This window comes from Heterodontus francisci, chromosome 32 (assembly GCF_036365525.1).
Source record: "Heterodontus francisci isolate sHetFra1 chromosome 32, sHetFra1.hap1, whole genome shotgun sequence".
NCBI lineage: Eukaryota > Metazoa > Chordata > Chondrichthyes > Heterodontiformes > Heterodontidae > Heterodontus > Heterodontus francisci.
Window position 1 is genome coordinate 34,408,412 of NC_090402.1, and position 60,948 is coordinate 34,469,359.

At 42.3% G+C, this 60,948-nt stretch overlaps 1 protein-coding gene across 2 annotated transcripts; it reads left to right on the forward strand.

Moving 5' to 3' along the window:
• The first annotated feature begins 4,897 nt into the window (after nucleotides 1-4,897).
• Nucleotides 4,898-56,880, forward strand: zgc:162952 (PKc_LIMK_like_unk domain-containing protein). 2 transcript variants are annotated; one of them, XM_068012680.1, is made up of 9 exons: nucleotides 4,898-5,186; nucleotides 12,648-12,844; nucleotides 26,580-26,701; nucleotides 37,786-37,834; nucleotides 37,948-38,097; nucleotides 40,850-41,023; nucleotides 47,963-48,046; nucleotides 50,694-50,780; nucleotides 51,868-56,880. In XM_068012680.1, the coding sequence occupies exons 2-9, from the start codon at nucleotides 12,659-12,661 to the stop codon at nucleotides 51,967-51,969; spliced, it is 954 nt and encodes a 317-aa protein (XP_067868781.1). In that variant the 5' UTR covers nucleotides 4,898-5,186; nucleotides 12,648-12,658; the 3' UTR covers nucleotides 51,970-56,880. The 2 variants fall into 2 exon arrangements, with proteins under 2 accessions (XP_067868781.1, XP_067868780.1); XM_068012679.1 differs by having other exon boundaries at nucleotides 4,899-5,154.
• Nucleotides 56,881-60,948: the final 4,068 nt, after the last annotated feature.

The window sequence follows — 60,948 nt, forward strand, 5'->3', positions numbered from 1 at the left end:
ACATCCTACATCTAATCTTGAAATTAGATCTTGCCCACATCTTCCGGACAATAGGCAATGACATTTCAGAAATGTTAAATGGTAAAGCCTGCTCAGACTTAGCTGCTAACTGCTGTAGTTTCTCAATGTGATTGTCAATATTATAGAAAATTTGTGGATTTTAACTAATGATATTGGTGGAATAATTTGCTGTTTTGACTGAAGATAAGGAGGATTAAATACATGATAGAAATCAGATTGCTAAAGCTGGAAACAATCACAATTGTCCATAGCCATTGAGAAAGTACACAATGCAGCAAAATGTGGGCACCTCACCATACCTCCTCTTACCTAGGAATAAGGATGAATTTTAATACCTGGATAGTAAAATTTTTATCCTTGTATTCAAATCTCTCCACATCCTCGCCTCTCCCTATGTCCATAACCTCCACCAGCCCTGCATCCCTCCAAAAGCTGTGCGTTGCTCTTACTCTGGCCTCTTGTGCAAACCCCACTCCCTTCAATCCACCATTGGTGGCTGTCTCTTCAGCTGTCTAGATCCTAAATTCTGCAATTTCCTACCCGAACCGCTTCATCTCGCTTCCTCTCTCTCCTCCTTTAGGATGCTGCTTAAAACTGACCTCTTTGACCAAGTGTCTGACCACCTGCCTTCATGTCTCCTTCCTTGGCTTCGTGTCAAGTTCCTGTGAAGCACATTGGAAGGTTTACTAAGTTAAAGGCACAATATAAATGGAAGTTGTTGCGGGTGTAGTTGATTTCATTTTGGCTCAGGCCAGCTTTAGTTCATTGCAATCCAATAGCTTCTATTACAAGAAAACAAAATTGGTTTACAATGCTACCAGCAATCTGGTCCAATTGTACGAGCTGCATTTGAACTGAGAGGTGCAAGATTTCCTGTTTAAAGAAGGCGATACAGTATATCTAAATTATTAGAAGGAATACTAGAAGCCAGTTCACAGCGCTCCCACCCACACACACATACAAAGGATACTTTATTCCTCCATATTACAATATTTGAATATATTTGCATTATCTGCTTTGACTTGGTTTGATGCTATTTGTTTTTTTTTAAATTGGTTTCTGAGGTTCCAACACACCTTGAATTTCTAGCATTGTCCCTAATGTTCTCTTATTGTTTCCTAACTTGTCCAGATATAGGACAAAAAACACTGGGAATAAAAACTCAGATTGATCTGAAAAAGAACGGGCGTTAACATTTTGGGTGCAACCCTTTGTCACAATATCCAAAATACTGAAATATCTTTTCGTTTAGATGCTGATTAACTTCCTGTGCATCTCTGGCATTTCTTATTTTTATTTCAAATTTCCAGCATTTGTGGCTTTTCTATTTACTGATTAAAATTCATTGGTAATGTGTATCAGTCTGTTCAAAGGTACACAGTAGAGCATCATAACCTGTCTTTTCTCTCTACGAATGCTGTCTGATATGCCTAGTTACTCCAAGAAGGTGGTAATGGGGCTGCTTTTTTGAGATGCAATTGCTTTTTTTTTGTAAACACGTTCATATGTCACCTCTGAATGTATTAGAAGTCAATCACTGTGTGGGACAAGAGTTGTGAGTCGGCCAGCCCAGATAGGAGTAGCAATCTTCCTTTTATGAAGGGCATTAATAAATCCTTAGAGCTTTTATGACAATTCCAGAATTTTCATGGCCATTTTGTTTGCTTGGGCCAAGCCATAAATGATCAGATTTATTAAATTCAGCTTCCCAACCCGCCACAGTGGAATTTTGAACTAATGACCTCTGATTGCTAGTTCTGTACCATAAGCACTACAATGCTGTAGGTGTACATTAAAAAAAAGGTGTAATCATACCTTTTAACTGACTGGAACTTGCAATCTTTGTCTTCTTGGGCATGAACTTTAAGCATGGGATATGTTTAAAAATAATCAGACAGAATGCTATAACTCTATTACAATATACTGTAAAATCCAACTTGTAAATCATTTGCCTATTTTATAGTTTTATTTTGGTTAAAACCTTGTAAGTTATGCCTTGTTACATTTAAAGGATGTTACAAATGCATATTAAAATACATGCTGAATTTAACAAACCTTAAATATACGCATTAGGTGCAGCTAATACTTTGGATTTCACATGAAGTTGGCATTATTTGAGTGAATATCTAGGCATCTGCTTGGACCCAATTAAGCAAGCAGAATAAAAATTCAATTAGACAATAGGAATTGTTTTGAACATAAGAGGGAAGACTTACACTACCGGAGAACAACAACAATTTGCATTTATATAGTGTCTTTAACGCAATATATCCCAAGGTACTCCACAGGAGTGTAATCGGGCAAAAATTTGACACCAAGCCAAAGAAGGAGGCATCAGGATAAGTGACCAAAGCCTTGTTCAAACAGGTAGGTTTTAAGCAGAGTCTTAAAGGAAGAAAGGCAGAGAGGTTTGGAGAGGAAATTCCAGAACTTCGGGCCACATGGCTTAAGACGTGGTACCAATGAGGCTAATAGCATAGATAGATGTAAAAGGAAGCCAGATAAGTACATGAGGTATAAAGGAATAGGGCAGGAAGTAGTAATGCTGGAGGAAACTTCTGTGGAGCATAAACGCCAGCATAGACCAGTTGGGCCGAATGGCCCATTTCTGTGCTGTTATTTCTATGAAATGCTATGTAAAAAGAATGTGATGAAAGTGAGAAGAATTGGGAAGGATTATGAAAGAGAGAGAAAAAGAGGGGTAGAGAGTGAGGGTGAAATGAGGCAAAGAGTGGGGGAGAATGGCAGAAAGATCCAGAGGAAGAGACTAAGAAAATTCAATTAAGTAGTATGCAGTTGGAAGAAAAATCAAATCACATTCATTTATTGCCTTTAACGTTAAAAATGTTAAAGATGCTTCACAGAACTGCCATAATGAAAACGAATGCCAAGCCAGGAAGGAAGTCAGGAATAGTGACTCAAGGTTAGGTCAAAGAAACGTTTTTTGAGGAATTTTTTAAAGTGAAGAGAGAGATGCAGAGGGGAAGAAATTTAGGGAGGGAATAAGACTGAGGCGGCTCAAGATGCTGTCACCAATGGTGGAATGAAAGTGTGTATAGGGGGTTGAGTAGGTCTGAATCTGAGTATTTGGGAGGGGAAGAAAACCTGGAGGAGATGGAGTGAAGTAAGGTCATGAATGGATTTATAGATGAGGACAAAGATTTCGCGTTGAGGACGGGGAGCTAATGTAACTCAGTGAGGGGGATGTTTGAGAACGATAGGTGAGTGGGATTTAGCATGGGACAGCACATGTGTGGCAGAACATATCAAATGTTACACTGTTGGCCTAGGTTTCAAAACTTCTTGCATGGTGCACTTGGAATCAGTGAATTTATCTAGAATACAATATATACAATGGGCTGGCTTTTTAGGCCGTGCCAGGGCTGGGATCGGAGGTGGGTGGACACTGCTGGCTTGTGTGCCAGTTCCTGGGCTAGTTTCACAGAGGTGGGATAGTGTTACAGCAAGGTATAGGTAGTTAAGGGTCCCTTAAGGCCAGTTAAAGGAGGCTGAGGGGCCAGCGCTCCACGCAGGCCTAGCGGCCCTCCCTACCTCGCTGTGTGTTGCAGCAGCTGCTAGTCATCCTGTAAAAGGGTTTCCCCCACTCCTCACACAGTGATGGCCTGGCTGCAAAACCGATATTTTAAATTTAAACTTCAAAAAAGTTGGAGAGAGCTAGGTTCCATTTTGAAGCACCCTCTCCCTTACTTACCTGACAGCACAGCCTGCTGCTGTTTTCAAGCTGGAAGACCTCTGATTGGCCCTCCCAGCTTCACGAGCCAGCATAGTGAATCTGCCCACTGGCCATTAAATGGCCACCCTGGGGAAAATCGCATTGAGTGACTGCTTCCCACATAGTGGGCTAAATTTTACAGGCCCCCAAGATGGGTTCGGATGTGGGGGGGGGGGGCAGCCTATAGAATTGCGACAGGAGGCAGGCGGGAGGTGGGGGCAGCGTGGAAGGCCCGTCATCACTTGTTCGCAACGCTATTTTGTTTGGGGCAGGATAGGCTGAGAAAGGCACAAATTGAGGCCCTTGTGGCCTATTATCGACCACTTAAGGGCCTCTTCCTACCGCTGCTGGGATTTAACCAAAGGCGGGGGTTGGGGTGGCCTCCATTATACTGGGTCACCCAGTAAAACAAGATGACCTCCCTATAGGCAATCTGTGGTCCACCGAAGGATCCCAGTGGGAAAATCTGCACCTCCCTGAACACTGCACTTAACGCCCACCCTCATCGAGGCCTTCCAGATTGGCCCCAGTGACCCCACCGCACTTACCTTGGGTCTGGGCTCCAGCACTGGGCCGAGGTCCAAGACCTCTTGCAGCACCGGCAGTGGTCACTGTTGCCTGTGGCACTGCCAATACTGCTGAGCTGCCAGTCCTGTGATTGTCCTGCAGCTCTTGGAGGCGGGATTCCTGTCTTTAAAGGGACGGGGATTCCGGCGCCGGACTGTTAATTGGCCCAGTGCTGTAGAATTGCACTTGGGGGGGTTCCAACTGGCTGAGGCAGGATTCTGCCCACCTTTTCGGCCCCGGCGCCAGGAGGCCTACCATGTACACAAAATCCACCCCAGTGCGGGCTTCTGACCCACATTTCAGTCTGACAGTGGGGTTCAAAAGCCTGCAAGGAAAACCCTGCCCAATGTTTAAACCTGTGGCTCTTTGCCAGCTGCATCTTCTCTGGCCACTCCTGTTGCAGAGTACAAAACAATAGCATTCTAATCTGCTTCATTTGCTGAGCATATATACTCAACCAATTAAGTTTGACGTTGTGGGCATCAGCTGCCTAGATTACAGCTCCAATCATTTAGTTTTTAAAGAATTCACAATCTATTATGCAAAGAACAAGAGCTAGCTAGTTGCAGAATTGTATCACCGTAACTTGCCTGCAACTATCACTGTGGTGTGATAGTTGTTTGCGTCGCAAAGGTCAGCAGCAGAGTGAAAATAGTGCTTTTGCTTTCTGGTGGTTCTCGCTTAGGTGCATGTTGTGGCTTGACGGAGTTCTTCCTTTCAGAAGCAGACTGTCGCTCCAATTGTTTGCAAGCCTCTGCTTGAAACTGCAGCAACGGCAAACTTAACGGATTTAGACGTGCACGGCGGAGGTCCTCTTTGGCAGTCTCTTGAAGGTGATGCCTGGCTGTTATATTCTTACTTCAGTGTGAGTTCATTCAACATCTGCTGAGGGCTTTTGTTTGGCTTGATCATCATCTGCGGCACATCTGTATAGCTACGATAGAGCAGGGAAACTTTTCAGTTTAGGAATTGGCATGCAGTTTGGAATGAACTTCTACCTGCCAACGATTAAGTCGGAGAATTATTTTGGCTAACAGTAGTGTGCACTCTGGAAAAATCTTGTGGAAAGTTCTCTTTCTTGGTTAGCGTTAATCGATCCCGTTTTCACTATTTTAAATTTCTAATTTGTTTCCCGTTTTCAAGCAGCTTGGAATGAGGCAAGCTGCTCACTTTTCACTTCCAGTTTTTATAGCAAAGTTAATATTTACATTCATTCTGATGTAGCTTTGATTTGCACAGATAATCCGTTTTACAAGGTGACGCAGTTTGCCTTTGTTGGAGATGTAATGTTCCTGCGGTTGGTGGGGGGTGAAATTCCTTCCATTTGTGAATTTAGGAAAGAAAAACTAGGCATGGATACAGAATGGCTTTTCCTGACTTTTTTTTTGAAAAACTCAAATTGCTAAAATTATGGACAGGAAAAATTTTATTAATAAAGTTGGGAGAATCCCCATAGGAATTACAAGGACATTGCCATCCTGATAAATTGACTTGTGTGGCATTTTAAGCAAGTGTGTGAAATGTGCATTGATGTAATTGCGATACCGAATAGGCCTTCTGCTGCTCAGACTTTTGAAGTTAAGCGCTTGAGAGCTGCATTACAATAGTTTGTGTGAAATTATATTGTTGCTGCACCGTACCTTCTAGTTTGATACTGCTATCTGATTTTGAGCAATGTAAGCTGCAAGCACTTAGCTATGCTGCCAGCTTCTCGCTTCCCTCAAATGGGGGAAAAAGCTGAACACTGCACAATGTGTGACTGCCAGAATGGGTTCAGCTGACCATTGTTCAAATAATGGTGACATGTTTAAAGTTAATGAAAAGCTTATGGTTCTTTTGACTCTTTACTAATATTAGAAATGCAAAAGGAAGTCTGTTGCAATTCTGAACTGTATCGAGATGGCCTCATGCTGCAGGTGAACTCAGAATTCAGGTCACTTTTTCTTCAGTTATGCTGTTCATTTGATATCAATGCAAAGCTAAAACTGCTTCACAGTGCTGAAGCTGCACTGGAGGACTGCACTCTTGGGCTGGAATTTTCACAGCAGGGCCAGGAACCTGACGTCCAGAACATATCCGAGTCCTGACGCAACGCAATTTTCATATGGAATAATTGGACCGGGGCAAGTCCTGCACCCAATTAGAGGTGCCAGATGTCTCCTGGAGGTGGGACCAGGTTATAGAAGGCTATTTTAAAAGGCAAGTGACAGCCATAACTGGGCTTGCCGTTGCTTTCAGGGATGGAGCAGCAGGGAGATCAGAGGGCCTGTATTGGCATTGGCATGTGTCGCCGGGCGGCATTCCACTTTTCTGATGCCTCCCTGGAGGTGCTGACTGGTGCAGTCTCATAAAGGAGAGGTGTTTTTCCTGGCTTCAGGAAAGAGAAATCCGCCAGTGAGACCAAGAGGGCTTGAATGGAGGTGGCCACGGAGGTCAGCAGCTGCCGAAACACAAGGACATGATTCCAGTGTAGGAAAGGTTTCAGTGGCCAGTTGTGGTCTGGTAAAGTGAGTGGCAAGCGGCATCCGGGTGATTGGGCACCAACTCTCTAAGCAGCAGAATGCTAGTGAGCTGACCTCACAGAATGTCCGCAGTTCTCCCTCACATTGTCAGAGTAAGTGAACGGTCATCACACTGAGATGTTGCCACCCTCACATATGGGGCAACATTCAGATGGGGACATCACTGAGAAGATCAGATCATGTATGTCAGATTGGAAGAGATGAGTGAGCGCAGTGTACTGATGAATCATTCTCCTCTCATCCTGCAGGAGAAGAGAGCCCATAAAGCTTGTGAGATGGCCAGAATGGGTGGTGGAGTGGCACTCCTGGACCCCTATGGAGAAGTCGGTGCTGGAGATCACCAGGACGCCCTCTAGGCATTCGGTGGGGAATGGCGAGATGGGAGGCTGTGAGCAATAGGGTCATTGGATAGCTCTTTCTTGAGGTGAAGGGCATGGAGCATACTCCTGCCGAATGTGATCTATGGATCTTGGATCGCTGTCATCTGAGGGACGCTTCTGCAGAGGCACGTGTTGAGTAGGACGAGCCCTCATTTCCATTTTTTTGGGTTTCTCACAGGGCCAGTTGCAGAGGGGGATCTAAGTGGACTTGCCCAAGTGGCGTCACCGTCCTTGGCGGAGGTGGGTGGACTCCACAGAACCTGCACCCACATCATACCTCGGCACCTTCCACCAGCGCAGACACATTCACCTCGGTTGAGCCCCAGATTAGTATAGAAAGGGGAGCACAGGATGAGCCTCACATCATGCGTGAGCAGGAGGATGAGGCAGAGTCAGCTGTGGTCAGTCCCCCTTGGAGGACAGAGGACTGACACAGTGATGGTTTGCTGGGTGAAGATGCTGTGCCTCAGGTGTCACAAACAAGAAGGGTCTTCCTCAAGAACAAGAGGCAGATAAGTTCCTGTTCGTTGGAGTTCCCTGAGGCATTGACGAGCCATGGGCAGGCAGTGGAGGAGTCTATGCAGCGCATGTACTCTGTCATGACTCAGGGATTTGATTGAATGAGCACCTCGATTAAGATAAAAGCAAAATACTGCGGATGCTGGAAATCTGAAACAAAAACAAGAAATGCTGGATTCACTCAGCAGGTCTGGCAGCATCTGTGGAAAGAGAAGCAGAGTTAACGTTTCGGGTCAGTGACCCTTCGTCGGAACTGACAAATATTAGAAAAGTCACAGATTATAAACAAGTGAGGTGGGGGTTGGGCAAGAGATAACAAAGGAGAAGGTGCAGATTGGACCAGGCCACATAGCTGACCAAAAGGTCACGGAGCAAAGGCAAACAATATGTTAATGGTGTGTTGAAAGACAAAGCATTAGTACAGATTAGGTGTGAATATACTGAATATTGAACAGCAGCAAGTGCAAACCTGAAGAAAAACAACCTGAAAAAAACAGTGGGTAAGCAAACTGAACAAACTAAGATGAAATGAAATAAATGCAAAAAAAGATTGTAAAAAATGTAAAAAAGAATGTAAAAAAAAAGGAAGAAAAAATAACTAAAAATGACTAAAAATGAAAGTAAAGTGGGGGGCTGTCATGCTCTGAAATTATTGAACTCAATGTTCAGTCCGGCAGGCTGTAGTGTGCCTAATCGGTAGATGAGATGCTGTTCCTCGAGCTTGCGTTGATGTTCACTGGAACACTGCAGCAATCCCAGGACAGAGATGTGAGCATGAGAGCAGGAGGGAGTGTTGAAATGGCAAGCAACCGGAAGCTCAGGGTCCTGCTTGCGGACTGAGCGGAGATGTTCCGCAAAGCGGTCACCCAGTCTGCGCTTGGTCTCCCCAGTGTAGAGGAGACCACACTGTGAGCAGCGAATACAGTATACTACATTGAAAGAAGTACAAGTAAATCGCTGCTTCACCTGAAAGGAGTGTTTGGGGCCTGGGATAGTGAGGAGAGAGGAGGTAAATGGGCAGGTATTACACCTCCTGCGATTGCAAGGGAAGGTGCCCTGGGACGGGGACGAGGTGGTGGGGGTAATGGAGGAGTGGACCAGGGTGTCGCGGAGGGAACGATCCCTTCGGAATGCTGACAGGGGAAGGGAGGGGAAGATGCGACTGGTAGTGGCATCACGCTGGAGGTGGCGAAAATGGCGGAGGATGATCCTTTGGATATGGAGGCTGGTGGGATGAAAAGTGAGGACAAGGGGAACCCTGTCACGGTTCTGGGAGGGAGGGGAAGGGGTGAGGGTAGAGGTACGGGGAATGGGTCGGACACGGTTGAGGGCCCTGTCAACCACAGTGGGGGGAAATCCTCGGTTGAGGAAAAAGGAGGTCATATCAGAAGCACCGTCATGGAAGGTAGCATCATCAGAGCAGATGCGTCGGAGACGGAGAAACTGGGAGAATGGAATGGAGTCCTTACAGGAGGTAGGGTGTGAAGAAGTGTAGTCGAGGTAGCTGTGGGAGTCAGTGAGCTTATAATGGATATTGGTAGACAACCTATCCCCAGAGATGGAGACAGAGAAGTCGAGGAAGGGAAGGGAAGTGTCAGAGATGGACCATGTAAAGGTGAGAGAAGGGTGGAAATTGGAAGCAAAGTTGATAAAATTTTCTAGTTCGGGGCGGGAGCAGGAAACGGCACCGATACAGTCATCAATGTACCGGAAAAAGAGTTGGGGGAGGGGGCCTGAGTAGGACTGGAACAAAGAATGCTCGACATATCCCACAAAAAGACAGGCATAACTAGGACCCATGCGGGTACCCATAGCGACACCTTTTACTTGAAGGAAATGCATGGAGTTGAAGGAGAAGTTGTTCAATGTGAGAACAAGTTCAGCCAGGCGGAGGAGGGTGTTGGTGGATGGGGACTGGTTGGGCCTCTGTTCCAGGAAGAAGCGGAGAGCCCTCAAACCATCCTGGTGGGGGATGGAGGTGTAGAGCGATTGGACGTCTATAGTGAAGAGGAGGCGGTTGGGACCAGGAAACTGGAAATTGTCAAAATGACGTAGGGCGTCAGAAGAGTCACGGATGTAGGTGGGAAGAGACTGGACCAGTGGAGAAAAGATAGAGTCTAGATAGGAAGAAATAAGTTCAGTTGGGCAGGAGCAGGCTGACACAATGGGTCTGCCGGGACAGTCCCGTTTGTGGATTTTGGGAAGGAGGTAGAAGCGGGCTGTCCTGGGTTGCGGGACTATGAGGTTGGAAGCTGTAGAGGGAAGATCTCCAGAGGAGATGAGGTCAGTGACAGTCCTTTGGACGGTGTCTTGATGTTCGGTGGTGGGGTCATGGTCCAGAGGGAGGGAGGGAGAGGTGTCTGTGAGTTGGCGTTGAGCTTCTGCAAGGTAGAGGTCGGTACGCCATACAACAACAGCACCACCCTTGTCTGCAGGTTTGATGACCATGTCGGGGTTAGACCTGAGAGAACGGAGTGCCTCAAGTTCAGAGGGGGGACAGGTTAGAGTGAGTGAGGGGGGGCAGAGAAATTGAGACGACCAATGTCTCGCCGACAGTTTTCAATGAAGAGATCGAGAGCGGGTAAGAGGCCAGGGTGAGGGGTCCAGGTAGAGGGAGAATGCTGGAGGCGGGTGAATGGGTCTGCTGGTCGGGGGGAGGACTCCTGGTCGAAGAAGTGAGCCCGGAGGCGGAGGCGACGGAAGAAGAGCTCAACGTAATGCCGAGCGCGAAATTCATTGAGGTGGGGGCGTAAGGGGATAAAACTGAGACCTTTGCTGAGTACAGAACGCTCAGCATCAGAGAGGGGGAGGTCAGAGGGTATAGTGAATACATGGGAAGGGGTCAGATCAGAAGGGGTGGGGTCAGAGGGAAGTGAAGCGGAAGGAGGATCTGGAGGGGCATTAGTCCCCATCAGCTGCTGGAGCTTGCGTTCCTTAACACCTGAAAGGAAGAAAAAAAGTTTTTTGTTAATGCGTCGGATGAGACGTAAGATGAGATGAAAGTGCGGAGTAGAACAGATTTGAGATAAGGTGAGACGGTGCTGCTGGAGAGAGAGGTCCAGTGTGTGCATATGGCGGTGCATAGCACTGAGTGTGGATCTCAGGATGCGGCGAGAGTAGCAGTCCGAGGAACGTTGTATTTCTCGGAGATACCTGTGATCCTGGGTGGTTTCAAAGCACGATGGGTGAAACTGCAGTTGAAATCCACGTGGAATCAGTCGGAGCCGGAGACAGTCACTGAGGAACGAGATGTGGCTGTGAAAACGAGTTTTGGTAGATACCTTATCAAACACCAGGAGGGACATAGAAAGCAATGAAGGTGAACAAGGTAAAAGAGACAAACGAAAATCCCGTCGGAGAGAAGAGCAGAACTTCTTCAAGGTAGGCATTCCTCGATTAAGAGATTGGGTAACCTCTTGGAGGGCCGAATGCAGTGTGTCACACACACACAAAGTGCGATGATATAACAATCATGAACAAAATCTGAAGAGTTATAAAAACTGACTTTGACTTTTAAAAAGTGAACAATATTCCAAAATGGTCCCTAAAGAAAAAAGATTGCTCTTTGTGTATTCAAACTGTCTGGCAAGGACAAAAGGATAAATCTACAAAGCTAAGAGATGTCAACTGAACTCATCCTACACCAATCCTTAAACATTCCAGAATTGAACGTCTTCTTCTGAAACAAAGAAGCTGTGGAGTAGCCACGTCCTGCGCCATTATGCGATCACCATGGGGAAGAGACCAGAATGTCTCCTACCACCTATTTCAAATTAAGTCCTACCTGTCTGATTAGGTTAGCGGCGAATGGTATTCCCATGCCACCCAGTTCACGTTCATTTAAAGGTGGCATACACCAGTAGGCTTTGTGCAGTCGTGTTTGAGATCAGTGGTTTCATGTCTTGCACTCATTGGCACAAAGAAGGCCAACATTGGAATGGATGTTTGGCTCCAGGCTCGGCACCAGCAAGGGTAATTCTTCTCAGGCGGTGGCGGGAGAAGGCATGTGGGGGTGGCGGGGGAGGGGGGTAGATGCAGGCGCAGGGAAGGGTAGGCAGCGAGGACACTGTGTGGAGTTATCGGGTGGGTGGAGGAGCAGGGAGGGTACTCAGGCAGGACAGGGTGGGGTCTCAGGTTGGTGGAGGCAGCAACGTGCAGGGTGTGTAGTGGTTGTTATTGATGCTGAAGCTGGCTGTGGGCGGTTGGAGGGGTTGGTGGGTTGATGTGTGCATGACAGTAAACAGCTGGTCTGGGGGGTCTAAAGGGAGGGATGAATGCTGTCTACGTCAGAGTCATGTGGGGCGAAATCAGGGTACTGACTGGGAGAGGGAATGGTTACAAGCAAAAAAAAAAATTACGAGTGGAGGTGGTACTTGGATGCAAACTGAAAATGAAAGCAAACCAAGTCCAAATTATAGTCAGCTTATTCTTTGGCTGCAATCAGCATATGCTGCCGAAGGCTGCTGATCCTTGTGGTCTGCAACACAAAAATTATTTTTATTGACCTGTGGCACATGGTGCTTTACAGAGTGACAGTGAGTTCCACCAATGAAAGTCTGTCCCCTGCATGATCGCACATGTCTCCCATTCCCTTCGCTGCACCATTAATTTGCATGTAAAATTGTGGGCAAAATGGGAAAAAAGGGCAGAAGTGGAATTCCGCCAACTTCCAGTTCCACCATCGGAAATGCCACAGGACTTACAAAATCCTGGCCTGTATCTTCCTCTCATTTTCTACATTACAACAGTGATGACACTTCAATAATACTTCATTCTAAAGTTCTTTTGGGCCACCTGAGGTCATGAATGGTGCTCTATGAACATTTCTTTTTTTAATATATTTAATTTCAATACTCTACCGTGTGTATTAGATGTTATAGTGCCTTTCTGATTTTCCCATTCTAGGCATTGTCATCATGTGTGAAACAGAAATAATATCAAATGAACCCACAAGCCCATCATCATACTATGGTGAATCATCTGATTCATATTATCGCGTAGACCGCTGGCAAAAGCTCCGAACAGCTGTCAGGAAGCTAGAGTTCTGGGAAAACTTCAACTCCGAACTGGCAGGAAGTGGGTTCTTTTCTAAAGTGTACAAGGTAAGAGAACCATTATGCATAATCTTAATGGTACCTTTCATAGTTATACCACTTATATTGGGTTTAATTATGCCATTTATGTGGTATCTTAATTTTGTAGAAATGAACAGTTTGAAGGTTTAACTAAAGACTAGGTTGAAATTCCTTTCATGTGCTCATTTAAGGGTAGTAACTGATCTGCCAATCAATCATTAATTTCTTAGTTCTGTTTTGAGGTATGACATGGTCCTATACAGTACTGGGGGTCTTTATTCTGAACAGCTAACCTATTATGCTTTGAAACAATATCTGCTCAAGTACAGACATTCACAAGTAGTGCTCTGGAGAATGAATAAATAAATACACCAAGAGCCAATTAAATGGCTCCATATTTCGCACTGAAAAGACTGTCCTAAATCTTTTGTTAAACAAAGAGGCTGACCAGTTGAAGACCGAGCATGTTACATACAAACTGCATATGTCTGATTCACACAGTAAATATTTTATCTTTGGTATTTTTCAAAGATGGTGTCCTGTCTGGCCAAGTGTACTAGGCGTAATGGACCTGAATAAAAGGGTCTCCGCCCTGTTTGTACACTCTTGCTCAAGCTTAAATTGGTGAATGTTTTTTTAAAATCTTAAAATTAGACTGCGGTGATTTAATTTCATTCTATGCTCTTTGTTTTGATGTTGCACCACGCAGAAAGCCAAGTACAAATCCTGCCCATGTATAAATGGATGTCCAGTATCACTCGATGACCAGTTGTGAACAGAAGTTCATTTAAAGGGCACAGTAAGAAGATTTAATGAGCAGTTGCAAGGTCATCTCTGCATTTGTCTTCATTTTGTCTTGCCATTTGCCTTCTGTCAGTACTCAGGTTCCTCTCAGCCTTCATGGTATCGATTATGCTGCTTCTTTTCTTTCCCCTCTGGCACCATTCTTTGCACCAATGCAATTCTGATTTATTTGAGCTGTTTGGAGGGTAAAGAGGGTTCCAGTGGAGGGTTGCTAGACAGGTCAGGTTGCATCAGGGGTGTTGGGCTGAACTTTACGCCGCCCCAGCATGTTGGATGGTGGCGTGGGGGCAGCGTAAAATTGAATGGGAGGCTCCAGGAGGCCTACCCGCCCCGCTTCCACCTCTGACCAAGTTTACAGCATTGGGCAAGGGGTGAGAAACGGCCCACCTATCTAGGCCAATCAAGGCCCTTAAGTCCCTTAAGTAGCCACGGCAGTCAGGCATAGGATGCCCGATTGAGGACCGCCCGCGCCTCCTAACCCACCCCCGGGACCCAAAACGCCACACCCCGCCCAACCGACCACTCCAGCCTCACCAAGGAAGGACCGATCCCCCTGGTGAGGCTACCCCTACTTACCTTCCCTCCTGGATTCATGGTGTCGGCTGGGCTGCAGTCCCAGCAGTGGCCATTGCTGCCAGTGGTGCTGCTGGGACTAAGAGCTGGAACTCACTGAGGTGGGACTTCCTCCCTCAAGTTGGTGGAAGTCCCGCATCGGGACAATTAAAGCCGGACTTTCACGTCGGTGGTGAATTCCCATCCGCCTAAGGTAAAATCCAGCCCGTTATGTGTCACTCACTTGCACCCCGACACCCACATCTACAGGCAAAGTTGTTAGTTCTTGCCAAGCCTTAAATTCCCAATATAGGCCTGACCAAACATAATGCAGTACCATTCTTCGGCAGCACCTCAAACACATGAAGAACACATGCAGGGGTCAGCCAGCATTACTTGTTTGGCCACACTTTGCAAATGCCACCCACCATGTCTGCAGTCATTGGTGCACTTACTTGGGAACAATTGTTGATACTGTCTTCAGTGAGTCTGGGCCAGGAAAGCAGAAAATGCAAATCTGAACCAACTGCTGCAAAGACTCTGCATCTACCACGCAGTTTAGAGCAGCAAGAGATATCTGGAGAGTCAAACCTGCCAACAGCTCCTTCTGGGCATGCTGCGCTGCTGACTCTCGACTACTTAAATCACCATTTAATAAGTGGTTGAGTTGCTCTGTCAATTACCTGCAACATCATGCCTACATAATTGGGTTTCCTTTCTTTTCATTTCTGTTTGTTATTTCTTAATCTCTTGCCTCCTCAGCCTTTACAAAGGCTAATAATGGGTTGAGATGCCATGGAGCCTTTCTACAGGCTTTTAGAACTTTTGCCACATTATTGTTGACGCTTCCCTTTAAATGCTCCTGCTATATTTTTGGGTCCATTCTGCCTTTTTATTTTTGTTTAGGCTAGTCTCATAATTATGTGTTAGCTACCTACAAGTATCTTCACTGGGCCGGATATCTATGTAACATTCTGAAAGCAAGCCCAGGATAACAAATAGAAAACCTCTGTTTAAATTAGCTGCTGGATCTATCCTGTGCCTCCACAGAAACTTGCTTCCATCTTCAGAAAGCGGTAGAAACCTCAACCTTTTAGGATCAGGCAAATATATTGAACAATTGATGCACAAGTGAATATTTAATAGTAACATAATACATAACTTTACATATATAGTATACCAATAAACTGATTGAACAAAACCAATAAGTTAACTTGACCTACATACTAACCTATTATTTTGTGGTTGATTTCTGTATTTGCAGCAGTCCTGTAGCCTTCCCAACTGCAGAATTACCTGGCCTAGCCTATCTCACTGAAGGTTCCAATTGACTCAATGATTTGAATAATTGAACCTATTTATATAACCCTCAAACATTTGCAGAGCTTGCTGGATTCAAAAGATTGTGAACTCAATTCAAAAAAGAACTGCTAATCATATACATAACTGAATTTAGTGTATTTTCTTCCCTTAAACTTCAAAGCTTTGAAGGCTGTTAAACAAATCATCACAATGTTTGTGTCAAGGTAGGCTGAGTGCAAGATTCTGACTGAGGCTGGTGTTTCAGACTCCTAGAGGCTTGAATGTTAAGTAATCACTGGGAGGAATCACTGAAAATAAGGCGGCGAGAATTGCACAGGCCTCACGGAGCCTCCCCAATTTTCTGTCTATTTAAATAATTTATTTATCTTATTTAACTTTTTCACAATTTTGAACTCCCCTTATCCTTTGTTCCGATGAAAAAGGCTTCAGTTTCTTAGTTGTCTCTCCTCATAACTGAAGCCCCTTATCGTTAGAATTTCATTTTATCCATTGGATCTACACAGTATCATACTTCAACTGCTGTTCCATGGCTTCTCACAATAGCTGTTAATCACCAATATTCTCAAAAGCTTTCTGAAAGTTCAAGTGTATTCTGTCATCTATAATATCCTAATGCACAGGTCATATTTCAAAGGAATATTTTACTCCTGAGTATAAAGAGCTAATTGGTGTAAAATGTGTAGCTACATAAGGATGAAAGCAAATTGTTGTTTAATTGCTTAGGAAATATAAAAAAGTATTCACAAAGTACACCCCAAGGAAAACTATTCTCAGAATTCATTATGTTTGTTAACCAGTTTAAACATTACCAGTCGCCCCAACACATCCAAAACAAAGCAATGTTTCATAAAGATATACCAAAAGGAGCATGTTAATGTTGGTATAATATTTCAAAGACCATGCTTTTTAAATATTAAAACCCTTAAATAATAAAGCTGTGCTGTCTGTGCTGAACTGATGTGATGTTAAATTAAATTGTGAAGGAGCAATTAGCCAAGTCTCCTTGAAAGCACTGTCAGTTTTATTGGGAAATGATAAAATTATTACACAGCTTTATGTAATCATGGCCGGAGATACCTTTTCATTGAAATGAGCAGTCAAAAGATTTTCCAGCAAAATTGAGTCATAATTCTGATAGCAATCATCAGGCTAAATTGCCCTAGGTTATGGTAGGGTTTGACATAACCAGTCTGTCTTTTGAAAAATATTGTAATATAAATTTTATATGAAAGATAAACAATCATATAAGATTTATAGAACAGTATTGGGATTCTGCTAAAATATCAGTAATATTGTTTGAAGGTAAAGCAGGTTAAAATAACTTATAAATACTTTAATTTAGAAGAACAGTGGATTGTTCAATTTCTTTTACATTGTTTTCTTAATGTCTCTTGGTCTGTAACTACTTCTTTCACCACTTCCGTATGCAGTACCTTATGCAAGATACAATTTTAATGTTTCCTATCAGGAAACCCGGAGGAATATTGATAATTAAGGTATCTACATGTGTTTTCCATTCTTTAAATTTTTATTTAGTTCTGCAAATCGGACATTCTTCTTGGATTACAGGCTATAAAATGCGTTTCTGATTAGAAGATCAATATATCAATATATGAGAGTTCTTCCTTGGTTAGTTACATTTGTGTAGCACTATATATTGACAGGGCTGAGTTTACTCGTGGATAGAGGAAATATGTCAAGCAGGAAAGTTGGGTGACTGGGCTATTTACGCATCAGTGTTTGAGAAGGTGCAATTTCTGTGGGTGTTCGGATGAACATTGGAGTGCTAGGACCCTCTCATTAATTGGTTTTTTGCAGCTTTGATGACTGAAGGGTTCTATGAGCTGGCAGTTGAATGGAATGAATCTTTAAGAACAAGACCACCTGGTGCTTTCCCACTATGGGTGCAGGTGGCAGATATATATAGATAGGGATGGCAATTGTCCAAGATTGGTCTGGAATCTCCAGGAATTAAAGATTACTCTCCAGGGCACTGCTCACCTCCATAACATTTCCTATCTCCGTTCCATCTTATTTTATCTGCTGCTGAAACGTTTGACTATGTTTTTGTTACCTCTCGACTTGATTATTCCAAAGCTATCCTAGCCATTCTCCCATCATCCACCTTCAATAACCTTGAGGTCATCCATAGCTCTGCTGCCAAATCCTAACTTGCCACAAATTCTGTTCACCTATCACCCCTTTGCTCGCTGACATACAATGGCTCCCCATCCAGCCACACTTTGATCTTAAAATTCTCATCATTGTTTTCAAATCCCTGTGTGACCTTGCCCCCTCCCTATCTCTGTAACCATTGTCATCTCTAAATCCTCTGGGACCTCTGCACTCCTCCTATTCTGGCCTCTTCTCCCACTATTGGCAACTGTGCTTCAGTTGTCTAGGCCCTGAGCTCTGGACTTCCCTCCCTAAATCTTTCTACCTCTCTTACTTTCTTTAAGACACTCCTTAAAACTTAACTCTTTGACCAAGCATCTGCCCTTTAAGGGCGCAGTGTCAAATTTTATTTGATAATTCTCCTGTGAAGCATGAAGGATGTTTTACTGTGTTAAAGGTGCTATGTAAATGCAATTTGTTGTTGTTCCTGCGAGCAACTCGGGAGAAAAGTCATAAAGGATTAAAGTAAATTGTCTCTTTGAAGTTTCTTTGAACACTTTCATTTATTAGCCTCACAGCTCCAGCGACCCGGGTTCAATTCTGGTTACTGCCTGTGTGGAGTTTGCAAGTTCTCCCTGTGTCTGCGTGGGTTTTCTCCGGGTGCTCCGGTTTCCTCCCACAAGCCAAAAGACTTGCAGGTTGGTAGGTAAATTGGCCATTATAAATTGCCACTAGTATAGGTAGGTGGTAGGGAAATATAGGGACAGGTGGGGATGTTTGGTAGGAATATGGGATTAGTGTAGGATTAGTATAAATGGGTGGTTGATGGTCGGCACAGACTCGGTGGGCCGAAGGGCCTGTTTCAGTGCTGTATCTCTAAACTAAAATTAGTTACAAAAATATTGGTGATAGGGAAAATGGCTGTTTTACTGCTTGGAACAGTCAGAGGCAGGAGATCATGTAATGAAACCTGCAGGAATTTGTCCAGAGTTGGTAACTGCTTGTTGTTTGTAATGATTGTTGGCTTACTGCAGACCAAGGAGGCGTGGGGCTGAGTCTCGAGGGGTTCCAGGGTCTCTGCAGAAAAGTTGGAGGAATAAATGTTGTTCATTATATATTAATTGGCTGTTTAATTATATTCAGGTGGTGGGCATTAACTGGGGATTCAACTGTACTCCTCGAAATAGGGCAGACTGAAACTGTTTGTTGGGTTTGGAGGTGCATGTTTGTAATTTGCTCCGCTGTAAATAAAGCTTATAATCTTGTAAAGATTAGGCTCCAGTTCTGTCTTTCACCATCTGGCCAGCTGCAGATTAACAAACATAAACAGAATTTATTCCTTTTTAAGTTTATTGACTGAAGAGAACATACCAAGACATTTATTTCAAAATGCTAGCTATTTGTATGAGATACTGTTGACCAAGTATGACACTGGAACAGAAATTTCACAAAATCAAGAGTTAAATAGTTCTCAAAAGAAACAGAACAGTTAAATTAAACTAAATTTATATAGAAGTTTATTTGGCTTGGCCACACTGTTATGAGAAATTATGAATATAACATGCTCAGAAGGACTATTCGTACTTGCATCACAATTCCATTTTTTAAAATTTATTCATTCGGGGGATGTGGGCGTTGCTGGCTAGGCCTGCATTTATTGCCCATCCCTAATTGCCCTTGAGAAGTTGCTGGTGAGCCACCTTCTTGAACCGCTGCAGTCCTTAGGGTGTAGGTACACCAACAGTGCTGCTAGGAAGGGAGTTGCAGGGTTTTGACCCAGCGACAGTGAAGGAACGGCGATATAGTTCCAAGTCAGGATGGTGTGTGGGTTGGAGGGGAACTTGCAGGTGGTGGTGCTCCCATGCATCTGCTGCCCTTGTTCTTTTAGGTGGGAGAGGTCGCGGTTTGGAAGATGCTGTCTGAGGAGCCTTATTGAGTTGCTGCAGTGCATCTTGTATATGGTACGCACTGCTGCCACTGACCGTCAGTGATAGAGGGAGTGAATGTTGAAGGTTGTGGATGAGGTGCCAATCAAGCGGGCTACTTTGTCCTGGATGGTGTCAAGCTTCTTGAGTGTTGTTGGAGCTGCACTCATCCAGGCAAGTGGAGAGTATTTCATCACATTCCTGACTTGTGCCTTTTACATGGTGGACAGGCACTGGGGAGACAGGAGGTGAGATAGTCACCACAGAATTCCCAGCCTCTGACCTGCTGTTGTAGCCACAGCATTTATGTGGCTGGTCCAGTTCAGTTTCTGGTCAATGGTGACCCCCATGATGTTGATAGTGGGGAATTAGTGATGGTAATGCCATTGAACGTCAAGGGGAGATGGTTAGATTCTCTCTTGTTTGAGATGGTCACTACCTGGCACTTGTGTGGCGCAAATGTTACTTGCTACTTATCAACCCAAGCCTGGATGTTGTCTAGGTCTTGCTGCATATGGACATGGGCTGCTTCAGTATCTGAGGAGCAGTGAATTGTGCTGAATATTGTGCAATCATCAGCAAACATCCCCACTTCTGACCTTATGATTGAAGGAAGGTCATTGATGAAACAGCTGAAGATGGTTGGACCGAGGGCACTACCCTGAGGAACTCCTGCAGTGATGTTCTGGGACTGAGATGACTGACCTCCAACAACCACAACCATCTTCCTTTGTGCTCGGTATGACTCCATCCGGTGGAGAGTTTTCTCCTTGATTCCCATTGACCTCAGTTTTGCTAGGGCTCCTTGATGCTGTACTCGGTCAAGTACTGCCTTGATGTCAAGGGCAGTCTCTCTCACTTCACCTTACCTCTGGAGTTCAGCTCTTTTGTCCATGTTTGGACCAAGGCTGTAATGAGATCAGGAGCTGATGGTCATGGTAGAACCCAAACTGAGCGTCAGTGAGCAGGTTATTGCTGAGCAAGTGTCGCTTGATAGCACTGTCAATGACACCTTCCATCACTTTGCTGATGATTGGGAGTAGACTGATAGGACTGTAATTGGCTGTGTTGGGTTGTCCTGATTTTTGTGCACAGGACATACCTGGGCAATTTTGCACATTGCTGGGTAGATGCCAGTGTTGTAGCTGTACTGGAACAGCTTGGCTAAGGGTGCAGCTAGTTCTGGAGCACAGGTCTTTAGTACTATTGCCGGAATGTTGTCAGGGCCCATAGCCTTTGCAGTATCCAGTGCCTTCAGTCTTTTCATTATATAACGTGGAGTGAATCGGATTGCTGGGAGTCATACAGCTTGCAGTTAAGGTGTTTGTCTGGCACTAAAATATTCATAAGTTTGGATTAGAAGTGAAAATGGTGGTAAAGGGATTGTAGAAATTCTTTAAAATGTAATTGGGTGCAACAAATATTCAAATTTATTTTAATTTTCCTAACAGCATTAGAAAATCGTCTTCCAGTGTCCCAAATATTGTGAATGCAAAATTTAAAATATTCTATTCAACACAGTTTAAATATGGCTGAATAGCCTTGCTGCTCACTATACTATCATCTTCAGCTTGCCGCTTAAAGCTGTTTAATCCAGTGTTATGTCGCCTTGTTGACTAAAACGTGGAATGGAACGATGGAATGGATTAGATCACTACACCACTACACTATACCACAAGCAGTAGATCAGTGAGCTTTATCCCAGATGGATGTGCTTTCCAAAATGGGGTTTGGGGAGGGAATCTGCAATTGGATCAAACTGCTCTACACAAACATCAGTAGCGCAGTCTCAATCAATGGGTGGGAATCAGAAAGTTTCCCGATCCAATCTGGAGTCAGACAGGGCTGTCCTCTCTCCCCGGTCTTGTTTGTTTGCTGTACTGGACCCTTTGCTGAGATACCAGGACTATAATCCTTGATGGTTTATCAGTTCCCCAGAAAAGAATAACTGTATCTTCACCCTTACTCACCATCGTAAAAAGACTTGCATTTATATAGTGCTTTTCACAACCACCAGATGTCTCAAAACTCTTTACAGCCAATAAAGTACTTGTTGAAGTGTAGTCACTGTTGTAATGAAGGAAATGCAATAGCCAATTTATGCACAGCAAGCTCCCACAGACAGTAATGTTTGTTTTTGTGATGTTGATTGAGGGATAGATATTGGCCAGGACACCATGGATAACTCCCCTGCTCTTCTTTGAAATTGTGCCATGGGATTTTTTACATCCTCCTGAGAGGGAAAGTGCGGCCTCAGTTTAACCTTACATTCAAAAGGCGACAGCTCTCACAGCATAGTACACCCTCAGTACTACACCAGAGTATCAGTCTTGACTTTGTGCCTAAGTTCTAGGGTGAGACTTGAACCTGGAGCCTTGTGATGCAGAGGCGAGAGTGCTGCCAACTGAGCCATAGCTGACATGTCATAAACCCTGCAGAAAGGCTGAAGGAGACTTTACACTGCACTCCCTGTAAAATGATTCATAAATCTGCTGTTCTTGTTGGCAGTTCAATCTGTACCTCTTCCCAGCAGAGAGAATTTACTACTCCAAATGGAGCCGTACATAAATATTGTGTTCCTGTAAGGAGGCTAATATTGCAGATCACAATGGAAGTCTGGACACAAATGCATTACATAAGAATATAACATATTGCATGCTCAAAAACTGAGCATTTTTTTAGTAGTGTAAAAAACATACAAATTATTTTGCTATCCACAATAGCAGATTGCATATTCATTGACTAAACATAGTTTTCATTGTTACGTCAGAAAAAAAAACAGTTACATATAAAGGTGATTTTTCAGCTGACACTCCTTGCTAAGAATAACTTGTAAAGACGTCAATTGTTTTGAGATTAAAAAAAGAATAGTTTATATCTTGACAGCTTGATGAAACTATTAATCTTTGTTGTCATGTTCCTGTCTTTGTGTTAACAGATTGATACTCACCACATCATTAGATACAATTTTCCTCATTGTTAAAATCACTCTGGAGAAAAACTGGTCTTTGATGACACATTGTAAAATCAGCACCACAAGAGTTTAAAACAGTCGATGGTTGGCCTTAAGCTTTGCATGAAAATATTTCAGCCATCAAATTAAATCTGATGCATCCATAAACAGACAGGATTAGAACTTTACTGGGGAAGTGATTAGAATCTTTCTTGTTGGAGATGGTCATTGCCTGGTACTTGTGTGCAGTGAATGTTACTTGCCACTTATCTACCCAAGCTTCGATGTTGTGAACAGGACATACATGAGAAATGTTCCACTTTGTTAGGTAGATGCCAGTGTTGTAGCTGTACTGGAACAGCTTGGTGAGAGGCACGTTTAGTTCTGGAGCACAAGTCTTCAGTACTACAGCTGGAATGCTATCAAGGCCCATAGCCTTTTCTGTATCCGGTGCATTCAGCAGTTTCTTGATATCAGAGTAAATTGAATTTTCTAAAGACTAGCATCTGTGATGGTGGGAACCACAGGAGGAGGCTGAGATAAATCATCCACTTGGCATTTCTGACTAAAAATGTTGGCAAACTCTTCAGCCTTCGCTTTTGCACTGATGTGCTGGGTTGTGCCATCATTGATGATGAAGAGGTTCAGGGAGCTTCCTTCTCTGGTTAGTTTAATTACAGTCTACTTCAGACTACCCTGGAAGGGTAATGTATCCCAAAAGTTTCACCTGTTGCTCAAATATTTGGGATACATTACCCTTCCAGGGTAGTCTGAGGTAGACTGGGCACTTTTCAGGGCCGAAAATGATGGCCTTAGGCCTGTTCATAAGTTTGTGCAATATACAGTGAGAAATGATCTAATCAGGGTAGTCATTGTGGTGGGATAGACAGATTTTTGGTGTCCCAGGGAATTAAGGGATATGGTGAGCGAACGAGAAGGTGGAGTTAACGCCTAGGATCAGCCATGATCGTTTTGAATGGCGGAGCAAGCTTGATGGGTCATATGGTCTACTGCTGCTCCTATTTCTTGTGTACACCACCATTCATGACTGGATGCGGTAGGACTGCAAAATTTTGATCAGAAACATTGGTTGTGGAATTGTGGTCTGTAGCATGCTGCTTCCCCTGTTTATCATGAATGTAGTTCTTTGTTGTAGCTTTAACAGGTTGCCAACTCATTTTTAGGTAAGCCTGGTGCTACTCCTGGCTTGCTCTTCTATACTTCTCATTGAACCAGAGTGGGTCCCTTGGCTTGATGGTAACGGTAGAGCAAGGGATATGCCAAGCCCTGAGGTTACAGATTGCGATTGAATACAATTCTGCTGCTATGGATGGCCCACAGGGTCTCGTCGATGGCCAGTTTTGAGCCACTAGATCTGCTCTGAATCTATCCCATTTAACATGGTGATAGTGCCACATAACACAGTGGAGAGTGTCCCCTCAGTGTGAAGACAGAATTTTGTCTCCACAAGGATTGTGCAGCGGTCACTCCTACCAATACTGTCATGGATAGATGCATCTATGACAGATTGGCGAGGTTGAAGTCAAGCAGGTTTTCACCTCATGTTGTTCTCTCACCACCTGCCGCAAGCCCAATCTGGTACCTCTGTCCTCCAGGACTCAGCCAGCACGGTCAGTAGTGGTGTTACCGACCCACTCTTGGCGATGGACATTCAAGCCCCACACCCATAGTACATTCTATGCCCTTACTACCTTCGGTGTTTCTTCCAAGTGGTGTTCAATATGGAGGAGTACTGATTCATCAGCTGAAGGAGGGTAGCAGGTGATAACCAGCAGAAGGTTTCTTTCCACATGCTTGACTTTATACCAATGAAAATTGAAGGGGTCGGGAGTCAATTTTGAGGATTCCCAGTGCCTTTCTCATCTGACTGTATACAACTGCGCCATCACCACTGGTCAGTTTGTCCTGCTGTTGGCACAGGACCATACCCAGGGATGGTGATGGAGGAGGATGGGACATTGAAAGGTATGATTCTGTGAATATAACTGTATAAGGCTGTTGTTTGACTCGTCTGTGGGACACCTCTTTCAATTTTGGCACAAGTCCCCAGATGTTAGTGAGGATGACATTTCAGAATATGTCTTTCTTGTATCTGGCGCCCAAGTCAATACTGGGTGGTTCATCTAGTTTTATTCTTATTCAACTTTTCTGTAGTGTTTTGATACCACTGAATGGCTTGCTAGGCCATTTCAGAGGGAAGTTAAGAGTCTACTACCTTGCTTGGGTCTGGAGTCACATATATGCCAGACCAGGTAAGGATGACAGATTTCCTTCCCTAAAGGGCACTGGTGAATTAGATGGGTTTTTTTTTACAACAATCCAATAGCTTCACGGTCACCATTACTGGAACTAGCTTTTTATTACAGATTTATTTAATTAACTGAATTTACATTTTATAGCTGCTAGGGTGGGATTTGAACTCATACCTTTTGATCATTAGTCCAGGCTTCTGGATTACTAACCCAGTAACATAACCACAATGCTACCACACCCAGATTCACGCATCTGTCTTATCAAACAAGTGAATACTTGGCTGTCCTTCTTACCACCTTCTTAAATATTAAGAGTCTGAGCTTAAGATCTTAGCACTCTTAGCCCCATGGGAGCAGGCACTATGAGCATGTTTCCCTGGCAACCTCAGTTGTTGTTAGGCAGAGTTCTAATTTGCAAATTTTAAAAATAAAGCCAAAGTCTACTGGCACTGCAGATTATTAATGATACAGGTGTTGGCAGCATTTTTAGAAGCACTGATGGCACAGTTGCTGCTTTGGCAACCCAGTGTTTTAACTGCAGTGAAAGAAATGCATGCGAAATGCTAAAGTGTTTGGATGCTGTTCTCAGGATTACAGTCTGCTACCAGGGAAACACTACAAAGCAGCCATTATAGCTTCCAGTTTAAGATCTGTGAGGAGTGAGCAGAATACAACATTCTGTAAAGAGCCAAAAAGTATGGTGATCTTGTTTATTTTGCCAACACCAAATATGTAGTTTCAGTGGATTCCAAAATGTGGTGCTGCTGTGGATATAGACCTGGAGGGAATGGTGCTGAAATTTGCAGATGATACTAAAATATGAGGTATAATTAATTCTTTAGAAAACTAAAGGAAGCCTCAAAGGTATATTGATGAGAAGGAGGATTGGGCTAAAACGTGGCAGGTAGAATTCAATGTCAGTAAGTGTGAGGTGGTACACTTTGTTTAAAAAGAAAATAGCAGTTAGTATCCTCTGAATGGAAGTAGGCTCGATGTTATGGAAGAGCAAAGGGATTTGGGAGTGCAATGGTTTAGGGTGCTGTCTTTTCACTGCCATTCAAATCCAATTCATACTGGTGGAGCTGAAAATCGCCGTTCACCATTCACTTTAAGAAACATAAATAAAATGAATTAGGACAACCTTAACACTGTTCTGATTGCACAATGTTGCCCACAATTTGACAGTTGTTCAGCGAGGCCACAGAATTACTAGCTTAGGTAGTGGAAACATTTCCACTTGTGTGTGATAAGGGTACTCTTCTGAGGATAAGGCAATTGTACATTATGAGGGCAGATTAGAGGACCTTTACTTCAAATTTGACTTTTAAGTGTTTGTTGCTGATGGTGACAAAAGTGGAAATTGTGCTCCATCTCCCAGGTTTATCTCTCTCTTAATCACATATTTCTTTCCCTTGCTTTACTTGGCTTTTTGTACATGATTTGGCATTGAGTTCAATATTCTAACTGACACATCCTAGTTCAGACTTTGCTTGTCATGGTAAGGATTCTTTAATCTGATTGGCTAAAAAGTTGCTTGTCCTGATCACACAGGTCCCAGATACCCTGTAGTGGATGCTGCATTATTTTAGATTTCTAATTACTGCCAGTTCCAGTGCAAAAGCTCATGGGCAAGAGGAAGTGGAATGAATGGCTGGTGCAGTTCATTCACCACTGAGAGCAAAACTCGGGCCCTTGAATTTCTAACCCTAGTTGAAGGCAACCGAGTATTTGGGTAAAATGCAGCATTGCCATTTAACACTCCTTTTTGGTGCTTCTGTCGTAATATTTTCTCTCTCTCTCTCTCTCTCTCTCATCAGGTGACGCACAATACAACTCATAAAGTTATGGTGGTAAAAATTTACAAGCAGGATGTTGACCAGGATGTCATTGTACGGGAGATCAGCCTTCTCCAGAAACTTTCTCATCCTAACATAGTCAGGTAAAAGTCAGCGATTTAAATTCCTGATGAATTGTTCCAAAAGTTCTTCATAGAGAGTTCATTAACTAATGGTAATTATAAAATTGAATGACACCCCTTTTCCACAATATTTGCTGCACAAAAAGCCTATAATTCATTGATGTTTATATTTGCTTTTACTTCGCTGGTGATATTGGCAATTGCCCATTTCTAGTTGTCATAGAAATTATTTATTTTATAACTTAGTAGCTTGCCGGACCACTTAAGAGGGTATTAAGGGTCAACTGCATAGTCTGGGGTCACAAAGTCCAGACTGGGTATGGATGGGAGGTTTACTTCCCTAAAAGGACATCAGTGAACCAGTTAGATTTTGACAAAAAAAATCAGCAGCTTTTAGGCCACAAATCACTGGATTTATTGAATTTAATTTCACAATTTACTAGTCCAGTAACTACTACACTGCCATACCCAGAATATCTTTATATATATATATATCGATCCATCCATATATATCTTGTTTCTAACATATTTATATCACAATTCAGATGCTAAAGTATAAAAGGTATGAAGAAAGGTCAATTATTTTGTAGGTGTTGCTGATCTTCATAGCCCATGGGGGTGAAGGATTTACAATTACCTGCTAATTCACAATAAATACTTTCAGCAATTGCCCTGTAATTGGCCTAAGCGTCTATGCGGGGAATAGTATGCTCTCCCCTGCGGCAGATTTGGAGGGGGGGGGGGGAGAGCATATAATCTGGTGGGATGTTGTCAGGGTGCAGGAAACCCTGCTGCCACCTTCCTGCCTCTGCCGAAATTAAGTCAGGGGCTGGAAAGCCTGTGACTTCCTGTCCTGCCACCAATTGAGGCTCGTAACTGGGCAATTAATGCACAGTTATGGGCCTCATCCCGTCGCTGCCGCAATTAGCCATATAGGAATATAGGAGCAGGAGTAGGCCATTGAGCCCATCGAGCCTGCCCCGCCATTCAATATGATCATGGCTGATCATCCACTTCAATGCTTTTTTCCCACACTATCCTCATATCCCCTTATGTCATTTGTATTTAGAAATCTGCCAATATCTGCTTTAAACATACTCAATGACTGAGCTTCCACAGCCTCCTCGGGTAGCGAATTCCAAAGATTCACAATCCTCTGATTAAGAAATTTTTCCTCATCTCTGTCCTAAGTGGCTTCCCCCTTATTTTGAAATTGTGACCCCTGGTTCTCAACTCCCCAACCAGGGAAAACATCTTAGCTGCATCTACCCTGTCTATCCCTTTAAGTATTTTGTAGGTTTCAATGAGATCACCTCTCATTCTTCGAAAAGCTGAAGAATACAGGCCAATTCCCCAATCTCTCTTCATAGGACAGTCCCGCCATCCCATGAACAAGTCTGGTGAATCTTCATTACACTCCTTCAATGGCAATAATATCCTTCCTAAGGTAAGGGGACCAAAACTGCACACAGTACTCCAAGTGCGGTCTAACCAAGGTTCTATACAATTTAGTTTAGTTTAGAGATACAGCACTGAAACAGGCCCTTCGGTCCACCGGGTCTGTGCCGACCATCAACCACCCATTTATACTAATCCTACACTGATCCCATATTCCTACCGCATCCCCACCTGTCCCTATATTTCCCTACCACCTACCTATACTAGGGGCAATTTATAATGGCCAATTTACCTACCAACCTGCAAGTCTTTTGGCTGTGGGAGGAAACCGGAGCACCCGGAGAAAACCCACGCAGACACAGGGAGAACTTGCAAACTCCACACAGGCAGTACCCAGAATTGAACCCGGGTCACTGGAGCTGTGAGGCTGCGGTGCTAACCACTGCGCCACTGTGCCGCAAGACTTCACTGTTCCTGTACTCAAATCCTCTTGCGATAAAGGCTAACATACCATTAGCCTTCCTAATTGCTTGCTGCACCTGCATGTTCGCTTTCAGTGACTTATTGACAAGGACACCCAGGTCCCTTTGTACATCTATACTTTCTAATTTCTTACCATTTAAGAAATACTCTGCACATCTATTCCTCTTACCAACTATATTACCACATTATATTCCATCTGTCACGTTCTTGTCCACTTGCTAAGTCTGTCCAAACCCTCTTGAAGCTGCTTTGCATCTTTCTGACAACACACATTCCCACCTAGTTTTGTGTCATCCGTGAACTTGGAAATACTACATTTGGTCCCCACATCCAAATCATTGATATATATTGTGAACAGCTGGGGCCCAAGTACTGATCCCTGCAGTACCCCACTAGTCAGAGCTTGCCATCGCGAGAATGACCCGTTTATTCCTACTCTCTGCTTTCTGCCTGTAAACCAATCCTTAATCCATGCCAGTATATTACTATGTGCTTTAATTTTGCTAACCAACCACCTGTGGATACCTTATCAAAAGCCTTCTGAAAATCCAAGTATACCACATCTACGATTCCCCTTTATCAATTCTGTTCATAACATCCTCAAAAAACTCAAACAGGCTCGTCAAACATGATTTCCCATTCATAAATCCATGTTGACTATGCCCAATCAATCATAATTATCCAAATGTCCATTTATCACATCCTTTAGAATAGATTCTAGCATTTTCCCAATGACTGATGCAAGGCTAACAGGTCTGTAATTTCCTGTTTTTTCTTTCCCTCCCTTCTTAAATAGTGGGGTGACATTTGCGACCTTCCAATCTGCAGGAACCAGTCCAGAAACTATAGAATTTTGGAAGATGATCACTAATGCATCCACTATCTCCATAGCTACCTCTTTCAACACTATGGGACGTAGAATATTAGGTCCTGGGGACTTATCAACCTTCAGTCCCATTAATTTCTCCAATACAACCTTCTTACTAATATTAATTTCCTTCAATTCCTCATTCCCCTAATCCCTTGGATCTCTAATTCTGGGAGATTTATTGTATCTTCCTCAGTGAAGACAGACACATTTCTGCCATTTCTCTATTCCCCATTATAAATTCTCCTGACTCTGCCTGTAATTAACCCACATTTGCCTTCTCCACACGTTGCCTTTTTACGTACCTATGGAAGCTTTTACAGTCTGTTTTTATATTTTTTTGCCAGCTTACATTCATATTCTAGTCTCCCTTTCTTTGTCCTCCTTTGCTGTATTCTAAAATCCTCCCAATCCTCAGGTTTACTACTATTTCTGGCAATTTTATAGGCCTCTTCTTTTAATCTTATACAAACCTTAACTTCCTTTGTTATCCATGGCTGACTGTCTTTACTTTTGGGGTCTTTGTGCCTTGAAGAAATGTGTAATTGCTGTAAACTATGTAATATTTCTTTAAAGACTATCCATTGCCTATGTACTTAATGTATTTTCCCAATCCAGCTCAGCCAATTTGCCCCTCAAGCCTTCATGATTTCATTTGTTCAAATTTAACATCCTGGCTTCAGATTGAACTACCTCACTTTCAAACATAATATGAAATTCTATCATATTATGGGTCACTCATCCCTAATGGTTCTTTTACAAGATTATTAATTGGCGGGCAGCCCTGTTGCCGCAAGGGAAGCATGGCAGGAAAAACTGTGCAGGCTGCTTGCAGGGGGCAGGGACGGGTATTCCCTCGTTAAAAGGCAACTAGTGCTTGAATGAGGGACCTGACAATGGGAAGGGGGAGCCCGCTGACAGCCACATCCCTGCCCTCATTACCCCAAACCCACGAGACCCCTCCCGCCCTGACCTACCTGTGGCCTGGGTCCAGCGCCGCTCCTTGGCCTCAGGTGGGTGCTCCACCAGCAGCAGTTCTCCCCCATCGCCTGGATAAAATCCAGGCCTATAAATTAGATCACTTCCACACGGGGTTTGCCCAACATTTGCCATTTTAATTGCATGGGATAAAACCTAAAGTATGCAAAAGCACATTATACATCAGTGGTGGAATAGAAAGCATTGAAGGGGAGTGTGAGCACTGAAGGAGCAAAGTTTATTTTCCAGCTAGGTTGGAGGCACACAATTCTGACCTTTGATACTGCATTTTCTATTATTTGGAGCTTACTAAGATTTTGCTTTTCAAGCCTGGAAGAAAGGTACTAAATGCTTTTTAAAAAAAAATTATATAGGCTTCAACGCATTATGAGGAGTTGATTTTTAACTTCTTTCTCAGGTGAAAACTGCCATTGCGGATCAACACCCCACCCCATTATAGAAACCAGCGAATTTAATCTCAAACATGAAAATGTAGCTCTATAACTTTCAAGTAAATGGGCTGATGCCTCAGTTAAAAGAATGGATGGAGGAATGTCACGCAAAAACACCAGGGTAGATTTTGCTCTGTATCGCTGGGGCATTAAGCATCACACAGATGAAGTGCAGGTTTCCTTACCAAATCCTTTGGATTCTCCTTCTGTTCATTTAAGTGGAAGGAAAATCAGGCAGGTTTGTTACTGGCAGGTGAATTGCCTCACCAGATATTTCTCTCTGTGCTGTTTCCAGGCAATGCTCAACACCCCGGTGGTAAGACCAAAATCTGCCCCACTATTATTGGAATCCCTCATTTCCCATCTAGCTTGCTCTTTTGATCCTGTTTTTAAAGGTTTATTTCTCTCAGAAACCACCAGCTTATCTTAAATCTTTTCTCTCCAAGATTTGTGCACAACCAACAGTGGTAGAAGGAAGTTTGTTTGATTTGTTTAAATAGCTTTGCGAACCACCCTTCAACTGATCCAGTTAATTCTGAATGACTTCAAACCAAGTCTTGCTCTTCAGACAATATTGCTGATTCAGTTTGAGCTTCCAGCTGGTCTGATTTCGATGACTGTGAAAACCCCTAGTCCCAATGAAGAGAAAGTGCCTTTTTGTTTGATATGTTAATAAGCTGCCACATAGGTTTAAAAAGCTGTCAGTGTCGAAGTAACAACTGTCAGACTCCAGTCTAAATGAAAGCCCATTTTCCTTGTGAAACACTACCAAGCTACCATATGCATTGAAAAGTTGACAGCTTAAAAAGCTGGTGATAGGCCTGCATACGATTATACACGTATTAAAATTCTAGGGAATAACATTGATACAAAATACATCAGGCTGCATAGCAATGAAATAACAGTTCCACCTAGTCTGACAATTCCATTTTCTACTTCAGTAAAATGGCTTAAATGCAAGGATATAGTGGTAAATTCACCAAAGCCACTCTTCAACAGGGAGCCACACTCAAAGGGAGAGCAGATCAGAGATCGGGCTATTGACTTTAGTGTCAGTTCTTTGATTTGTGATTTCTTAGTGTGTAGCTCCATGCTGGAAGTGCAGTATCAATGAATTAATTGAATAGTCTTACAAATGAATTTAGTTTCAGACATTTAGAATTTGGAATTGCAGGAAGTAGGTGTTAACTTTCAAATAGTTAGCTTTTTAAAAATCAATTTGTCTAACCAAATCTGCCATGAAGTAGAATTCTGATTGGTTGAGCATTGCGCTTTCAAAATCATTACAAGTTCCTTTGTGACAGTCCAATGGCATTGAATTGGCAACAACCTTCGCAACAAAGTGAAAGCTCAATATCTTGATTAGAAAAACCACTGGCCCCTTCCTTCATTCCAATATTCTCAGGCAGTACCTAAGAATATATCACAAGATCATCTAAACAGTTTCTGTTACTTTCAGTAGATGGAATGAAGGCCAACAAGATTATAGCGTCCTTGAATAGTGTAAAGGAACTCTGCTTTGACTGTACAGGAAAATTGAGGATTGCAGGCCTACTGCCAGCCTTGCCCTTTAGTTGACCTGTTATTCAGGAATACCTAGTTTAGAACATCACTGCTAACTTTTCTAACTTGCAGTATATTTAATGTGTGAGGTCTCTTATTGAAATGATATTCAGATATTTGAAATTTTGATTTTATACTTTGCTATGCATATTGCTATGTATCTGATCTTTATATCGGAATGACAATTCCACTGATAGCAGAAACTAATGGGTTGTTCCAACATTCATTTTTTGACTTGTTAAACAATGTTATTATTTAAGGGATAACTGTCCAACTGTCACTCTTGGCAAGAAGTGGAACTTGTCGGCAAATCGTGGGGCTGATTTTTCACCCATTAATCCTTTCAGCTGTGGAAGACTTCAGAGTTGAGCCAGATCCTGGTCCACTTCTAATGTCCACGTGTGCACACTCTAGCAGGGGCCGCTGGTTATCGATCAGTACCAGGAATTATGGCTCCCTTTCTTCTCCAGTGCTCATGCCACTGAAGCTAATCATAGTGCCCCTACCGCCACCCACCAGAGACCAGTCAACTCCACACAGATTTTTGGGACCTTCCAGTCTAAATAGCTCAATAGCCACTCAGAGGGCAGCATCCTTTTTTTTAAACAGTTATGTCCTATACACTCAGGCAGGGTACAGATGAAAAATGCTAACATGCAAGTCAGAAAAAGATGGACAAAAATGACGTGTCCAGTTCCAAAACCATAGTTCCCATAATTGCATCTAACAGACCATTAAATAGAGGGTAAACTGTGGTATTGCCCAGGAGTAAAGTATATCAGATGATAATTTGCTAATCTAAATTTGTCTCACACAAGTGCTGAGAAAATAATACTTTACTGTTTTAATAATGTTACTACATATAGAACAAATAGATTAACTCTACACAGATGCAAAGAATTAAAAAAAAATACATGTGATGCAATAATAATGCCATATATCTTAATGAAAACCTTTCTGAAGTTATCATGGGTGATCAGTAAACATTTTTAATATGTTGTATTTTTATTACTTGCTCTGAATGTACATACTGTGAAGTACAGTATCAAAACTATATTACTGCAATTTCTTTGATAATTTACCTTATTCTGGACCCAGCTGCAGACTGCTTTGCTTGCAGATGCATGGTGTGCAATTCAATGGTTTCTTAAAATTATAAAGGAATTATTAATAATTAGCCAAGACAAAAGGAACATTAAGTGATTATAATATGCAGGCAGAGCTAAAGGTTGTAGTAAGAACTTACTCAGAATCTCAGCTGGCTGGGAAAATGGAACAAATCTAAGATTCACTCAATGAGAGTTATTTTGACTTAGCACCATAGTGTAAAATGTGAGATAGAGAAACAGCAGTTTGTTCTTAGATCTCTCCCGATTTTTATTTCCATTACTCTCAAAGTGTGCTTTGTTTGCCTCTGCATTGTCATCAAATCCCCTCAAGATCTGATTTTTTTTTTAGGACTTTATAAATATTTTTGCAGCACACCCAAGAAATTTCTGTCAGACTGTAAGTACTTGATCCAGATTTTCATGCTTTAATATTGCGAGCAAACTGCCATTCAAATTCTGTTTTCAAAATGCACTAAATGATCTTCCTTGGAGTTACTCATGGGACGTCTATATCTACAGATTGGTTGTGATCTTTAACTGCAAAAAAGTATCTGTGTTTAACTTGCCTTCCCTTTGAAGTCACTGTTCAAGCACTCCCTGTGGCAAACTGGTTAGACCCATGCTGAAGTCAATTAGAGGCTAATTGTTGCGCAAAATTTTTGTAGGTTGACAGTTGTCCTTAAAGAGAGACCAGTTTACCAATATAGAAAAAGTAGGTAATGGCTGGCTTGCTTTCTTTATAAAAAATAATGTTTTTTATCTGTTACAAAGTGTGACACTAAGCATGGTGTCTGATGTGATAGGTACCAACCAGTTGCAAGGATTTTGTTTTTACATTTAGATACAATTTTACCATATTCACAGAACGTTTGGAATTTGTACATTGTTGCTGAATAATCCGATACAGCTTTTCTTTTATTCATTCTCAAGACATGGATGTCGCTGGAATGGCCAGCATTTATTGCCCATCCCTCATCAGAAGATGGTGGTGAGCCACCTTTTTAAATCCCTGTAGTCCATTTGTGAAGGTACTCCCACAGTGCAATTAGGTAGGGAGTTCCAGCATTTTGACCCAGGGATGATGAAGGAATTCTACAATATGTTTAAATTAGGATGGTGTTTGACTTGAAGGGGAAGTTGAAGGTGGTGGTGTTCTCATTGTAGGAAATGTGGATTCTCTCATTTTTAATGGCTTTTTAATATGTTTGTGCATTATGAATTTTATGTGCCCTTTAATATGTTATGTATAAGCTTTTCGTAGATGAAGGGTTAACTTTAGATACAGTGAGTATGGGAAAATGCTGCTTGTGTAGCTTCAGTTAGTCAAAATCACATTGTTAGGAGGACTAATAACATGAATGGATAAGAGGGAACAGAAAGAGCACATGTTGAAACTATGTATCAGGATGTAATAAAGGAATGGGCTATGTATAAACTAAGGGACTTTGAAGTGATAATTCATGGGTGCAAAAGCCAGTAAATCTGGCAGGTGTTCATCTTAAAAGAGACCAGCAATGGATTGTCAGTACACCAAGGACACCTTGTTTTGCACAAACATGTACCCATGTGAAAATATGAAATTTATTAATGAAAGGACTGACAGATAAATGGCAGAACCAATCAAAGTTACAATATGTAAGGATTAACCACTCAGGGCCTGACATGTACATCGAAGCACAGAAAGAGCCTCTGGTTAGGGAGGATAAATGTACCGACTTGGAGAGTTTTGGTGTGCAGATTCAAAGAAGACAAAGAGAGTTACAAGAGAAGAGGAATCACCACTGGAGCCAGTGGAGAATAAAGGCCATCCGGACTAGGATATCAACTTGGATTTGTTAAGTATTGCTTTTTGCCTGAATAAATCATTCTGATATCACTACATCAGGTGGCTCCTTGTCTGAATTCCTATTGTCTGGCCCAAGAACAAATTATAAGTAAGGTTCTAAATCTTACACCATGCACCTGTTGCCTTTGTCCTTCTAGTTGGTGGTGGATATGGGTTTCAGAAGTGCTGGCAAGCCTATTACAAGTAATAGAGAAGATGGAATTACACCTTGGAAATAGGAACCTCAAAAGTATGGGACATCAGAAGTTGCTTAGTCCATCAAAAAGAGTGCATTAAAATTTGTACCATTGTGGACTCTGTTGATCCAAACGCGTTCCTGAATCAACCAGTTCCACGGCAAACCTGTAGGAGGATCAATTTCTGAATGCAGCCTTATAATCTGCACCAATCAACTTTGATATAATACATTCTAAAGCTGTAATTTTCACAATCCCAACATAGGATCCATGATAACCGAAGGCCATATGTGTGTATTCTCACCTCTTTCACCATTAATCTAATAACATTTGTAATTCCTTTAAAACAAAAAAGCTAGATAATTTACAAAACAGGTCTTGTTACTATTGGGCATTTGGAAAATGCTGAACTGGACCACTTGGAAGCAGAAGAAGACATCATGCACGGAAAGGAAAACAAAGTTTTAGAAAGAAAGGACAAAAGAGATAAAGCCCTGTGATGATAACTACCTATCCAAGAAGCAGTTACAAGGCAGAATGATGAAGAACCCTGCTTTTGCACTGTGTAATGCCCACAATTTGTATTCTTTGCACTAGAGACCAATAGAAGTGATTTTTGGAAAATACTGATGGTGAAGCTAGTAAAACCAGTGCAAAAGCCCTTGGGGAGGAGAAATAGGGGCAGAAGAATATTTGAAAATACTGTCTAAGCCATAAGAGGGCAGATTTTCAAAATATGTTATGGATTTATGGTATGTTATGGTAGGGTGTTGAACCAATACTTCACATCTGTCTTCACCCAAGAGAAAGAGGATGTAGATATGGAACTTAGAGAGAGAGACTGTGAGGTTCTTGAGCAAATTGTCATGGGGAGTGACAAGGTATTGGAGGTATTGGAAAGCTTAAAAGTGGACAAATCTCCAGGTCCGGACGATTTGTGTCCCAGGATGCTGTGGGAGGCGAGGGTGGAGATTGCAGGGGCTCTGACCCTAATTTTTAATTCCTCTCTGGCCACAGGGGAGGTGCCAGAGGACTGGAGAACAGCTAATGTGGTCCCACTATTTAAGAAAGGTTGTAGAGATAAGATAGGGAACTACAGACCAGTGAGTCTCATGTCAGTGATAGGGAAACTATTGGAGAAAATTCTGAAGGAGAGAATCTATCACCACTTGGAGAGGCAAAATTTGATTATGAATAGTCAGCATGGCTTTGTCAGAGGGAGGTCATGCCTAACAAATTTGATTGAATTTTTTGAGCATGTGACCAGGTGTGTAGATGAGGGTAGTGCAGTTGATGTAGTTTACATGGATTTCAGCAAAGCCTTTGGCAAGGTCCCACATGGGAGACTTATCAAGAAAGCAAATGCACATGGGATACAAGGTAACTTGATAAGGTAGATTCAAAATTGGCTTAGCTGTATGAGACAGAGAGTGATGACAGACGGCTGTTTTAGTGACTGGAAGCCAGTGGCGTACCCCAGGGATCTGTGCTGGGTCCCCTATTGTTTGTCATTTATATAAACGACATAGATGACTACGTGGGGGGTAGGATCAGTAAGTTTGCGGATGACACAAAGATTGGCCGAGTGGTTAACAGTGAGCTGGAGTGTCTTAGGTTACAGGAAGATATAGACGGGATGGTCAAATGGGCAGAAAAGTGGCAGATGGAATTTAATGCTGAAAAGTGTGAGGTGATGCACTTTCTGTGATTTATGGCATTGTGATTCAGCTGCCTATTATAGTACCACCTGAATTTCACTTTGAAACCAGAATCATCTGGTTTCTATAATAGGTGGCTGCTCCACATCACTAGTTTTACACCAGGAAGGCAAATTACAAATCTAGCCTAGAAAATGAAAACCACCATCTACCATCCCTAGTCACCAGAGCCAGGAAATTCCTTGGAGCTGCTCCCAGTCTGCCAGCTATAATTCGCTGGAACTGTACTAAAACTCCATTTACACAGCACTTCCTGTGAAGCAATATTAGAGGAGAGGGGAACCAGATCCAAGGAATTTCCTGGCCTAGATTTCATCCTGCTACCACAAATTTATTAGTTAACAAGGGAACCAGGTTTTCTTCTAAATACATGAAAGATATTGCTCGCTATTTCAAGGTCAAAAAATCGTAGCTCCAAGTATCAAATTCATCGTGGAAGAATTTACTGGTGTCACACAGATTAATGCAACTTGTGAACTGCTGTACAAAATGTTTTTATGTTGACTTTTTGCAGATACCTTGGGGTGTGTGTTAAAGAGGATAAACTGTACCCTATGCTTGAGGTAAATACTATTACATGTAAATATCACTTTATCTCTTATTTACACTGCATTTATGAAGTAATCAAATTGGTGCAGTTGCATTCTCAAATGTTTGCATGTGCTTTACTTTACAGTATGTTAATGGTGGATGCCTGGAAGAACTGCTAGCCAATAAAGAGGTTAACCTCACTTGGAAGGAAAAAGTGGATCTTGCATCAGACATTACACGAGGAATGGTGTACCTGCACTCAAAGAATATCTATCACAGGGACTTAAACTCCAAGGTAACAGATTGTGCCTTCACATATTCAAATATTCAGCATGCCTTCAAATTAATTGTCACAAAAAATATGTTCTTAAAAATCTCAAACATGTCACTGTAATTTTTGAAATAGTTTTTTGCACCTGAAGCTCATTGATTGCTATTGAATAATTTATGTTTTTATTGCAGTTCCTAAATCAGAGTTGCTTTAAATGAGGAACTGGGTAGAGCAGTGCATTAAATTGCTACTGTTCCATTCCTGGGAGCTGGGTTTGAATCTAGGCCACACTCTCTGAGTCTGAAACTGATATAGTGCCATGCTTCCCTCCTCTAACTGTAGAATGGCTTTAAAAAGATTGAAGTGAGTGCAACTCACGAATGGAAAACATAGGATGATTGACAGCCCAATTATCCAAAGAAATATCAAAGTAGCTGTCCAAATGCAGCTAATAACCAATTCAGAGAACAAAAAGAGAACATAATATTTATCAGCTTCCTGTAAAATATTTATCAGCTTTCTGTTCAATTTTCAGATAGCTGTAAATGAATAATGCCCTTTATTGAGTCAAATAAAGACCATTGGTTCTTTATCATTTGATAGAAAGCATGTTGTGTAGGAGGAAGATAATAAGGATGCACGTTCCTGTTTACAACAAACGAGCTGCTTTTATTCATACTCTCTTTCAGTGTATTTTTTGAAAGTTATTATTTGACTGGGATTGCACTGTTAGGTTTTTCAGCTCCTGATATCACACAAAACGCCCACCACTCTGCTTGTAGTGCTTATTAGATGTTGTTGAATCATTCTTGAAGAATTGAAAGCCGTTTTTAAAAAAAATTTATTTAGAGATACAGCACTGAAACAGGCCCTTCGGCCCACCAAGTCTGTGCTGACCAACAACCACCCATTTATACTAACCCTGCAGTAATCCCATATTCTCTACCACCTACCTACACTAGGGGCAATTTACAATGGCCAATTTACCTATCAACCTGCAAGTCTTTGGCTGTGGGAGGAAACCGGAGCACCTAGCGAAAACCCACGCGGTCACAGAGAAAACTTGCAAACTCTGCACAGGCAGTACCCAGAATTGAACCCGGGTCTCTGGAGCTGTGAGGCTGCGGTGCAAACCATTGTGCCACCCCATTTCCCATAATATACAGCATGTTCATATTTAAACATGAAACAGCTCTTATTCAGATCACAAAAAGGAAGTGTCACATCAAATATTCCATTTCAACTTGGTAACAAAGGTTACAGAAAATAGAAAAGGAAAGGTGATGGTGCTTACACATAAGGGGACTTATTTAGAGTTGTGCATTTTGTAACCTCTATGTTCTGAGAGTGGGAGAGATAAGACTAAATTAATTAATTCTAGTTTAGAGCGGTATTAACACAGGCAATCATGAGCCACGCCAAACTTGATAAAGCAAATGGCAAAGGTTGTTTGGATAGACATTTGAAAGAAAAAAACACTTGCATTTATATAGCACTTTTCACATCCTCAGGGCTTCCCAAAGTGCTTTATAGCCAATTAAATACTTTGGAAGTGGACTTGCTATTATAATGTAGGAAGTGCATCAGCCACTGTGCACAACAAGGTCCCACAAGCAACTATGAGATAATGATCAGATAATCTGCTTTAATAATTTTGGTTGAGGAATAAATATTGCTGGAACACTTGGGAGATCTCCCTTGCCCTTCTTCGAAATAGTACCATGGGATCTTTTACGTCCACCTAAGAGGGTTTAATATTTCCTTTGAAAGATCTCTGACTGTGCAGCTCTCCCTCAGTACAGTACAATAATGAAGTGCCAACATAGATAATGAGCTCAAGTCTCTGCAGTGGGACATGAACCCGCAATCTTGTGATTAGAACGGACGGCAGAAATGGGTAAGTAATTAATTCATTAATTTTACTAAATTAACATTTCAATTTTGGTCAGTTGCCGAGCGGTGGGGGCTGCCACCACAAGGCCTCGCCGCTGCCGCCAGCAATATCGGGTCGGGCCTTCCTGGTGTTGCAATAAAATTTTGATGCTTTCCAGATCAATTGAGTATTGTAATTTTGTATAAAAGATCCTGGAGGCAATAAAATATCCAATTCTGATTGATAACCAAATCACTTACACCAAGAATAGTTGGTCCAGCAGTTTAACTCAAAGGCCAATAGGCCTCTCAACTCAAGCATGATGTGATATCATGATATCAAAGGGAGCCATGGGTTGTCCCATGCTTTCAGTTTATTCTGCGTTGAGGTTTGGAATCATGCTATTGGCACTGGGTATGTCTACCTAACCAAACACTGATTCCATTTGCTGTGGAGCCAGCTATAAATTGACATGCCTGGAATCAAACTGCTTTATACAAATTCATTTTAAACATTGCTTGGTCCTAAACTGGTAAAATCTTGGGCTTTTCTTAAGAAGCTTTCAACATTATTTTGCTCAGCATTGAGGTTGAATGCTCATGTTTTGTCACAAAGCCAACTTTTCCTGAGTGTGTATACATACAGTTCAAGAGCTCCTTTGCTGATGTATAAGCTAGTATACCATTGGTTTATTTCATTATAATGTTCAAACTTAGTTCCAACTTAACTGTAAAATGATTGAATTGTATGAGTGTATACTTTTGTGCAAAGGTTATCTGTTCTTAATTTTTAAAAAAGTGTTTTGTAAATATTATTTTCAAAGCAATTCATAGTAATTCCCAAATAATGACTTGCCCCAACATCATGCGTTTATTAATTTACATGTATTTTCTTTTACATCAGAACTGCTTGATCAGGGTAACAGCGCGTGGGAGAGAGGCCTTAGTTACAGACTTTGGGCTGGCACGAGAAGTAGTCGAGCTGCCCACGAAGGATCTTGAACGGAAGCTGTCGTTGGTAGGATCAGCTTTCTGGATGGCACCTGAAATGTTACGTGGTGAACCTTATGACAGAAAGGTAAAGTGCAACCAATTTTCCCACAGTTCTAAATTTGGACAATGGTCCAATTCCTTTTCTTCACCTTTCTCACACAATAACAGGATCCAAACTTATTTGGATGTGTAGCATTAGAAAATATGCAAAATAAAAAAAAAATTGATAGAAGTACAAACATAACATGAAATCATACTCTCTCATCTCTTTGGAGTAGAATCCAGTTTAAATTCTCTTAGAGCTTTGCTTCTCACATGTAATATTATTCCCTAATTTAGATTTCATGTCCTTATTTGTTTGGTTTAATCATAGAATGGTTACAGCACAGAAGGAGGCCTTTCGGCCCATCGGGTCTGTGCTGGCTCTCTGGAAAAGCAACTCACCTAGTCCAACTCCCCCGCCTTTTCCCCTTAGCCCTGCAATTTATTTTGCTTCAGATAATTATCCAATTCTCATTTGAAGGCCTCCATTAAATCTGCCTCTACCACACTTTCAGGCAGAGCATTCCAGATCCTAACCATGTGCTGCATTTTTAAAAAGTTTTTTCTCAAGGTGCCATTGTTTCTTTTGCCACCTTAAATTGGTGTCCTCTGATTCTCGACACTTCCACCAATGGGAACAATTTCTCCCTATCTACTCTGTCCAGGTCTCTGATGATTTGGAAAACCTCCATCAAATCCCCTCTTAATCTTCTCTTCTCCAAGGAGAACAGCCCCAGCTTCTCCAATTATCCACATAACTGAAGTTTGTCATCCGTGGAACCATTTTCGTGAATCTTTTCTGCACCGTCTCTAATGCCTTCACATACTTCCTAAAGTGTGGGTCCGAGAATTGGACACAGTGGGCGGTATTTTATGCTCTCTCCTGTGGCGTGTTTGGAGGCGGGTGGAGGGCATTTAATCAGGCAGGATGGTGGCAGGTGGGGAACCCCACCACCTACGCCCCAATGAAGTCTGAGGTGGGAAGGCCTGTGGCCAGTCTTCTGTGGACAGAAAAAGAAGAAGATTGCCCAATTACCATCTTACCATCGCCACTGGTATTAACTCAGCGGCGGGCGGGCCTGTCGCCACACGGGGGACATGAAAGGCAAACTCATGTGAGGTTGCTTTTGGTCACCCGGGGATCCCTCATTCAAAGGCACTCAGTATCTGATCGGGGGACCCAGCATCAGGAAGGGGAACGCCCGCTGAGAGTCACCACGCTACCCTTGCTGCCAAATCCCCTACAACACCTATCCCCGCTCTGCAAAACCCCTCCTGCCACAATTTACCTCTGGCCTGGGTAGCTCCGCAATCCTGGCCCTCTGGTGGGTGTCTTTCTAACAGCAGCCACCGCCTCCCCAGTTGCGCTGCCGGTCTCTGATTGACTGGCAGCTCTCAGCAGGCGGGGCTTCCCACCCCTGGGGTTCTGATCCTGGGAAAGGCCCCCCTGCCCGTGGCCTCTCAAGTGCCTGATTGGCTTGGCCTACAGTGGGCCTTCCCCAAAGGTGGCAACGTGGGTCTCTTGCCAGCTCTCCAGCCAGTTGCTGAGACCCCCATCACCCCCAGAAAATTCCCTCCAATACTCCAGTTGAGGCCGAACCAGGATTTTATACAGGTTCATCATATCTTCCTTGCTTTGTACTCCATGCCCCTATTTATAAAGCCCAGGATCCCATACGCTTTATAACTGCTTTCTCAACCTGCCCTGCCACCTTCAATGATTTTTGCACATATACCCCCAGGTCCCTCTGTTCCTGCTGCCCCTTTAGAATTGTATCCTTTATTTTATATTGCCTCGCCTCGTTCTTCCTACCAAAATGAATCACTTCACACTTCTCTGCATTATATTTCATCTGCTACTTGTCCGCCCATTCCACCAGTCTAAGTCTTTTTGAAGTTTATCACTATCCTACTCAATTCACAATATTTCCAAGTTTTGTGTCATCCGCAAATTTTGAAATTGTGCCCCCTACACCAAAGTGCAGGCCATTAATATAGATCAAGAAAAGCAGTGGTCCTAACATCGACCCCTGGGAAACTCCACTATATCTCTTCTAGTTTGAAAAATAACCGTTCACCACTATCTCTGTTTCCTGCCACTCACCCAACTTCATATTCATGCTGCTACTGTCCCATTTATTCCATGGGCTTTAACTTTGCTGACAAGCCTGTTATGTGTCACTTTAAGGAATGCCTTTTGGAATTAAATCCAGGTACACAACATCAATCGCATGATCCTCATCAACCCCCTCTGTTGCTTTATCAAAAAAAGTTAGTTAAACATGATTTGCCCGTAACAAATCCATGTTGGCTTTCCTTAAATAATCCATATTTATCAAAGTACCGTTAATTTTGACTTGAATTATCATTTCTAAAAGCTTTCCCAGCATCGAGATTAAACTCCTGGCCTGTAATTGAGGGACTTATCCTTACAAGCTTTTTTGAATGAAGTATAATATTTGCAATTCTCTAGTCCTCTGGCAACATCCCTTTATCTAAGGAGAATTGGAAGATTATGGCCAGTGCCTCCACAATTTTCATGCTTATTTCCCTCAGTATCCTTGGATGCAACTCATCTGGCCGTGGTGACTTAACAATTTTAAGTACAGTCAGTATATCTAATACCGCCACTATCAATTTTTAGCCCATCCATTATCTCAATGATCTCCTTTTTCACTATGACTTGGGCAGCATCTTCCTTGGTAAAGACAGATGCAAAGTACTCATTTAGTATCTCAGCTATGCCCCCTGCCTTCATGCATAAATTCCCTTTTTGGTCCCTAATCAGCTCCACTTCTCCTTTTACCATCCTTTTACTAATCAATGGTTTATCTTCAACCCTTTCAGGACTGAATAGATTGAAGATTAAGCTGGGCCCATTCTTAGACACAGATTTGCCACAGGGCTAACTGAAAGGCCTAAAGCTGGCCTGAAATTTGGTGTCAGGCCTTATTAACATCTGTTGCATGAACTGCCAATGCTTGTCACACCTCCACAGACAGCTCACGCATTGAAGATGATGAATGTTGGGCTGCTTATGTCCCAGTGGTCAGTCCTGGGAGCTGGATGATTGTGTGGGGTTTGATTGTGATGTTTTTAAAGTCAGGGAGAGCACTTTTGCCCCGCAGAAATGGGTATTTATAATATTAAATAAAAGATCAAAGCAGTCCACCTGATTGTCAGCCCATTCATCACCCTAAACATCAAATCCTTCCAGCCCCAATACACCATGGCTGCAGTGTGTACCATCTATGGGATGCACTGCAGTGAATGACCAAGGCTTCTTTGGCAGCACCTCCCAAACCCGCAACCTCCACCACCTCGAAGAACATGACCACCTCCAAGTCACACCCCATCCTGACTTAGACATATGTCGCCATCGCTGGGTCAAAATCTTGCAAATTCTCGAGCCAATAGTATTGTGGGAGCATCTTCACCACGTGGACTACAGTGGGTCAAAAAGACTCACCACTACCTTTTCAAGGGCAAGTGGGAATGAACAATAAATGCCAGCCTTCCCAGCGAGGCTCACATCCCACAGAATGATAAAAACAATTCCGTCGGGGTCCTATTGATGCCATAAGATCCTAATTTCCACCGGCTAATGATGCAGCTGCTTTTTCCAGGCTGCTTATTTCAAAGCCCTCACCAAATGATGGGAGCCCAAGGAGCAGCAGCAGACATGGGGCAATATGTGCTGCACTGCAATTTTCACCATGCTACCATCCTGTTCTTACCCAGCAGTGAGGATGAAAATCATCCCTTTTCGGGCTCAATTCCTTATATCTGGCACTGTTTACTGCTGCTTTCAGATTATCACTCTACTTCTGTTGGCATCTATTAGAGAACACTGGAATGGAATCTTGTCATTACTGCCTAGATGGTAATCAATGGAAAGGATCATCTGCCCTTTGTAAAATTCACATAAGCCAATAGAATAAAAATCAGGTGGCTTCTATAAGGGATATATGATCTGCTCTGCACGATGGCCACCTAAGATGGTGTAGATGCAAATCTACCCATATAGAGTGGAATATTTGAAAGCCAGTGGCCCTGTTTGCATCAGTTAGAAAGCATGGAATGTAATATTCTAAAGGCAGGGAAATATATTTTTACGGCTAAAACACAACTAAAGACTTTCTGATGCAGCATATTTCCTTACGATTCTGTAATTTAATTACTTGAGCTACATTTTAACATTTGAGCCTTGAAAAGGGCCTATTGAATGTATTCTAAACCAATAAAAATATGTAAATCATTTATGAGTAACTCCTTATTCAATGAGTGTCTGGGCCTACATTCAACAAGGATGGACCATTATGGGTCACTCCTTTCATCATTTTCCTTTATTGTGGCCAATTTATATGACCAACCTTTTCTATTGAATAAAATCTCATTATACATTTAATACAGAGCATGCTTCATTGTGTCCGTGAAGGATTTAATTAAGAAGGTTTTGTTAATGCTGCCATGGTTTCTTCCCCATTGGCAGCTTTAATTTCATTTGTGTGCTATTCTTAATGCACTGGTTAATGCATTCTCACATATTCCTGTCCACACTATTTGAATACGGCTGTTAATTTTGTTTTAAACAGATTGATAATTCTGTCATAGTAATACAAAGCAAGAAATTTAAGAGGAATACATTAATCATTGGGCTAGGCACACACACACAAGAAATTAAACCCAGAAGTGTCTAATTCACAGGAAAGCCAGCAAGTTTCCACCTTCTTACAGGTCTTGCTAAAAATAAGAGTCCAGAAAGCAGACTTGGAATTGCATTCAGCTGTTCAAAACAAAATGCTTCATGTTACTCCTTCGCTGGCAATCCCTGTGGCAAACCTAGTTTAATGTGAACAAGTCATCCACCTTGGATCAGTGAAAGATAGATGAGAATATTTTCTTTATAGTGAGAGACGAGAAGCTGTGGTGGAGCAATAGGTCTTGGGTGTCCATATATACAAATCATTAAAAGTTGGCGTGCAGGTACAAAAAGAAATCAAAAAGACGAATGGAATACTGTCCTTTATCTCAAGGGGTTTGCAATACAAAAGTAAGGATGTGAGGTCAGATCCCATCTGGGGTACTGCATTATTTTGGGGCATCAAACCTCAGGAAAAATATATTGGCCTTGGAAGGGGTGTTATGCAGATTCACCAGAATTAGACCAGGGATTCAAGGGTTAAATCATGAGGCCAAATTGCATAAACTTGGCTTGTAGTCCCTTGACTGTAGGAGGTTGAGGGGTGATCTACTCCAGGCATGAAAAATGATTAAAGCATTTGATACAGTGGATACAGGGAAACGGTTGCCTCTGATGGGGGCAATGCAGAACACAAGGGCATAATATTAAAATTAGAGCTAGACCACTTAGGAGTAAAATCAGGAAGCACTTTTTCATACAAAAAGGTAGTGGAAACCTAGAATTCTGTCTCCCAAAAAGTTATGATTGCTGGGTCTGTTGAAATTATCAAGGCTGAGATGGGCAGATTTTTGTTAGGAAAAGGTATGAAGGGATATGGGGTGAAAACAAATGGAGTTTAGGTACAGATCAGCCGTGATTTAACTGAATGGCAGAACAGGGTCGAGGGGCTGAATGGCCTACTCCTGTTCCCATGTTCCCTCAAGGATTGCAGTGCAATTCTGACTCAAAGGCCTGAATTTTACCAGCCCCTTGACGATGCGGGTCGCGGCGCAGGGGCCGGTAAATTTCTGTGGGTAGAGGCAGAAGCGCCCGCCGCATATTACCGGTGTTGGGGGGACCTCAGTGCGACCCCTGCCCACCTGGTGGCGGGCCATTCATCTCCATATGTAAATTGACATTAATGATATTCAAATTAATTTATCTGCAGGCGGCGGCCGTCTCACGCCAATTTTACGGCCTCTGTTCGGCCTTTGTGCGCCTTCGGAACTCTGCACAGAGTTCCGAGGTGAGAACCTGGTGGAGAGGGGGGAGGAATAACATTTTCAGGTCAGGAGGGGTGGAGGAGCTGGGAAAACAATTTTGATTGGATGTGGGAATGGTGGGAAGGGGTTGAAGAGCAAATGTAAAGTGGTTGGGGGGAAAGTGTGGGTTGGTAATAAAGTTTAACTTACTGCTAATGTCCCATAAAAAACATTGGGGGCGGATGGGAAAGGGCCTCCATAATATATGGATTATTTCATAAAAATTACTTCACAATATTCCTTTAAAAATGTAAATTTCTCCTAAGGGCTTGCAGTCCTTTCAAAATGGCGCCAGATGCCCTTGCCGGGGACGTGGAGGCCGCCTCCTTATGGCATCGGGATGGCCGCTCTGCCCCCTCTATTTAAATGAGTCCCTGCGCAAAATATCGCAGGGGCTCAGCGGCGGCCACTGAATGTGGGCACACCACGAAGCGCGACGCCCGAATAAAATTCAGGCCATACTGATCTCGGGTATAATTTGCTAATGTCCTGTTCACTACTGAATTTTATCTCACTCGTTGCAGATCACAAAGATGTTATTAATTACTTAAAGGTTAGGAAAACAACATAATTTTCAGGCATAGCGCTGGTACACGCTATTAATGTAAACTGAATCTAATTCACATTGTTTTTAGAAACAGCTGCTCCACATTTTCCATTTATATTGCATTCTAATTATGTAACTCTTACCATGAATGCTAAAACACAGCATCTGAATAAAATAATTGGAGCTCTAAGGAGGTTCCATCTTTGCACTAACCATAGGATTACATAATTTGGAAGGGAAATATCCTTGTTCAGATAGACATATAGAATAGTGGCTGGTACTAATGTAAAACCCTGTGAATTATGTTTTACTTTTGCCCAGATTTCTTTGTACTATAAATTCAGAGTTTGAGTAATCTATGGTGTGAAGGTACACTGTTGACTTCTGTGAATGGATTGGCCTGATTTATCCACGAGTGCAATTGTTAATGTCTGGCACCAAATCAGTTATTTCACTGATAGTTGTTCTTAACTGTTACATATCTTTCAGGTTGATGTTTTCTCCTTTGGTATAGTATTGTGTGAAATACTTGGCAGAGTCACCGCTGATCCTGAATTTTTACCCAGAACACAGGTAGCTATAACTGATTGGTTAGCAGTCTGCACTTGAATAGCAGGACAATGGTATTTTTAAGCAGAAGGTGAAGCCACTTTGGGTGGGGCAGGATCAACTCCAAAAACTTGTTTGTAAATTTGAGATTTGCCTCATTGAAACTGTAGAATGGTTCAACCTTTTGCTTAACACAAGCCTGATACAATCACCTCATTGAACCTGAGTGAATTGTTGAGGTAAGCAGCAAAAGACTTCATTTTGTTTTGTTTCCATCTTGAACCAAATACATGGGAATGAAATTGAATGTATAAATATCATAATATAAACCAGTTTATGATTCACCAATGTGCTCCTTGGTTCTTCATCACAGAAAAAATAATAGAGAACTGTCAGCAGGCAGGATTAATTAGATGATAATAGAAAGACAAGATAAATGGTAGTTCCAAATATCGAACTGAATATTTTAAACTTGATTTCAATCTATGATTTTACGACATGTTACCAAAGTTCATAAGATAATATCTGACATGGATATAAAAGAATGAACAATTCATACATTTGTAATAAATTTTAAACCAATTCAGTAGCAACCAATTAGAAATTTCTGTAGTGAATATCTGGGAGAAAATATACCAGTCTTCTTGTGTTTGGCTATGCATGTATCAACAAGTCTAAAAAAGGCTGATGAGGCACATTTAAGTTACAGCAGTTTGACCAATGTACAAATGCAATGTTTTTTTCTGTGGATCTCTGGGTCTGCTATTGATCATGCAAAAGGCTACAACAAATGCTCACAAAGGCTGAATTTGGCCTGCAGGCCCTATATGAGTAGCCCTGTGTTACCAGAATAGATTGCGACAGGTGTTAAGGAAAACAATATGCCAAATAAGGGATATTAATTCATTGGTTGGAAACTTACATTAAACTTACAATGGAAAAAATCCTATAGTTAACTTTTAAAAAAAACTGGCAGCCAAGATGGCCACTGCAATTTGCATCTGAAAAACCATTTCACATTCTAAGGCTTCCAACAGGAGATAGAGGTCTGAGGAGCATGGACCCAGAACAATGGCTTGCTCTAAGTGATTGAATTACCTAAGATTGCTCATTGCATTCAAGGCAATCTGAACACCTTGGGCTGGATTTTACGTTGGACAGACAGGAGCTGGCCACCGACGTAAAAGTCGGTGGCGAATCCACTTCCGCCTAGCCTGGGGATCCAGTCCGCATTTTACAGGTCCCCGGCTTTAATTGTTCCGAGGTGGGACTTTCACCCACTTGCGGGAGCAAGTCCCGCCTCATTGAGCTGCTAGCCAATCAGCGGGCCGGTAGCTCTTAATCCCAACAGTGTCACTGGGAGCGTTGGCCACTGCTGGGACTGCAGCCCAGCCAAGGACATGGAGCCTGGAGTCCAGGTAAGTTTGGGTTGCCTTGCCGGGGGTAATCGGTTGGGCCCCGGCGAGGCAAGGGTGGTCGTTTGGGGGGAAGGGGGCTTCTTGCATCCTGGGGGTGGTTGAAGAAGTGGGCGTGGCCCTCAATTGTCTGGACCACGCCCGGGGAGCTGAGAGGCCGCCGGCTTTTCCCGGGCGGCCTTTTCTGGCGCCAGGATGCCCGCTTGCCACGCATAAAATCCATGTAGAGGCTGGCGAAGGCCCTTAAATGGCAGTTAATTGGCAACTTAATGGCCTTGATCGGCCTGGGCTGGACGGCCTGATTTTCACCCCCACCCGACCCGAGGGGCGGAGGTGGGAGCAGGTTGGGAAGGCCTCCCGGAACCTCCCATTCCATTTTATGCCACACCCCCACCACCATCTGGCTCGTTGGGGTATAAATATTGGCATCCTGGGGCCTGGGGAGCCACTTCCAAACCTTGACTCTCATTAGCAGGTTCGAGAGAGTACACATAGGCAGTCATTTGACCATCTGTCCATATCTGTGAAAGCTGGGAGTTTCCTTGAACAAAGAGAGACAAGCAGTTAATCAGACCGTGCAGCAGCAGGAAGAGAGCCACCTGCAAGTCTGCCTCTAAGAAAGACCTGAGCCAAGTGGGCCAGCCACAAAGTGCACTTTGACCAACCAAAGATATCAGGAATACAACCTCATCGGATGACCACCAAATCATCCAGCCTCACATTCTGTGTATTTAATTTCCATTTATTCTGGATTCCAACCACAACATCTACTTCTCACTCTGTAATCTATTTGTGTGTGTGTGATTCTCGTGTGAATGTGAGCATGAATGTGTAGCTTTTTAAAATTATTTTACTAAAATCAGGTTTGGATTGTTAAGTATAGTAAACTCACCTCTTGTTTAAACTCAAGAAAACCTGTCTGATTGGTTCTTTCACAATCACATTAAAGGTAAAAGGTAAAACAGTCACTGAGGTGGCATAACTTTTCATAACTACAGTAAATTTAAATTACAATGCAATGCTTTTACTTTTGCATAAGATACATATTAGAGAAGGTTTACTGAAATTACAGTATATTAACCAACTTAGCACCTACATGACAGAACGCTGCCTGGTAGGCAGTGGTGCAATTTAATACTATTGTCTAGGAAAGTAAAGCATTAATACCATGTGTTTGTAAGTGGTTTAACTTGGCAGGTTTTAAAGCTGTACACAATTCTCAAATAGTTTTTTTAAAAAAAACATTTTCATTCTAGGATTATGGACTCAATGCTGAAGCATTCAAGGAAATGGTGAATGGCTGTCCAAAGCATGTCCTGGAATTAACTGTTAACTGCTGTAGGGTATGGAGTATTTATGATTTACCACCATTCTTTCTACAGGGTGAACTAACTGCTCTGGTGTTAGTTATATTACACAGCCTTTGACTCTAGTAGGAACTATATCTGGGCAAAATCAGTGAGCTGTTCTATTTTAATAAAATGTGCTTCTAGGGAGGAATCAAGTTTTGATGTGTATAATAACAAAATGTTTAATATTCTTGGCGTGTTAGTTAACATCCAAGAGAGAAAGACAAGTGAATGTTACAACAACAAGAAATGCTGGAATCACTCAGCAGGTCTGGCAGCATCTGTGGAAAGAGAAGCAGAGTTAACGTTTCGGGTCAGTGACCCTTCTTCGGAACTGACAAATATTAGAAAAGTCACAGATTATAAGCAAGTGAGGTGGGGGTGGGGCAAGAGATAACAAAGGAGAAGGTGCAGATTGGACCAGGCCACATAGCTGACCAAAAGTGAATGTTACAGTTGGGGCATTCTGTCGGAACTGGTGTAATAGTAGGACAGGCCCTTTAAAGTTTTCTTCCTTTATGACACCAGTTCATGGGTCACGAGAGCAAATGGATTAAAATAAAAGGGTTAAAACTTTTGTAAAAATGGCAGACATGGGAACCTCACGTGAATGTGTTACTACATTTGTTACTAATAACATAGAGTAATTTCAACTCCCAATATTGACTCCTAACTTTTTTTTAATGAAACCTGCGCTATCCTGGCCAATCTAGCATGGAACAATACCAAACAACATGAGTTTTATAAATGAAAGATTATAAAGTGCCTTAGAATTAGGTGTCCCAAATGTACAATCTTTATTGGTATCATCTCCATGGTATCTGGAGTCTAAACTTCACTAAAACAGTTGATCCAAAACCCCAGTGTAAGTTATACCATAGCCTCACTACTGTGGGGGAAAAAAAGTAATTTCAAATTATAAGATTAAAAAAATTATGCAAGGTAGCCATATGTTGATTCTTTTCTTTCTGTTTGTACAGTCTTATTTTAGCTCTACACCATGCAGTGTATTTTTTTTAAATTTCAGATGTCCCCATAAAGGTAATAGAACTCAAACATGTCTTCTGCTCTTTCTTCACAGATCGATGCCTTTAAGAGACCGTCCTTCACTGAGTTACTGGACCAACTTGAGGAGGTAGCTGAAAGTTTGGAGTCAAATAAGGACAATCAGATCCTTGTGTGAATTTTTCAAAGTTTGACTCAGCGACAAAGCCTTATGTGGGTGATAACAATTACTGTTATCACCATATAGTATATTAACACAAAGAGGAAAAATAGATCTGTGACCTGTGGGAATTCAGCATGTGCGAGAAAGAGCTGGTTCACTCATGATAGTGAAAGCACACACTCAATCATCTAACTACATCAATTTGTTAACAATCATGGGGGTTGTTAATTTGGACTTTGGGTTATAAAGTAAAATGGGCAATATAGATTCAGCAATAGATATATATATATAGTTTTGGATTTTTATTTCCATTAATGGAAATAAAATTCAGGAGAGATGTATAATGGGTTGCTGATTTGATATTGGCCAGTTTTACACGGTTACCCAAAGTCCTAATTGCCCATCTTTGCTAAAGTACATCTGCAACAGAATTCAAGGTCTTAATGTGTAGCATTTGTTGGAAAACTGCCATTGCGAATCTGTATTGTGGGTTACCAGGCAGATAAGTGTTTTCACTCAATTTATTATACCTGATGGACTGTAATGTACATCATACAAAATGCTCTCATAGGAGATGCAACTTTTATGAAGCTAAGGCAACAAGTGTCAGTTCACTGACTAACCCTGTTTTTAAGTGAATTTTCTCTGCTGTGTTCTTCAGTACGTGCTTTAATCACTTCATGCTGATTTTCTGCAATTTGCTAATGTTGAATAATTTAAAACAAGAATCAGAGAAAGAGGCCACATCATACATTAAATTTGCGTGAGCAATATTACCTGATTTTTTTTTTTGCTCAAATAAAAAATGACCTCCAAGGGTTAGCAGTAATGTTTGGTGAACTGATAGTAGTTCAGGTTTACAATTCAAATCAACTATTGTCCATAAACACCAAGGTCAGTTCTGGTCCATGGAAGTGCCTCACCCACAAGCAATTATTGTGCAGCAGAAAGATTCAGCAGGTATGGATCTGAATTCTAAACAGGTGTATCTGTCAGTCGACTGGAAATTCAGACCAAGGCTCGGTAAAGCCAATATTGGTAGCGTCTCTCCGGATTAGCCAAATCCTTGTGGATTCAACTTTTTGAACCCAATGTTTTGTTCAGCCTTCAGTGATACCATAGCAGCCTTACCAAATAATGCCTCATATTTACTATATGTGTGCGCTGAAGGCAGCATTGTGCCCCTACCAAGCTTCACAAGTGGACAGAATCAGAAATCATTTCTGAGCCAAGAATTATAATATTTTTCAAAAAGACAAGTTTATTGTGATTAAATCTATCTGGAATTTAATGAAAGAGTAGTTCCTTGGTGAATCAAGCTAACATCCTCCTTTATTAGGTGACTTTCCAGTGCATACAATAGTAATTAATTATCCTCTGATATATATGTTTAGCAAACTAATTATCTGAAAAGGTTGTTTTAACATAGCAGGCACATCTTATCAAGTACCGTAAGTATTGCTCATACTGAGAAATTATCAAAAGTAATTACTATCTGCTTCAATGATGGAGTAATTATTCATTATCCTAATACGACCTGATTATTCAGTGTTCTGTTGGAAAGGGCAGGGATGTGCTGAAGTTGGATGTAGAAGCTCCTTGATGGTTCAGTTAGTAAGAACTTGTATTTATAGAGCACCTTTCACAACCTCAGGATGTTCCAAAGCGCTTTACAGCCGATTAAGTACTTTCAAAGTCTAGTCACTAATGTAATGTAGGAAGTGCAGCAACCAATAGGCCTACAGCAACATCCCACAGAGATAATGACCAGAAAATCTGTTTTTTTTAAAGTGAATATTGGTTGAGGGATAAATATTGGCCAAGAAAGCAATTAAAAGTCACAGCATCTGAAATCTTATCCATATAGATAAACAAGTCTGTAGGTTTGTTCTTGGTCTGTACTATGCTAGCTAATCTCATTTAGAGTAATGGTACAAATGGCTTTGGCAAATATGTGCTAGGGAGGGGAAAAAAAGAAAGCAATCCGCTTCCCACCCCATTTGGTAGATCCCTGCTGGAAAGTACGCATGTGCGAATCAGGTGAGGAAAGGACTGGGCTTAGTTGTGATGCTGTCCACTGCTAAATAGCCTGAAGTCGCTTCGAGGATGACACATAAATAACAGACACTTAGTTAAGGTATTGAGGGTGCCCAGCACTTGTGCAATTGTACCCAGCATAGGTCAGTACCTTCAAGAGAAAAGGGCAGAAGGAAAAGATAGAGGTGAACTCAGTGATCATATTTTTAAATTACTAGCAGCTGGGCAAAAATACCAATAAAGAAAAAAAACTGAGTTTAAAGACAGAAAATTCTCCCTTGGCTTTCTTGAACTCCATTTTGGTACTATTAAATCACATTACAAAATACCTCGGTAAAGTGGTGAAAGTTTTGTGCAGTTCATAAATACATTTTGGATGTCTAGTGCCACTTTTGGTGTCCCAAATTTGTGGAATACAACTGGCGTCCTCTCAATTCTCAGTTGGTTTAAAATCTCTGCCACTGCTGGTTTGGGATGGTGCATCTATTGTGATTACTAATGATATGATGCAGCAATTGTCATTGCTGACTGTTTTCAAATCCAGTCACTGAAGGTAAAGAACACGGCTTCAGATATTGTACAGTCCCTTACATAACTCTGCAGGTGATTTAACACTTTGATTACTGAATTATTTCCTTCATGCTGTCTGCCATAGAACAAATATAACTTAAGCATATTGACATTTCTAATGCAGACTGTAAAAGTAGATTTGTAGTATTTGATATTGTAAGATTATAATGTGGATTTGCAGTATTTAATGCTCTATTATAATGTAGAATATGAAAACTGGAGGGAAATGTAGCATATTTCTTAATTTGCAGTATTTTCTGTATAAATTGGTTATTTTATTTTGATGCTGAATTGCTTGGAGGTTCTCTGATTTAATTGGCTGTTCCAAGTGCAATAAAATTATTATTCTTTGTGTCAAGAGTATTTGACCACCAACCTTTAGGTGAAACCTTCTAATGAGCATTTTTGGGATTTCCTTAAATTAGAGAAATAAAAGCTGCCATGTTTTGTGAAATACTAGAGATATAGGGCTATATTTTACCAGCTCGCCGCTGATCTCAGCTATGAGCTTCAAAGATGGCGGGGCGCACGCACGGGATTTATTCTGCAGAGCCGCCGCAATATTAAACGTGGTGGCTCATTTACAAGGGGCGGGGTGGACCGCCCCCCCCCACCCCCCCAACCCCCGATGACGTGCTAGGGGCGGGTGGTCCATCCCTGGCAATGGCATCTGGCGCCACTGTGCAAGCGCCATTTTTAAAGGGCTTCAAGCCCTTCCATTGAATTTGAATTTTTAAAGTTATAGGCATCATAAATTTAAAATAAAATTTTTTATAATAGTTTCAAGCCCCTCTTCCCCCCCACCAATGACTAAACAATTCACTCCTTGCACTCAGCCCACCCCCAATATACTTACCTTGTGCACCTGACCTTCCCTCCCCCCCCCATCCAAAGTTCACAAACTTTAATCTTTACCCCTTCCCACAACCCCTTAGACCAATAAAATTAGTTTGACCAAACTGGCCCCCAGCCCCGCACAGATGAACTTACCTGCTCCCCCCTCCCCACCAGTGTCCTGCCTCACATCACTGGGCAGAGATCGGACGGTGGAGAGTGCCGGCCACCGACCGCAGTGTCAGAGCAGGACAGCCAGCGGGACCAGGTAAGTAATTAATGTGCTCATTAACATTAATTAACATTAAAATGGCGCTCCCATCGCTGAGCAAGGGGCGGGATGGTGGGCCGCTACTAGGCCTCCCCGCCACCGGTAATCTAGGGCGCGGTCTTCCCGATGTCGGGGAGTGTGGCGACCCTCTCCCGGAGGCCTTTTCCGGGCCCCCCTGCCACAACGCCCAATGTCAGGGGGTCAGTAAAATTCAGCCCATAATGTATCAAAAACTGTGCCAGAATGTGGTAGGGCTTATGTGCCCGCTGTTGTTACAACACAGTGATTCCTTAGTCTAGGTTGAGCAGTCTGAGCAATTTACTGAGTGGAGCCTGGGCTCTTTTCCCCTCAGGAAGTTGGGAAGTTCAGAAAACCCTCAGGAAAGAGAGACTTTGAGCTGCTGTCATTTCCCCCATGCTGCTAGCTCAGCATTGACTGAGTCTAGGCAATAAGTTTCTTGTCAGCTGCCTCAACAGGGAAATTAGTATGAATAGGGACCATTTTATAAAAAGAAACTTCAGTGGATATTTAAATTGTAAAATATAAAAAAAATGTAAGGGTTTTTTTTTACAGGAAGTCATTTAGGGCCATAAAACCTATCAGAAACTAGTTTAAAATGTTCAACCATGAAACTGGTTGACTAAGGAAGGAACTGCATTGCATTGGTTTTTGTGCTACTTAAGAGTTTCATTGCAAAGGAGTATTTGACTCATTTGTTCATTATGTATGCCAAGAAATCAATCTGTGGTTTTATGATCTTGTTCAGAGTTTGATCTCACTTGTTTTCATTACATTTGTTTATAACTAAGTATTTGTGGTAGCTTTGAAAGTGTTGTATATAATGTACAGTACAATCATGGACTGATGGTACGTATATAGATATGTGGATGCTTATAGACTAAAGTATGTGGTTTGATCAGTACCTGCTGGTTTTATAGATGGTGCTAAAATATTGAAAACTATTGTACAGAACTGAACATATTCAAGTGGCTGCTTTTTGCCTTGCATTTGACTTTTGCAGTTGAAAACTTGAGCTGGTTGATACTTATTGCTAAAAACATTTAATAATGCATATTTGGTTAAAATGAATATTACTTTACTGTCTCAATTATCTTTTTAAAACTTCAGTGTCTGCATTAGTCAAGGATAACAAGGGGATTTTCCCCCACCAATACATATAATAGTTTTAAAAACAATAAAGTAAAATGGAAGAAGTGTTGGATTTTGTATACTTTATTTACTGAAGGAATGAATGTATTTAGGATAGCTTTAGTAAAAACCAGGTTGATATTCAAATTAACAGGAGGATCGGGCCTGGCCCTGCCAGCATCAAGGTCCATGGCGGGCTGCATCTGGGGCCATCTTCAGGCTCGACCCCCTATGCAGCGAGTGGTAATAACCTGGAACTCGCTGCCCACAAGGGTGGTGGAAGCGAAGACGATCAATGCCTTCAACAGGAAGTTGGATGACCACCTGAGAGAAATAGACTTGCAGAGCTGCGGGGATCAAGCAGGGGAGTGGGACATCATAGCTCTGTGAAGAGCCGGCATGGACTCACTGGGCCAAATGGCCTCCTTCTGTGCTGTAAACGACTGAGTCTATGATTGCCTGGAGGCAGGAATGCATTGGGCCGTGACCCGACACCCTCATTTCAGAATTTCCTCCTGGTCCTGCCTTCAAGCCCCCCTCCCAACCAAAGTATTGCACTGGGTTCATGAACACCTTTCATTCTTCAAAAAGTCAAAATACTTTTAAGAACAGCCAAGCTCCAATGAACAATGTATGCTTTCCCTATAATAAACAAGACGATATCTGTAATAAAAACAACAAGTGCTGGAAATACACAGCAAGTCAGGTAGCAGCTGTGGAGATAGAAGCACAGTTAACGTTTCAGGTCTGTGACCTTTCATCAGAACACCCGAAAGACTCTTTCTCCTTAGTACATAAAGAACTATGGAGTGAAGTTCCCAGTCTGCTTGCCAGTATAGTCAACCATTTGCAGGTTGTATAATGGTAGACACTTCGGTTTGCAAACTAAAAAGTGAAGATTACTTTGATACCCATTAAGATTTGGGGATGCTATTGAATAATAGAGAAGGCTGCGTTTAATGACAACACTCAGTACAATTAACAAGGTTTATAGTTGCACCGCCAGGATCTGGGTGCACAATAATCATCCAACACTTTGCCTGGAATGTGTAATTTGATGCAGTCAAAACTGACTGTACAAGGGGCCCAATTCATTACAATTCTGTGGGTCAGTCACCCCAGAACTTACCAATGCCTTCAGGAGAGATGGTGAGAAACCCTGTGCACAGAATGAAAACAAAACAAAGGCTCTGCTTACTTAAACCACTGGGATAATTAAGAAGTGTAATAGGTTCTTTGATGTGGTCAAGCTGTAGACTTTCAGTAGTGCAATGAAATTCCCAACATAGCTAATATTGGGCCAGAGCAACTGAGTGACATTATGCAGCAGTATCAATAATCATTCCAAATATTATCTGACCAACTGGTTCAATTAAAGTGGTCTCATAAAAAGCCTGATAAACAAGCACATAACAATTATTGGAACTAAGAAGTGAATCTGAGCTAACATCCATCTTCAGACAAAGAAATATGCTAAATCTTTGTGGATTTCCACAAACTATTACTCAGATGGGAAGGTAAATCAATTGGCAGTGTTCAGGTAAATCCGATGACTTCAGAAGTTTTCATCTATGCCATTTTCTGGGTTATTAATTGTTAGAATATAAGCATAGACAACTTATATTCCAAAAGAAGTGAACTTTTTACATTGTTCGAATTTGTATTGTAGAAATCGGAATAAGTTCCTCAAAAACATCTGTATGAAGAAACCAGACATGCACATTTCAGAGGAAGTCACAATACGTTTGTCTTGATCCACGTGAAAACAGGGCACATGTCTCATGCCGACATCCTAATCCACTGTATTCATTTATGGAAGCTGTAAACCCATGTCAGTAGGCTTATCATGCATACCTGGTGACTGGCGACAGGAACATGTGAAAAGAAAACTCAAAGCTGTAAAAACGGAAAATATCCTAGATGGAATAAATGACTGCAACTTTATAGCAACTTGTTCCCATAACTTCAAACAAAATAGTCTTCCTATTACAATAACAGTTAATGAAGCTTCAATAACAGCTAACATCTTTCACTCCGTGGAAAGGAATTTAGCAAGAGGTGGCTTCCATTTGGTGGGGTGTGGTTTGATTTCAGCATTCTTTGTGCTCTTACACAATGTCCCCTCGAAAGTTCTTTAATCAGGCGCAACCTGTTCATTTGAATGTGTGGAACTTTTAAACTTTTTTGCACTGCTGCACACGCAGAATATCTTAAAGGGGATATCTTGTGAGCAGTCTGCATGGTACCTTCTATATTGTTGTGCAACCATTCACAATGTCAGAAGTCCAGGGACCAGACAAATTCAGGCAAGGAGATACTTGATGCAGTGATATCAGGACAATTTATTAAGTAACAGAAGTTATACTTAACAAACCCGGGCAATCGGTGTCTGGTTCAGATGGTCCTTGCTTCCCACTGATGCTAGTGGCACAAATGGCTTGTGACTCCTCTTATCTCTCACTTTGCCTTCTTCAAATCTGTGCAACGAACCTCTTCAGATCTGTTCCTTTTATCATTCTCTCAACTCCTGTCTCAACACTTCCTTTACCATATTCGGTAAAAGTCCGTCAGTCAGTTCTGATGAAGGGTCACTGACCTGAAACATTAACTCTGCTTCTCTCTCCATAGATGCTGCCAGCCCTGCTGAGTATTTCCAGCATTTCCTGTTTTTGTTCAGTCAGTCAGTTCCTGATTGTGGATTATGCAAGTTCGAGAAATCAACAGGTCGTTACAATTTAATCAAAGCTTGTTAGTCTTGACATCGATGCTTTTCTTCCCCTTTATCTAAGCCTATGCGGGCGGCACAGTGGCGCAGTGGTTAGCACTCAGCCTCACAGCTCCAACGACCCGGGTTCGGTTCTGGGTACTGCCTGTGCGGAGTTTGCAAGTTCTCCCTATGACCGCATGGGTTTCCTCCGGGTGCTCCGGTTTCCTCCCACGTGCCAAAGACTTGTGGGCTGATAGGTAAATTGACCATTGTAAAAAATTGCCCTTAGTGTCGGTAGGTGGTAGGAGAATTGAGGGAAGGTGGGGATGTGAGAGGGAAAAATGGGATTAATGTAGGATTAGTATAAATGGGTGGTTGATGGTCGGCGTGGACTCGGTGGGCCGAAGAGCCTGTTTCGGTGCTGTATCTCTCTATGACTCTATTATCAGTCTGCGTAACAATGTGTTTTTGACTGATTCAAGCCATACATTTGACACCTGTGCTTGAGAAACATAGAAAATAGGAGCGGGAGTAGGCCATTCGGCCCTTCAAGCCTGCTCCGCCATTCATTATGATCATGGCTGATCATCCAACTCAGTAACCTGTTCCTGCTTTCGCCCCATACCCTTTGATCCCTTTAGACCCAAGAGCTATATCTAACTTCTTCTTGAAAACATACAATGTTTTGGCTTCAACTGCTTTCTGTGGTAGTGAATTCCACAGGCTCACCACTCTCTGGGTGAAGAAATTTCTCATCTCAGTCCTAAAAGGTATACCCCAAATCATTTGCCTATGACCCCTGGTTCTGGACTCCCCCACAATCGGGAACATCCTTTCTGCATCTACCCTGCCAAGTCCTGTTAGAATTTTATAGGTTTCTATGAGATCCGCCCTCACTCTTCTGAACTCCAGCGAATACAATCCTAACAGACTCAATCTCTCCTCATACGTCAGTCCCGCCATCCCAGAAATCAGTCTGGTAAACCTTTCCTGCACTCCCTCTATAGAGGAACATCCTTCCTCAGTTAAGGAGACCAAAATAGGATGGCACAGTGGCGCAGTGGTTAGCACCGCAGCCTCTCAGCTCCAACGACCAGGGTTCAATTCTGGGTACTGCCTGTGTGGAGTTTGCAAGTTCTCCCTGTGTTTGCGTGGGTTTCCTCCGGGTGCTCCGGTTTCGTCCCACCGCCAAAAGACTTGCAGGTTGATAGGTAAATTGGCCATTATAAATTGCCCCTAGTATAGGTCGGTGGTAGGGGAATATAGGGACAGGTGAGGATGTGGTAGGAATATGGGATTAGTGTAGGATTAGTATAAATGGGTGGTTAATGGTCGGCACAGACTCGGTGGGCCAAAGGGCCTGTTTCAGTGCTGTATCTCTAAATCATTAAATCAAATCAAAACTGCACACAATATTCCAGGTGTG

Excerpts from the sequence above, each read along its gene's own strand:
- zgc:162952 (XM_068012680.1), top strand. The coding sequence starts at position 12,659 with ATGTGTGAAACAGAAATAATATCAAATGAACCCACAAGCCCATCATCA. Across the intron at positions 48,047-50,693 it reads AATTTTTACCCAGAACACAG|GATTATGGACTCAATGCTGA; the intron begins GTAGCTATAACT and ends TTTTCATTCTAG. Across the intron at positions 50,781-51,867 it reads TAACTGTTAACTGCTGTAGG|ATCGATGCCTTTAAGAGACC; the intron begins GTATGGAGTATT and ends CTTTCTTCACAG.